This window comes from Neophocaena asiaeorientalis, unplaced genomic scaffold (genome assembly GCF_003031525.2).
Source record: "Neophocaena asiaeorientalis asiaeorientalis breed wild unplaced genomic scaffold, Neophocaena_asiaeorientalis_V1.1 scaffold634, whole genome shotgun sequence".
In the NCBI taxonomy this organism is placed as follows: Eukaryota; Metazoa; Chordata; class Mammalia; order Artiodactyla; family Phocoenidae; genus Neophocaena; species Neophocaena asiaeorientalis.
This window is the reverse complement of record NW_020173971.1, coordinates 45669-117757: the sequence shown is the minus strand read 5'-3', so window position 1 is coordinate 117757 and position 72089 is coordinate 45669. Positions and strand designations below refer to the sequence as shown.

The 72089-nt window shown below is 41.2% G+C and overlaps 1 protein-coding gene and 1 pseudogene across 2 annotated transcripts; both read right to left on the bottom strand.

Moving 5' to 3' along the window:
- Positions 1-20535: 20535 nt before the first annotated feature.
- LOC112404964 (uncharacterized) lies at positions 20536-24698 on the bottom strand (annotated as a pseudogene).
- Positions 23027-47483, bottom strand: ACBD3 (acyl-CoA binding domain containing 3). 2 transcript variants are annotated; one of them, XM_024753151.1, is made up of 8 exons: positions 47464-47483; positions 40548-40689; positions 39765-39905; positions 36772-36930; positions 34850-35024; positions 30881-31067; positions 28687-28971; positions 23027-24912 (listed from the first exon to the last, which is right to left on the bottom strand). In XM_024753151.1, the coding sequence occupies exons 1-8, from the start codon at positions 47468-47470 to the stop codon at positions 24701-24703; spliced, it is 1308 nt and encodes a 435-aa protein (XP_024608919.1). In that variant the 5' UTR covers positions 47471-47483; the 3' UTR covers positions 23027-24700. The 2 variants fall into 2 exon arrangements, with proteins under 2 accessions (XP_024608919.1, XP_024608920.1); XM_024753152.1 differs by lacking the exons at positions 40548-40689; positions 47464-47483 and adding an exon at positions 40316-40539.
- Between the last annotated feature and the right edge of the window lie 24606 nt (positions 47484-72089).

Below are 72089 nucleotides of genomic sequence, written 5' to 3'. Positions count from 1 at the left end.
AGATGGCTGGGCCCTACCCCTAGAATTGAGTGGGTCTAGAGTTGGGTCCAATAATTTGCATTTCTAACAAGTTCCCTGTTGCTGGTTGGAGCCCAAATTTCCAGAAGGACTGGCCTGAATGAAAGGCTGAGTTCGGGACCTGCAAATCCCAGTTTACTGCATGTCCCACTACTTCATCCTCTGTGCGACCCAGCACTGTGGCAGGAAATGGAGGAGGCCAAGGTCCTCTGGGTGTCAAGCAGGAGAAACCCACATCTTCCTGGCAGGGTGGCTGGGTGCTATGGAAACAAGGCTAAGCCCGGAAGTGCCCAGGCTCCTTGGCATCTGCTTCCCAGAGGAAGCCTCAGCCCCTGGGGAGGAGCGAAGTGAACAAACAAACAGCAGAGATCAGCCCTTGGCCAGGGAGGGTCCCTGCAGGTCCCCACCCCTCAGGAAGCAACCCTGAGGACAAACCTCTGCAAAGGAAACCACCCATCTCCCAGGACCTTGAGTTTTGTAGCTAGAGGGGACCTTTGCCATCATTGGGCCAACCTCCTCTTTTAACTGGGCGGGGTGGGGGGAGCAGGGAAGCAGGCTGTGTGTTGACATGACTTGTCAAGAACCACCCGTCGAGAATGAGAAGCTTCTCCCCTCCCAGCCGCCTTCCTGGGTAGTGGTCCCTCCTACCTCAGGCTCTGGCCCCAACTCAGCCTGGATGCCCACAGCTCCTCGCCCCACTTGGTCCTAACGCTGTGAACCCACATCCCCCTCATGGGCCCTCCACATCTTGAGCGTCTCAGTCCATGTCAGCACCAGCCACCAGGAGCTGCAGGCCCGGGCAGAGGAAAGCTAGAAAGCGGCTGCTGCCTTACTGCAGGGCCCCAAGCTTCAGTGTGAAGACTGCAGATTCCTGCACCCACCCCCGAGAGTCTGTGACGGGGCCCAGGCACCGACATTTTCGACAAGAGCCCTACGTGATTTGGATGCAGGTAGCGTTGGCCAGACTCCGAGAAGCAACCCCCTAGCATAATCTTCCACAGAAGGCCACCGACAAAGAGGTGACGAAGTGACAGAAGCCTGCCTCAAATACACTTGGGAGGAAGCCGGAATTTATTATTGGTTCTAAAACCCAGACAACGGACAAAGCAGAGCAAAGATGTCATTTGACCTCGTGGACAGTGGGAGCTGAGGCCTGGGATGAGTTCCCTTGATTCTCATGGCTAATTTTTCCATCCAGCTGGACATAATAACCCACAGGTCACATCTTCCACCAGGGGATCGACTCACTCTCCCAAATGAAGAAACTCTGGGGGAGGGCTGATTGGGTCAGGTGCCTCTTCCTGGACCGGCGAGTAGGAGCCTACGCAGGCCCCAGCAGCCCAGCCTGGTCGGTACTGCGCAGGGTCTGAGAGAGGGAGATGTGGTAAAGAAGGGAGGACTTGGTTCCAGTCTGTGGAGGCCTCTCCCAGCCACTGAGACTCTGGGCAGGAGACCTGGAATGGCAGCCAGCCTCCAAGACGGCGCCACGATTCTTGTCTCCTGGCATCCGTGTACCTGTGTACTCCCTCCTGTACTGCGCAGGGCTGACCTGGGTGATGAATACGATACTGCAGGAGTGATGAGGTGCCTTCCAAGGTTATGCTTTAAGAAGTACTGCAGCTTCTTCCTTGCTCACTCTTGGGTCACTGGCTCCGGGGGAGCCAGCTGCCATACTGTGAGGCACTCCATCAGCCCTTTGGGCCAGGGCTGGGATGAGGGTGAGTGAGGCATTGGCTCAGGCTCAGAATTTAAGGGGTTGCCAATAAAGCCAGTTATCAAGATAGATGTTTTAAAGTAATATTTTAAAAATGAAAATTCATGCAAAAAAAATCCATCATGGACAAAATATCAAATTTTTAAATAAAGACAGGCTCAGTACGGTCTGAAGTGTACTGGAGCCTGAAGCAAAAGGGAAAATCAGTTAACACTGGTCCTGATAGCAATACTAGAGCCCACCAGGAGCGTGGGAGGTCTCGGTCCCGGGGCTGAGGATCTAGTGACATCCACTCAGTCTCCCAACAAGTGACTGGATAAGAAGAACATACGTGTGTCATCTTCTGGCTCCAGGAAGAAGGCAAATCTAGCAGGGCGTTTCCCTCTGTGTCTGGACTAGGGTGACTAAGCTAAGCTCCCCTTAGCCAAGCAGAGCAGCAGCTGGCCGCTTCCAGGGCTGCAGCCTGTTAATGACGATGAATCATAACCGCGTTTGTGGATTCCTTATCACGCGCCAGGTCCTTTGCCAAGCACTTTTCAGGTATCAACTTCACTCCTCAGTGGGGACCTGAGGTAGGTTCTAATCACCATTTTACAAATGAGGGAACAGAAGTACAGAGACTTCAGTAACTTGCCCAAGTTTCCACAGAGCGAGGGGTCAGAGTTGGGGTTTGACCTCAGGCAGCGTCTGACTCTGGAAACCACAGGCTGAATTTGCATCTCAGCTCTGCCAAGTATTTGCTGTCTCTACTGGGAAAATTACTTCACCTCTTTAGGCTCAGTGCTCACCCCTGTAAAATGGGGATAGTAGATGAGCGCATGCTTAAAGCACTTAGCACCATGGTTGCTACGAAGCAAATGGACACTCAGCATTAGCCATTACTCTTCTTCTGTCAGGTGCACTTGAACTTCAGATGGTAGCTTCCACTCAGGGACGGTCTCCCCCTAATCTTTCCCTCCACTTCTTTTTTTTTGCGGTACGCGGGCCTCTCACTGTTGTGGCCTCTCCCGTTGCGGAGCACAGGCTCCGGACGTGCAGGCTCAACGGCCATGGCTCACGGGCCCAGCCGCTCCGTGGCATGTGGGATCTTCCCGGACCAGGGCGTAGAACCCGTGTCCCCTGCATTGGCAGGCGGACTCTCAACCACTGCGCCACCAGGGAAGACCCTCCACTTCCCTTTTTACTGGCTTCTATAACCATCCTCCCTCACTCCGCAGGGCCCCCTTGCCTCTCATGAGATTGTACCTACTCCCCACCCAACCCTCATGCAGTGAAGCTCAGAAAATCCAGAAAGAGCTATGGGATGCTGGGGAGAGCCTGGGGCGGCTGTGGGGAGAGGAACAGGAGGTGAGCCGGGCAGGGAGAGCGTGGCCCTGGGGCAGGAAGTGCCGGGCTAGGGGAGGCCTCAGGGCCCCAATCGAGCAAGCTTACCGAGCTCGATCCTGTTTGCTTCCCTGGGTGCAGCCCCGACTCACAAGGAGACCTACCAGAGTGGACACACCGACTAACCCGCGGGTCTTCTCCCCTCCCCACCGCCAGGGCCACCAGGGCGATCCCAGAGGCCTCATCGGTGGGAATGGGGATCCAGGAGCACAGGGCAGGCTGGGCTGCCGCGTGGAAACCTGGCTTGAGGGGGTGGAGGGACCACCTCTGCCCTTCGTCCGCCAAACCGTCCCCTGCCCAAATTCAAGCTCATAAAGAAGCTTGTGGGCACAGGCTGGGGACCAGTGACTGCATGTGCACTGGAGTGCTGGTGGCAGTGAGCTCTGCCAGGTGGCTCCTGCTGGGCGCTACTCCCCTTCAGCCATGCCACCCAGTGTCACCCAACAAACCCATCACGACGTCCCAAGTCTGTCAAGTCTTCTGAAAAGACTTGCTCTCTCCTCTTATTGCCATCCTGCCTCTGCCCTCCTGGGAAGGGATGACCTTCATCCCGTGATGGATCCCCGATGCTGTGCTGGAACCGTGAGATGAAAGGAGCTCTAGGATTCTCGGTTCCAGTTTGCAGAGGAGGGGTGGTAAGAGCCGATTTGGTCCCAGCGCCTGGGCTATGGTAGGCTATGCAAGGACAGGGGCAGCAGAGGGGGTTCCAGAGTCCTGAAGGTCACCAGGAGTTGGCCAGGGGAAGGAGAAGTGTCCCCAGAGGAAAGGCCCTGCAGGGTAACTGGGATGAATTCTGGGGGTGTGTCCTGGAGGCAAATGGGGAGAAGTGGGGAGGTGGAGCCGATGACGCTGAGCTTTGTAACTAGCCGGCTTTCATAGTTTGCCTTTTATCTAGAATCCCCTGGGGATCCAAAGGGTTTTAAGCTGAGGGACACGATTAGATCTGCCTTTTGGAAAGCTCTCTGGCTGCGCTGCAGAGAATGGATGGGTGGATGGAGAGGCCGGGAGAAGGGCGGAGGGAGAACAGGTGCCGGCCCTGGGAGGAGAGCGTTGGCGTGGGAACCAACAGGACTTGGGGGCTGATGAGGGGAGACTCTAAAGAGGACACAGTTTGCTGACATGGGGGATTGAGGAGGAGGGCAGATTTGGGGAAGATTTCCGACACATCCACAGTAGAATCCAGAAGGTACATGGATAGCATCGTGTAACTGTGGCGTCCCCCTTTACCACCTTGAACAGGAGTAGCAGGCCCATTGTTTCTAAGTGTCACTCAACCCTTCTCCCCACTCCTTCTCCCATGTGACTAAGACCCCAAACCTACTCAGTTTAAGTGGGGCTTCCCTGGTGGCGCAGGGGTTAAGAATCCGCCTGCCAATGCAGGGGACACAGGTTTGAGCCCTGGTCCGGGAAGATCCCACATGCCGCGAAGCAACTAGGCCCGTGTGCCACAACTACTGAGCCTGAGCTCTAGAGCCCGTGAGCCACAACTACTCAGCCCACGTGCCACAACTACTGAGCCTGTGCTCAAGAGCCCGCGAGCCACAACTACTGAAGCCCACGAGCCACAACTACTGAAGCCCATGTGCCACAACTACTGAACCTGCGCTCTAGAGCCTGCAAGCCACAACTACTGAGCCCGCGTGCCACAACTACTGAAGCCCACGAGCCACAACTACTGAAGCCCGTGCGCCTAGAGCCCGTGCTCCGCAACAAGAGAAGCCACTGCAGTGAGAAGCCCGCACACCGCAAGGAAGAGTGGCTCCCGCTTGCGGCAGCTAGAGAAAGCCCGCGTGCAGCAACACAGCCATAAATTAATTAATTAATTTTAAATTAATTAGTTTTCAAAAGGGGTGGGTACTGTGGTCTGCAGCTGTGAATCCCATAGGACTTGCTAACACTGCTCAGGGCCCCAGCACATCCAGTGGGGTGGCCCTCACTATGAATCGTGGCCCCGCAGTCCTCTGCAAACCGCCACTCAGAACAGGTCCTGTCACCTGCCAGCTCTGACTCCAAAACCTATCCTGAACTCAACCCTCCCGTCTCCACTACACCACCGCAGTTCAAGCCACCAGCGCCTCACCTGGACCACTGCCTCCTAACTGGTCGGCCAGCCTCTGCTCTGGCTTCCCCACTCTCAATATGGCAACCAGAGAAATCTGTTCAAAATATAAACCAGATCATGTCACACCTTGGTTTAACACCCCTCTACCTGCATGGGCTAACTTACCACTCAGGCCTCAGACAAAATATCCCCTCAGAGAAGCCTTCTTGACACCCCCCCGCCAAGCTAAGACTAGTGGCCCCAGCCTCAGTATCCCATCACCTTCTTCTACTTTGTCGCTCTTTCATTATCTGACATTATCTTGTTTCCTTGCTTCCTTGGTCTGTCTCTGCCCGACAGGATGTCAGCTGTCTGACAGCAGGGCCCTTGCTGGGCTCGATGGCCCAGTATCACCGGCGTCTGGCGCCGGGAGAATAGGTGCTCGAGAAGCATCTGTTCAATGAACTGTTAATGCTATAGGCCCCTGGTGCAAACTGCCTCTGAGCCCTGGCACTTGGGCAGCCTGGTGACCTCCCTTGACCTGAAGACAGCACCTAGTGACAAGGGTCAGGTAGAGGAGGAGTGAGACTCTGACAGCCTGCTCTCCGTGCCAGTCTCCTCCGCAAGGCCCTCCCCACCAGGCCCCCAGCACCTCTCTCCTCTCCCAGTGCCCAAGTCTGCTCCACGGCCTGCTCTGTGGAGAGGACACTCCTTTTGGGGAACCCCTACTCCTACACCACTTTGGCAGTGAAGCCAGGAGCTGGTGGGAGCTAGAGGAGGGGGTAGGCCGTCCAGAGTAGAGGGGCAGCGCTAGCTTTGGTCATCTGAGAACACAGTGAGAGCCAAGAGCACAGCTGTGAGTCCACATCTCGCATACAGGTTTCCAGTGTCCCTGTGCCACCACGGCCTCTCCGCGGGGTCCAAAGACAGAATCAGGAGCCTCCCTCCGATTCTCTAAACTGCTAACATTGTTTACTACACACAGGCCCTCATTAACCTAAGAAAGCCCTGCAGGAGGGGCTCCTGTTTTGTTGGGTGCCTCCCCTGGTGTGTGGGGAAGGAGGGCTGCGGCCAGAATCCTGGGAACATTGGCCTTCAGGAGACATACGGGAGGAAGCGGAAGCTAAGGCAAGGATGAAAGTGCCCAGAGGCTCAGAAGGAAGTCCAGAGAGGACGCTGGAGGCCAGTGGAGCAAAGGATTTCAAGAAGGAGGTAGTAAACAGGATCAATGTTGCCAAGCAGTCCGGGTTGCAGAGGTGTCAGTGTCTAACCACTGAGATTGTTGGTGACTCTGGTGGGGGCAGAAGCTAGCCAGGCGTTGTAGAGACGAGGAGCCTGGGACTTCTTCCTGAGTAGCTTGTGCCTGTGATGGAAGGGAGACTGGGCAAAAGCTCATAGGGCTCAGGGGACATGAGCCTTTTTCCTTTTGAGATGGAATGTGAGCATGCCTACAGGGGAAGAGAAAGGCGGCCAGGCCAGAAGAGAACCTAAATGATGCAGGGAGGCCGCGGGGGACAGGGGGTGGAATGGGATCGGTGGGAAGCAAGGCAGCAACGTGAGGTGATGCAGAGCGGAGATGAAGGGGCTTCTCACTTGTTGGCAGGAAGAGAGCTCACTTGCTGGAGTTGGGGGTCGAGGGGCAGCGGCAGGGCCGTAATCGTTGCTGTAGGGGAGCAAGGGCGGGTCGTGCAAAGAAGTGGAGGGGCCCTGAGGCCATGTGACCTGGACCAACACCCTCGAGAGGGAGGAGACTTTCTCTCCAGAAGCACTTGTCAGCCCAAGTGTAGGAACAGATTCGAGGGTTTTGCTTTCCTCCTCCTCCAAACCCTCATTTTATGGAGGCAAGTCTTGTCATTACTTTGGTTAGCAGTATGGCTCCACGAGAGCTGGCTTTAACAATAAAACCCGCTGGATAGAAGAAAATTCTTCCATAAAAGCCACCCAAAAAACTATCCAGGGCTTCCCTGGTGGCACAGTGGTTGAGAGTCTGCCTGCCGATGCAGGGTACGTGGGTTTGTGCCCCGGTCCAGGAGGATCCCACATGCCACGGAGCGGCTGGGCCCGTGAGCCATGGCCGCTAAGCCTGCACGTCTGGAGCCTGTGCTCCGCAGTGGGAGAGGCTGCAACAGTGAGAGGCCTGAGTACCGCAAAAACAAACAAACAAACAAGAACAACTATCCGAAAAGAAAAGATGGGGGGGGGAGTGTCATTTACAGGTGAAATAAAGTAGTACAGTCCCACTGAAGCATACATACCAAGGCCTCTCGCAAAATGACTGGGGAAACCAAGAATATTAAAAAAGTTTCCAAGTAAGATGACTGGGTAGCTCCAAATCGAGTTTTGGTTCTGCTGCAAATGATTATACGCTTTTATGTAGGTGCGCCGTTTCCTTTTTTTTAACTTATTGTTAAAAGGGAGTGGAACTAGAGAGCCGCAGACTCCCTGGATTCTGAGGCTTTGAGCCTGAGAAATTTCCGTGAGTCAGCAACCCTCGGGACAGCCACAGGGACGCAGTCTGGTGGCTCTGACCCCAATCATGCTGCCCTGACCTGGCAGCAGGCCTCCACCAGCAGTGGCCACTCCCTCTCTGGGGACTGTTGTTAAGTCTGGAGCTTGGCTTTAGCCACTCATTCTTCCTTTAAATTTGTCTCCAGAATTTGGGGCTCTTTCTAGCCAGGACGGAGATCTTCGTAGTAGGGATACCAGGAGGAAATGTGTCTGCTCTCAGCATGAAAGAATTGCCCAGGAGGGAAGAAATTCTGTCACAAAACATTTCAGAGATCAGTTCATCTGGTCCAAACCTCCCATTTCACAGATAAGAAATACAAGTCAGCCCGGAAAAGCTGCATCTGTTAACCTCACAGTTGGTGGCAGCACGTGTGTGCCCTACACACTGGGGGCAGGGTAGGTGGGTAGGGCTGTCTTGGAAAGACTGGGAAACTGAGAAACGAGGGAGGCAGCCTGTTCAGATACTGGCAGCTAGTACGTGAAGCCAGAAAGCATTACAGAGATTCTGTGGTACACCTATTTTAGTCCAGAAGAAACAAAAATCTTCACTTTAATTTTCTGTGATCCCCATGGATTGCCTGTCTGTATGTGTACTCAGTGCTTTGTTGTGTAATATAAAGACTTCCCCAAGATGCTACACAGGTATAAAATCCCTTAGGCAGAAATAGTATTCACAGGATATTAATAAATGGAACATAAAGACAGTGTTGGCCACAAAAGTTTTAATTCTTTAAGGGATTTAATTATATTAAAGAGCTAAATGTTCCAGAAAAGATTCTGTTCCCCTTTCACAGCCAGTTCATGGCAAAAGGTTTCTGGGGACAGGCAGCTGTCCCCAGAGACAATTAATTGAGGCTCCAGGCTGTTGCTGGTTGCCTTATTTGGAAACGGCTGAAGTCGAAGGAGCTCCTGACGATCACTGTGGGGGGACGATACAGGCAGAAACCTCTCAAAACCTCTCAGTCTCCTCACAAATCGCTGAGAAAAGGGCCTTTAAAACAAACAAAAAAAAGGCAGACAGAAGACTCCAGAAGAGTAGCCAAATAAAGGTCTTTGAGACCACAGAGGAGAGGCTGACTGCAAGCACAGCTCAAAGTATAATCACCAGCTGGCTGTGACAAATCTGTCCTCATTAGACCTTGGACTCTGAAGCTAGTTCTCAATATAATCCTGAAGCCCAGTGGATGGATGTGGAGAGTGTTATCTGTTCTCTATCCCCACTGCACTTACTGTTTAAAAGGTTCGGGCTTTCCTGGCGGCGCAGTGGTTGAGAGTCCGCCTGCCGATGCAGGGGACACGGGTTCGTGCCCCGGTCTGGGAAGATCCCACACGCCGCAGAGCGGCTGGGCCCGTGAGCCATGGCCGCTGAGCCTGCGCGTCTGGAGCCTGTGCTCTGCAACGGGAGAGGCTACAACAGTGAGAGGCCCGCGTACCGCAAAAAAAAAAAAGGTTCAGCAATCTTGCTTATGCCACAGGCAAGAAAGCAAAAGCCTTCACAAAATCAATATGTCCAACCCAAAGAATTGGAGAAAATATTTGCAAACCATTTATCTGTTAAAGGATTGATACCCAGAATATATAAAGAACGTCTACAACTCAACAACAAAAAAACCAAACCACCCAGTTTAAAAAATGGGCAAAGGACTTGAATAGACATTTCTCCAAAGAAGACATACAAGTAGCTAACAGGCATGTGAAAAGATGCTCAAAAAAAAAAAAAAAAAAGATGCTCAACATCACTAATCATTAGGGAAATACAAATCAAAACCACAGTGAGATACCACTTCACACCAGTTGGGATGGCTGTTTCATAAATATATAAAACAGGCATTGGAGAGAAAGTGGAACTCTTGTACGTTGCATTCTGGTGGGAGAGTAAAATGGTGGCACTGCAGAAAACAGTACAGATGTTCCTCAAAAAATGAAAAATAGATCTAGCTATTCCACTTCTGGGTATATACCCCAAAGAGTTGCAAAGTAGGGTCTTGAAGAGATATTTGCACACCCATGTTCATAGCATTGTTCACAACAGCCAAGATGTGGAAACAACCCAAATGTCCATCAACGGATGAATGGATAAACAAAATGTGGTATACACAGATATACAATGGAATAAGATTCAGCTTTAAAAAGGAATGGAATTCTGACATATGCTAAACATGGGTAAACCTTGAAGACATTATGCTAACTGAAATAAACCAGAAACAAAGAGAACAAATATTGCATGATTCCAATTATACGAAGTATACCGAGGAGTCAAATTCATAGAGATAGAAAGGTAGAATAGTGATTACCAGGGGCTGGGGCAGAGGGTAAGGAAGAGTTACTGTTTAATGGGGACAGAGTTTCAATTTGGGATAATGAAAAATTTCTAGAGATACTGGTGATTTTGCACAACACATGAATATACTTAATGCCACTGAAATGTACACTTAAAAATGGTTAAAATGATGTTATATATACTTTACTAAAATAAAAATAAATTAAATAAAAAACCAATCTGTCACCAGATTGGTACAACTGTCATGTCTCAATACCAGTATCAAATAATCTTGTTCTAAGGCTGGAGAGAAAAAATGTGATATCTTTTCAAGGCAGAATAACTTATTCTAAAAGACTCCTGGGGACTTCCCCGGTGGCACAGTGGTTAAGACTCTGTGCTTCCAATGCACGGGGCCCAGGTTTGATTCCTGGTCAGGGAACTAGATCCCACATGCGTGCCGCAACTAAGAGTTCGCATGCCACAACTAAGGAGCCCATCGGCTGCAACAAAGACCCAGTGCAACCAAATAAATACATAAATATTAAAAAAAAAAAAGACTCCTGGATACAAGATCAATATGCAAAACAATTAGCAACAAATCACGAAAAAAGGTATTTTAAAAATATATCTTCTAGGTTCACCATTCTTAAGATGTAGAAATACATTAACAATGGAAGAAAAACCGAATAATATTCAAAAATCATAACTTTCCTTGGGCCCATCTCAGAGCTATTACAAAGTAACCAAATAAACTGAATTCTAAAGGGTAATAAAACCCATCCAAGCAGAGAAAGGGATGCACTGAGCATGTCATATTATGCTGATCATGGAAGAAAAAGGTGGGTGCCATTGGAGATAAGGAAGAAGAAATGAACTAAAATTTTAAGAAGTTTTTCAAGGCCAAGTGTGGGCTAGTGTGTCAATTTTGACAGCAGAGAGGACCAGAAAAGGAGAACTCACACTCACTTGCAAGCTCTTTTCTGGGTTGGGCCTCCAGTGGTACAGACCAGGAGGATGGAGAGAGCCACCCTTGGCGGCACATGCATGCAGGAGTGATAAGCTGCTCTGGGGGAACAGATGTGAAAACCCACCTCCTTCCCAGGAATCCTTCTCTCCTCCACAGCCCAGGCCAAAATCTATTCTAAAGCCACTAGGGAGGACATGAAGTATGCTGCTGTAATGTTTTTATACTGTACATGAAGTGGTATAATATATTTGAAGGTAGACTGTGACACATTAAAGACATGTATTATGAACTCTAGCACAAACACTAAGTAAACCAAAACAAAGTAAAAACAAAAGAATAAGTCAGTAGGAGAATTCCAAAAGAAGGCAGTGAAAGAGGGGAAAAGTCATCCAAAGAACAGATGCAACAAAGAGAAAACAGCAAGAGTATAATAGATTTAAATGAATATCTACCAACAATTACATTAAATGTAAATTGTCTAAACACTCCCATTAAGAGCAAATGATTTTTTTAAAAAAATCTGACTATATACTATCAAGAAGAAACCCACTTTAGGTATAAAGACATGGACAGCTTAAAAGTAAAAACATGGAATAAGATATACCCTGTAAATTTTAATCAAAAGAAAGCTTAAATGGCAATATTAATACAAGATGAAACAGACTTTAGGACAAGGAAGTGTCCTTAGGAGTGAAGAGATACATTACATAATAAAAAAGAGGTCAATCCATCAAGACATAACAATCATAAATGTAGACACCCAGTAATAGAGCTTCAAAAGACATAATTCAAAAATCGACCAAAAAAAAAGGATTCAAAATAGACAAACTCAGAATTTAGTCGAAGACTTTAACACTCCTTTGTTGGTAATTGATGGGGCATATGTAAAATCAGTGAGGATATAGAATACTTTAATACTACTATCAACCAACTTGACATGCTTGACATTTACAAAACATTCTCCCCACCAAGAGCAGATAACACATTCTATTTCAGTGAACATGGAACATCTACTAAGAGAGACTATTCTGGGATCTAAAACAAGTCTCAATAAATTAAAAAGGATTGAAATCATATAAAATATGTTCTTTGGCCACATGGAATTAAATTAGAAATCAACAACAGAAAACATCTGGGAAATTTCCAAATATTTGGAAATGAAACAATGCACTTCTAAATAACTTATATATCAAAGAAGAAATCACAAAGAAAATTAGAAAATATTTTAAATAAATGCAAAAATACCAAATTTACCAATATACCAAATTTATGGGATGTAGATAAAGCAGCATTTAGAGGGAAACTCATAGCTTCAAATGATTAGACAAAGAAAGATCTCCAATTAATAACCTAGTAAGCTACCTTAAGAAACTGGGGGTGGAGAGGTGGGAGCAAATTAAACCCAAAACAAGCAAAAGGAAAGAAGTAATAGTAAGAGGTAAAATCAATTATGTTAAAAAAAAATCAATGAAACCAACAGCTGATTCTCTAAAAAGATAAATAAATCACTAGCCAATCAGATCAAGAGAGAGAAGATACAGACCAACTGGAATGAAAGAGGAGACAACTCTATACAGATCCTCAGACATTAAGTGAACAATAGGAAATATTATGAATAAATTTATACCAGTAAATGATAGTTTGGTAAAATGGACACACTCCTTGAAAGTGACAAACTACCAAAAGCTCACTCAAGAAGAAATAGATAACCTGAATAGCTCTACGTATGTATCAAAAAAGTAAGTTCACAGCTAAAAAGAAAGAAAATTCCAGGCTGAGATAGCTTCTCTGGAGAATTCCACCATCGTTTAAGGAAGAAATAATAACAAGCCTACACATGCTCTTCCAGAAAACAGATGCGAGTATACTTCCCAACTCATTTTATGAGGCCTCCATTACTCTGAAACCAAACCCAGACAACAATATTATCAGAAAACAAAACTACATATCAACATCCCTCATGAACACAGACACAATATTAAACATTGAATCCAGTGATAAAAATGATCATTACCAAGTAGGGTTTATGCCAGAAATGCAAAGTTGGCTCAACATTCGAAAAGCAATCAATATAATTCAATATATCAATAGGCCAATAAAGGAAAGTCATGTATATCTCATCTCCATAGACAAAGAAAAAGCATTTGGCAATATTCAACATATAATAAAAACTCTCGGACTTCCCTGGTGGTGCAGTGGTTATGAACCCGCCTGCCAATACAGGGGACATGGGTTCGAGCCGTGGCCCTGGAAGATCCCACATGCCGTGGAGCAACTAAGCCCATGTGTCACAACTACTAAGCCTGCGCTCTAGAGCCCGTGAGCCACAACTACTGAGCCCGTGTGCCACAACTACAGACGCCTGGGCGCCTAGAGCCCGGACTCCACAAGAGAAGCCACCGCAATGAGAAGCCTGTGCACCGCAATGAAGAGTAGCCCCTGCTCACAGCAACTAGAGAAAGCCCAGCGCAGCAACGAAGACCCAATGCAGCCAAAAATAAATCTAAAAAAAAAAACAACAAAAAAACCTCTCAGCAAACCAACAGAAGGGGACTTTCTCAACTTGATAAAGAAAAACCGATAGCTATCATCATCCTTAATGTTTAAGACTAAATGTCTTCTCTTTAAGATGGACTAAAGCAAGGGTGTCTACTCTTATTACTCTTTTTTTTTTTTTTGTGGTACGCGGGCCTCTCACTGTTGTGGCCTCTCCCATTGCGGAGCACAGGCTCCGGACGCGCAGGCTCAGCAGCCATGGCTCACGGGCCTCGCCGCTCTGCGGCATGTGGGATCTTCCCGGACCGGGGCGCGAACCCGTGTCCCCTGCATCGGCAGGCAGGCTCTCAACCACTGCGCCACCAGGGAAGCCCATTACTCCTTTTAAAAGGAGTGTTTTGCAGGGAGCTGAGCCGTTATAGAGGCAGTGTGCACCTCGAGCAGTGAGAGTGGCACTGCCAAGCTCCTTCCTTGGAAACTACACTCAGCATCAAACCACCAGAGCTGTGAACTGTGTCTGTGAACATCTGCACTTTACCTCGATTTATTTTGTACATGTTAGCAAGATATGTCCTAACATAACTGCTTTTTCACTTTATGCCACTTCGGCTTATGAAAGGTTTCACAGGAATGCTCTACTTTCAGTGGGAGAAGCCTGTATATGGTCAACTAATTTTTGACAAAGGTGCCAAGGCAATTCAAAAGAGGAAAGAGTCTTTTTAATAAATGGTGGTAGAATAAGTGGACATTTATGTATAAAGACAAAAAAACTGTTACCTCACATTATAGACAAAAATCAACTTGAAATGGATCATAAAACTAAAATGTAAAACTAAGCTATAAAACTTCTGGAAGAAAATATAGCAGAAAACCTTGAGTTAGGCCAAGATTTCTTAGGACACAGAAACCACAAATCATACAAGAAAAAAGCTGATAACTAAACTTCATTACATTAACATGTCTGCTCATCAAAAGGTACTGTTAAGAAAATGAAAAGACAAGCCAAAATATGAGAGAAAATATTTGCAAAACACATTCCTGTAAAGGGTTTGTATCCTGAAATATAGGGAACTCTTACAAGTAAACAGTAAGAAAATAGCCCAGTCAAAAAAGAGCAAAAGATCTGAACTGATAATTCATCAAATGATAGATATGGATGGCAAATAAGCACACGAACAGATGCTCAACGTCCAGTCCTTAGTGAACTACAAATGAAAATCACAATGAGATACTACCTATTAAACGGCTAAAAATTTTAAAATGACATACAAAGTGCTGGTGAGGATATGAAGCAACTAGACAGAACTGTGTTGGTGGGAATGCAAAATGGCAGAGCTACTCTGAAAAGCAGTTTGGCAGTTTGTTAAAAAAAAACAAAACATATACTTACTAAACAACTTAGCAAACCCACGCCTAGATATTAACCCATGAATAATGAGAACATATATCCACACAGATACCTATACATGAATGTTTACAGCAGCTTTATTCCTAATGACCAAAAATTAGAAAAACCCAAATGTCACTAACAGATGAATGGATAAAGAATAGAATACTTCTCAGCAATGAAATAGACTACTTGTATGTCTACAAGGATGAGTCTCAAATGCATTATGTTTAATAAAAACATCCAGACACAAAAAGCTCCACTTGTTTACACTTAGATGACATTCTGGCAAAGGCAAATCTACAGGGTCAGAAATCAGACCAGTGGTTGCCAGGAGGCAGTGAAAGGGGACTGACTCCAATGGGACAAGGTAAAAAAAATTTGGCATCATGACACCTAACAGTGCAACTCAAAAGGGTGCATTTTACTGCCTTTAATTTATACCTCAATAAGCCTCAATATAAACTTGATATTTAAAAAATGACAAAGATAAAAAAAGATAATCTACAATAGCACCAAAAAAGTATCAGAGATTTAAAGATTTACTTAAGAAACAAATTAAATTACCCTGAGATACATATGCAAAATGATACAGGTACATGATCATTTACTGCAAAATTCTAATGGCAAAGATTGGAAACCTAAATCTCCTTTATTACTGAAGTTGTACAATCCATTTATTGAGAAGCCAAAAACAAACTGAAACATCTATGGTTTCAACAAGGATTCCAAATGAGTTTCAAGGAGGATTCCAAGACCATTCAATGAAGAACAGTCTCTTCAACAAATGGTGCTGGGACAACTGGATAACCACGTGCCAAAGGATGAAGCTGGAGCCCCACCTCACTTCATATACAAAAATTAACTCAAAATGGATCAATAACCCAAATGTAAGACCTAAAACTATCAGAAGCAAACATAGAGGTAAATCTTCATGACCTCAGATTTGGTAGTAGATTCTTAGATTTGACACCAAAAGCACAAGCAACACAAGAAAAAATAAGATAAACTGGACTTCATAAAAATGAAAGACTTTTGTGTATCCAAGGGACATTATCAACAATGTGAAAAGACAACTTAGAGAATGGGAAAAAATATTTACAAATCTAATAAGAGTTTAATATTCAGAATACGTAACAAACTCTTACAACTCAACAACAAAAAGACAAATGACCCAATTTAAAAATGGGCGATGGACTTTAATAGACATCTCTCCAAAGAAGATACAGAAATGGCCAACAAGCACATGAAGAGATAACCAACATCATTGGTTGTTAAGGGAATGCAAATCTAAACCACAATGAGATACCACTTCACATCCACTATGAGGCCATAAAAAAAAATCCCCAAACAGAAAACAAGTGTTGGAGAGGGTGTGGAGAAATAGGAACTCTCATTTGTGGTCAATGGGAATGTAAAATGGTGCAGCCGCTGCAGAGAACAATTTGGCAGTTCCTCGAGAAGTTAAACATAGAATTATCATAGGACACAGCCATTCTACTCCTAGATATACACCCAAAAGAACCAAAAACTAGTATGCAAACAAATACTCGTTCATAACAACACTATTCACGACAGCCAAAATGTAGAAACAACCCAAATGTCCATCAACAGCAAATGAACATATAAACAAACTGTGCGTCTAGCCAAAGAATGGATTATCATTCAGCCATAAAAAGCAATGAAGTACTGATACATGCAACAACTTGGATGAACCTTGAAAACATTATGCTAAGCGAAAGAAGAAAAACACAAACCATCATGTATTATATGATTCCTTATATATGAAATATCCAGAATAAGCAAATCCACAGAGACAGAAGACAGATTAGCGGTTACCAAGGGATGGGAGGAGCAGGAAATGGTGTGATTTTTAATGGGTATGGGTGTTCTGCTGGGCAGATGAAAAAATTTTAGAGGCAGTGGTTGCACACTGTGAATGCACTAAATGTCACTGAATTGTACACTTTATAATGATTAATTGTATGTTATGTGATTTTCATCTAATAAAAAAGAGAAAAAGATGTACTGGTCTATCCAATGACATATATATTTATAAAAAAGAATGGGGGCTTCCCTGGTGGCACAGTGGTTAAGAATCCATCTGCCAATGCAGGGGACACAGGTTCGATCCCTGGTCCGGGAAGATCCCACATACCGCAGAGCAACTAAGCCCGTGCACCACAACTGCTGAGCCTGCGCTCTAGAGCCCGCAAGCCACAACTGCTGAGCACATGTGCCACAACTACTGAAGCCCACGCACCTACAGCCCGTGCTCTGCAACAAGAGAAGCCACTGCAATGAGAAGCCCGCACACCGCAACGAAGAGTAGTCCCTGCCTGCTGCAACTAGAGAAAGTACGTGCACAGCAACGAAGACCCAACGCAGCCAAAAATAAATAAATAAAATTTAAAAAGATAATAGACAAAAGATAAATATTCTGAGTCTTTAAAAAAAAAATGAAGCTATTATGTATTGATATAAGATTACAAAAGTAAGTCTTTAAGTTGGAAAAAGTTGTAGAGTATATACAGTAGGGGAGAATTTATAAATATGTACTTATTTACTTGGATATGCATAATACACATGAAACTGGTAATACTGGTTGCCTTCAGGGAGCAAAGTTTGAATCCTTGGGTGGCTGCGGACAGGGTGAGAAGCTATTTTTTATATAATCTCTTGTACATATATAGTATGAATATATATATATTTTCTGTATATATCAGACTCATATAAATAATAAATATAAAAATACACACAGGATAACTAGTTTATGAATGATAGTGGAATAATTTTAGTTATCCCTATAGAAAAATCAATTAATAACTCCTACTTCACATCAAAAATAAATTTAACGTGTACTTGAGACCTAAACGCAAAACACATTTTAAAGTACAGAGGAGAATCTTTATATCCTCAGGGCTGAGGAAAACTTCTTAAAGTAGATACGGAAAACACAAACCATGAAAGTTTAATAAATTTAAAGTAAAAACTTCTAAATAGTAAAAGACATTATAAATACAGTAAAAAGACAACCTGAAGTGTGACACCAGTTACTTGTGATGCACATGACCAAAAATAAATTGTAGGATCCAGAATATTTAAAGTGCTCTCACAAATCAAGAAAAAACACGAGAGAATGGATGAAGGATATAAATATGGACTTCACAAAAGGCCAGTAACAGGAAGAAATGCTTACCCTCACTGGTTATTAAGGACGTGCAATTAAACCACACGAGATTTGTTTCATATCCATCCAATTGGTAAGTACAAAATCTGACAACTGTCAGTAAAGATGTGGAACACAGGCACCCCTGCATATTGCTTTTGGGAGTTTAAATTGGCACAATCATTTGAAGAGTAATTCTGTGTTATCTAGAATAGTTGAAGATCCACGTAGCTTGTGACTTAGTTCTATTTCCTGATATATACACTATAGAGAAACTCTTGCACGTGAGCATAAGTAGACATGTACAAGAATATTTATAATAGTGGAAACCTGAAAAAACCCTAAACATCCGACAGCAGGAGAATGACTACATGTCGTTATATAGTATCCACATGATGGATTACTCTAAGCGTAGAGCTATATGAAGGTAATCACTAAAAACAATGCAGATTAGAAAAAACAAACTATCAAATGATATCAAAATTTATATAAAATTCAAAAGCATTCTGTAAAACTGTACTATTCTGGCAATCAAACTTTTCTGGCAACATACATTATTATAAAAGGCATACAGGGGATTTCCCTCATGGTACAGTGGCCTGCCAATGCAGGGGACACAGGTTCAAGCCCTGGTCTGGGAAGATCTCACATGCCACAGAGCAACTAAGCCCGTGTGCCACAACTACTGAGCCTGCGCTCTACAGCCTGCAAGCCACAACTACTGAGCTCACGTGCCACAACTACTGAAACCCGCATGCCTAGAGACCCTGCTCCACAACAAGAGAAGCCACCACAATGAGAAGCCTGTGCACCACGATGAAGAGCAGCCCCTGCTCGCCAACTAGAGAAAGCCCACGCGCAGCAACGAAGACCCAATGCAGCCAAAAATAAATAAATAAATTTATTTATTAAAAAAAAGAAAGGCATATGGAATGACAAACATAAAAATCAGAATAATGATTATCTTTGGGAGGAAGAGAGAGGATTGGTAATCAAGGAAAGGTACACAAGGCTCAAACTCTTTCATTAATGTTTTATTTAATTAGACAAGATCTGAAGCAAATAAGGCAAAATGGCAAATATGACCAAGGCGGGTGCTGGGTACATGAGTAGTCATGTTATGCTCTATACTTTAATGTACACTAGAATTATATCATAATTGAAAATTAGAAAAAAAGATCAGAAGGAAAATTTCCAAATGATAACTATTATCTCCTAGTGGTAGGTTTATAATTTTATTCTTTTCACCTATGTATGCTGCCTAAATCTTCTATAGTAAATGGGTATGGCTTTTATAATGGAAAAAAAAATCAATGATTTGTTTTTAAATCAATATTTTAAAACTCACTTGGGGACCTCCCTGGTGGCACACTGGTTAAGAATCCACCTGCCAACGCAGAGGACACGGGTTCAATCCCTGCTCCAGGAAGATCCCACATGCTGCAGAGCAACTAAGCCCGTGCGCCACAACTACTGAGCCCGCACAACACAACTACTGAAGCCCTTGCACCTAGAGCCCGTGCTCTGCAACGAGAGAAGCCACTGCAGTGAGAAGCCCACGCACTGCAATGAAGAGTAGCCCCTGCTCGCGCAACTAGAGAAAGCCCGCATGCAGCAACAAAGACCCAATGTAGCCAAAAATAAAATTAATTAATTAAAAAAATAAAATAAAATACTGTTAAAAAAAACTCACTTGATAAATCCAAGTCTGCTCACTGTCCACTAGAATCCATTCCTTTTCATAATAAACACACTCACCCCTCTCCAAGTTCCAAGTTTTGGCTGTGCACAAGACCGCCCAGCTAGAGATGGCCGTGTAACTTAAGTACTTGCTAATGGAAAATGAAAAGAAATAGGGGTTTTCTCTTTAAAACTAGTCATGAACCCCTCCCCCCACCATAGCTGAATCGGGAATGTAATCCCAGCAAGCCTGAGTCTAACCATGCACACAGAAACAATGTCCCCCAGGATGGTGGAGCAGTTAACATTTTAGGAATCTGGGGCTCACAATCACTTCATCAAATACTGCAGCCCACCTGCCCTGCAACACTTGCCTCCTTTGGCCTGTATGAGGCAGCAACTATCTTATCTGAACTACTTTATTTTTGAGTCTCTGTTGTCCCAGATTAGCCAGTATTCTAATTAATTATGGCAGGAAAGACCACTTAAGGGTTGTATTTTCCATTTCTTCTACTGAAATTACCATTTAAGAACAAAGAACTATCCACCTTTCTTTAGAAAGGCAATCTAAACTACACTAAAAATCAGTGGCTGAAGCTCTACCAATTAATCTAGAAATTCAACACAGTACTGTAATGTAAATCCCAACAAGATTTTTCATGAAATATCAATATGACACCCTAATGACTAAATTCATATGGAAGAAAGGTACAAAAATAGCCAAGAAAAAGTATCAAAAGAACAGAGGAGATTCACCTTGTATCAAAATATATTTCAAACCTACAGGTATTCGAAGTGTAGTATTAGCACATACATGGTCAAACAGATAAACAGATAAACAGAACAAAGTTCACAGACAAACTCATATATATATGGAAATAAGCAAAAGCCATAAAGGAAAAAACTGAATAAAATTGACAACACAGTTTATAACTTCTATGACCAAACAGACATATACACACACCAAAAACACCATAAACAAAATTAACAGACTAGCAATAAACTGGGAGAAAATACTTACATATAATGTATGATGAGTATACGAACTATTTTTTAAAATGCTAATAAATCAATATAAAATTACCCAACTGAAAATAGGTAAAGGACATAAACAGGCAATTTACAGGAGAAGAAATACATATTAACAATAAAAATGGATGCTTAATCTTACTGGTTATCAGGGAAACACACAAAATGAAATTCCATTTTTCACCCATCAGATTAACCAAAACTTAAGTCTGATAATATCAAGTGTTAAAAGAGAAAAAAACAGTATTCTCAGATGCTACCCACCATAGTGTATTAGGGGGAAAATTAGCTCAGCCACTTTGGAGGACAATTAAAATTAAAAATGCACAGAACTGGACCCCCCTGGCAGTCCAGTGGTTAAGACTCCGTGCTTCCAATACAGGGGGTGCAGGTTCAATCGGGGAACTGAGATCCCACATGCCATGTGATGTGGCCAGAAAAAAAAAAAGCACAGAACTTATCCAGCAATTCCACTATTCCACTACTTGGTATTACTCTTGAAAAAGTCATGCACATATGCAGAGACATATAAAAGAGTATTCACTGGAACACCATTTATAAGAAAAAAAACAGAAGTAACCAAAAATGTTCACTAACAAAAAACGGCCAAAGAGCCACTCCACAGAAGAACATAGAGCAGATTGAAAGAACACAGTAGACCCAAACCTACTAACAGGAAATGTTCTCCAAAACGCAACCTGAAATTTTAAGTGCAAAATGCAGACCTTTTGAAAAACATGTTTATATTTCTGCATTTTGCCATGCCCCCCCCAAAGTTATGTTATCTTCATACTGGATATATTTAAAATAATGATCTTAGAAAAGGGTAACAATTGTTATAATTGTACAGATATGCCATAAAGAAAGGTTAAAAAAAATCAGCATTTGTAATCCAATTTGTACTTGCTCTTTTCAGAAACAGACTTGCAAATCACCAGTTCACCATAGGGTTGAACTAAGCAACCACACACAAGCTTTCAACACAGATGAGTTAACTGCTCAGTTTACACGTTTACCCCATGTCTGGACTGCCTGAGTCCAAATGCCAATGTCAGTTCTGAAAAAGTCAGCCACTTAGTTTTCTGTACTAAATTAAGTACCCTAATCAATTTGCAACTTACAAGTGACCTGTCAACTAATAAAAATAGAGCTAGTGCTTACATCTCTAATTACAAAACAAATCAAGCAATATAATAAGCAACTGAAAACATGCAATAAGCTCAAAATAAGGGTGTTGAAAGGACAATAATCAACTTGGCCTTAAAAAACTTTCAATAAGAAAGTTGAGGAACCCTAGGCAAATGTATGGAGATTAAAGTCCAATATTTATTCACACACATTTTGAAAAGTTAGTGAATGGAAATGAAATTAGGACTTGTGCTACCCCAATAATACATGCATACATTTTTAGGTTGCTGACAGAAGTGCTGAACTGAGAAGAAGCTGGGGACACAAACAAAGATGGCTTTGGCTATAGACTACTGCACTCTAAGTCCCAAGGAATTATTAGCAATCATTTGCTATTTTGAACTAATTGTTTCTTCTCTTCCATAAAGCAGATGGTCAAGACTCGGTAGCATGGTTTCTAAGATGTGCTCACACATCAACAACTCTCCTTAACTGTTCTATGATCTGCCTTCATGGTAGCAACAAACTACACAGAAAGGAAAAAAAAAAAAATTGATGTCCAAGTGACCATGCATTTCAGCGGGGTCATTTTTAGAATAGTTTGTGGCACTCCACATCACACTGACTGGGGCATGCCTCTCATTGCTGCTTCCCAGGCGCCACACCTCAGGAGATATTTTAAAGGAGCATATTCCGTCTTCAAGGAACACGGTACACAAGTGGTTTGGAAGGGGAAATACTTTTATAATGTCACTGTCAATAAGAAAAGTCAGCGCTTTCCCTTCCATCAAGAAGTCTGAAAAACTGTTAACCTATTTTAACAAACGAGGGTAATTCACAGCAGAAACGAAATCATTAGCCAGAAAGTTTGTTGTTGTTTAACTTTCTAAAACAGAAAAGATCATTTAAAACATTTCTTGTCCTACCCAAATGATGAAATACAGAACTAATGCTTCAAAGAGTAACTATATTAATGAAACATCAACAAGATACAGATAAACATTTTAATTGATTAAATATATTATTTTCAAGATCTTTTTGAAATCGCACTTGTAATATACTAATCAACAGCCAAAGGCAATAAAAAAGTTTAAAACCAAAAATGTTCTGACATGAACATGTGACAGGAATTGCCGCTATGTCAAGTAACATACACTGCTCCCAAGAACAATATTTTTGGAGGATAATTGATCTTAACCTGTGCAAGGAAAAATCTGTAATCAAAGGCTGGAAGAAATATATATTAGTGCCTGCTTTTTAAAAGTTTATTTTACATTTTAAATACAGTGTTTTCTCATTAAAAAAAAAAAGCCAGGAAGTGCCTAACCCCAAGGTTTCTATACCATGTACACATGAGAGCTGATGGACAGCTTGACAAACCTTCTGGTGTAACAGTACGGACATCCATAAGCTGGGACTACTGAAATCAAAATTAAAAAACACACATTAAGCATCGCTTAGGAGAAAATAATCCAGTTTCTGAACAACCAAAAGAGAACAGAGTTAGATATGTACAAAACCAGGTACTGAAAAACAGAAAGAAATGCAGCACACAAGAAACAAACAGCCCCACATGTAGTGAATTGTATACACTGCAGCTAATCAATGGAAACCCTCCTACAAGAAGTGATTTGTGATTTGAAATTTTAAAAATCTAAGTATTTCAGTAATAACATATAATAACAGCATCATGTGTATATTGCCATCTTTGTGATTTTTCCATCTATACCACCCTCCCTTCTGAAAACAAGAATCTCCAGACGAGTCAATCACTTATACAAATTTGAGGCAATTAATCCATATTTGTTTTCAGTAAGGAAAACAAAGATGTACCTCTTTCCATCAATGAAGACATAATACAGATTAAAGCTATAAAAAAATTTAAGTACAGGCATACGCATTTCCAACTCTTTCTCGTAATTCCCAACTGGAATCATGTAGCGTGTATGCCTAGGTAGTATCAAATCAAAAGAAAACGGACTGTCTCTGGCAGTGATTTCCATATTAGTGCAATGTTATTCCCCATACACTGAGTTATATTTAAATGATTTTATATATTTCAATTCAGTAGGTGTCATTTTAAGTTTACAAAATCCCTAACTAGATGCTTGTGTAGAAAACAGTTTCAATTTGAGGTGCTCTATAAAGCCAAATCAAGGCAAAAATGAATTGATTTCGCATTGCTCCTGGTAGTTATGAATACCAGATGAAGAGAAAAGGGCCAAGAGTTTGTGGAGGCTTGCTAAGATGGATGTTTGAAGTGTTCTATGTATCTTGATACTTCAATTATCAATCAGGTTTGAACAATCTATATTAAGATTATTCAGAAAATAATTATCTGTAACATAACTCCAAACTAAATAGGGGCACCCAAAGCAAAAACAATCTGGGTCATTCAGAACAAGATCAAGTTGAGGCAATTTCTTTTTCTATTATAATCTGTGAGGTCTTAAGTTTTTAAGTTTTAAAAATGGTGACCTTCGATCAAAGTCAGATGTACCTCATGTAGACTATTAACAAAGGATTTCAACTCAGAGGGCACTGTAAAGGAACTAAGTGCTCTCATAAAACACAGAGCAGGCAGCAATGCACTAACCATCAGCCAGGTGGGGTCAATGTTGAGCTATTTTATTTCGGGGACTTTAAAAATTTAACATGTAGCTCATGTAACGTCAGCATCCACTTGTGACTCTGCTGGTCAGCACCAAAGGGCTGGATGAGTCTGAGGAGTCCCTTTAACCCCAAAGTACTAATGCTCAAGAGTTTCAAGGAAATCCTGATTCCCAAGAAGAGTCACAAACCATCAGACCAAAATCAATAGGGTAAACACAGACTGCAATGCTCCACAAGTCAAAAGATATTTCCAAATTAAATGCCATCTTCTGCCCAACCCTAGACTCCAGACTCTGTAACATCTTTATCTAGTATAATAGACTCTGTAGTAGACCGATTTTGACCTCCACAAAGAGTAGGAGTTGTCAAACTTGAGGAGGTAGACTCCTCTCCCTGGATATTGGTGGCTGCCAGCATACACCTCTTCATGACAGTCCCGTCGGTACACAGGCACAATCTCGTCCAGTAGAGGCTTGTTGGCATTCTTTTTGGCTTTCTCTTCAGAACTGATGTTTTCTGTGAGAAAGAATGGAGACATGTCGCTGTGAACAGATCCAGGAAAACCACATTTGCCTCAAGCATCTTAAACTCCATCCTTTCTTTGAGAAATTGCTCATTAGGAATTCTCTCAATCCATTCTACAACTTTCTGCAAGCAAACATGTGTTGATTCCTTCTATACCTGAGCAGCTGCTATGTGTACCAAGCACTGTCTGGGCCCTGGAAGCCCAGTGGCAAACATCTGGTGGTGGCAGCAGTCAGCATCCTCTCTCCCTCTCTGTACTCAGACCATTGCTCCTATTTCTGAGCCCCACTTTTTCCCTTCCACATCCACTCAATTCCTAATTCCTCCCAACAGGTGGAATCTCACTGATCTGAGTGAGACCAGGGAAAATGTTACTCCGATCCTCCTCTTCTCAACAATATGAAAGTCCTCTCGTTTTAGGAAGGTGGGAAGGGAGCTTATGAGGACTATTATTTTCTATTTATCTGAAATATAAAGAGTAAAATGAGAAAGCCACACTAGAGAGGTAGACATTCACAGACACTCTGAAAATTCAATTATTTTTACTAGGCCTGTGAAACCCAGGGATGATCTCAGTGGCAAAAAATAAACTCTGATTCTAGGTTTGCCCCAGTTAATAGTTTTCTGAACTGTAATGATATGAGGTTAGGGAAAAAAAAATACCTGTAGAAACCTATAGGAATGAGAACTATGAACCAGTTTAAAAGTCTCAGTTTAACATATTAAATATAAACAGCCTCAAGGAAAATAGATCAAGGGAATACTCAGCATAGATTTTAAAAGACTTTCAGGTTTACAACATGACAGAATGAATTACAGAGACATGAGTCAATTATGTGACGCCTGTCAGTGGGCCACTATTAGGAATTTAAACCAGGAAGGTCTAAGAAACTCTCACAGCCTAGAAAAGCTTAAGGAGACGTGGTGACTGTAATGTGGCATCCTGGATGGGATCCTGGAACATTAGGAAAAATTAAGGAAATGTGAATAAATATGGACTTTAGTTAATAATGTATCAATATTGGTCCATGAGCTATGATGAACATACCACAGTACAATGCAAGGTGTTAATAATAGGGGAAACCGGGTTGTCGGGTATATAGGAACTCTTTGTATTATCTTTCCAATACTTCTGTAAATCTGAATCTATTCTAAAATGAAAAGTTTATTTTAAAAAAGTAGATGAGGGCTTCCCTGGTGGTGCAGTGGTTGAGAGTCTGCCTGCCGATGCAGGGGACACGGGTTCGTGCCCTGGTCCGGGAAGATCCCACATGCCGTGGAGCGGCTGGGCCTGTGAGCCATGGCCGCTGAGCCTGCGCATCCAGAGCTCCGCAACGGGAGAGGCCACAACAGTGAGAGGCCCGTGTACCGCAAAAAAAAAACAGTAGATGACCCTTATAAACGGGCCCAAGTCAGATTTGCCTTATCACAGCAATACTACATGAAAATTAAATGTCCTCCATTTGCAAATGCGAAATACAAGCCATTCAAATTATACACTATTGCCCATAAGAATATCCATGAAACAGATTATCAGGCCCCATTAATTCAAGATCCAAATTTTGTTCAAAAATCTATAAAACTGAAAGTTACTGGGATAGACGAACAATGCATCTTTCATCAATCTAAGCAAAGACTTGAGACCTGGAAACAATCAAGTGGAGAACTACAGCAGGATGATGGATTACCATTATGTTTTCTTCAGAGAAAACAAACTCCTCCATCTTTCTATCTTTCAAGACCTAATGGAGAAAAACTAAAGCAACAAACAAAAAAACTGGACTCCTCTTCCATCTTAAACCAAGCTAAAAGGACCCCCCATAAAATAAAGTACACAATGTGGATAAGACATGGTGACACAGTAGCCTCCATAAGGAGGCATATGGCTAAAAGCCACTTGTGAGATAAATCTTCAAAAAGGAGACAGGCTCACTCTTAGGAAACAATTCTGGGGAGCAATAAATCCTCAGTGTTGTGCTTTTTTTTTGTTTTTTTTGGCCACACTACACAGCTTGCAGGATCTCAGTTCTCTGACCAGGAACTGAAAACCCAGGCCATGGTAGTAAAAGCCCGGAATCCTAACCACTAGGCCACCAGGGAACTCCTCTCACTGTCGTTACTGTTAATGTAGAGGTTTTAATGGGTTACTTTTAGTTGCAAATCATTTTACGATTAGGAACAGCACAAGGATAGGTAATGCCATTTTCCATTTGAGGGCTATCATACATTAGAGCAAAGGTCAAGGATGTCTTACCACTAGTCAGGCACTGGACCCCAGCCATTTTTACCAGTGCTCTTCCCAATAGCAATAACCCCAAAATGATAATCAGCTGAGGGCTCAGACTAGGAAGTAATCTCCTTTAAAAGCTACCTGGCTTACAAGCCAAGAGAAATATATTACCTCAACCCATTTCTTAACAGAGAATTCTTCTTACTATTCACAAAGTACAGTAATTTGCACATGCAACAAACACTTCCCTTCCCTTGACAGGTATACACTAATATGTATAAAATAGATAATAAGAGCCTGTTGTATAAAAAATAAATAAAATTAAATTTAAAAAGAAAAAGAAACCAAACTCCTCTTCTCAAACATTTGCAAACTATCTGATTTTAATGAGTCCCCATGTGCATCAGAAAGGCTAGTAAATGGCTTAGTTACTGGTCCTGATGTTGCTGAGGGGCACTTAAGACAACGGTAGTGGCACCTGCCCTGCAATCTCAGGTCTCTCTCTCACCTTTTCTTTTTTTTTTCTCATTCTTACATTTTTTTTCTTTCTGGTTCCATTAGTAGTATTTATGGGCAACGCTTTACCTTGCTGGTGGTACTTAGAAATAAAGATTTGCTGAAAACAAAATGCCATGTAAGACAAAGTAGCTCCTAAATGACACTGGCCCATGTGTGTGTGTTGCCATACACGACCCTAAAGGGCCTAGACTGTCTTGGTGATGTAACTGAACTTGTATATCAAAAGCTGATTGAACTTTTAGCCCCCCTCCATGCACCTTCCAACAACTACCTCTTTAAACGTATCCCAATGGAGTCTCTGTGATTACCAACACTCTTCAAGAATAAGAGTTTGTTTACAAGTCACCTGAAAGGTTAGTTAGGGCCAGAATTGAAGGTGCTTTTCCATTCTCCCAGTCAGGGCACTCTTTCCATATTACTCTCACTCAAGTCAACAAATACTTAAGTGCTTACTAGGTGTGTACAAAAGCCCTGCGTTCTAACTTTTCTCGATAACAAAACTGAAGAGACCATCTTCTCAATTAGTAAGCGATACATTTCACAACCTACTTCTTAGACCAAGATAGTTTAGACGGTCATTGGAAACACTCTATTTTGTCTAGTTAGAGAAAATAAATCTTAGAAAAACAACCTAAAAAGCTGATATCAGAAATATAAATTTAAATAAATTCCAGAGTTGGCAGAATTTCTTGCTTGCTCTTCTAAAAATTTTCAAAATGGCCTTGCACATTTGGCTTTTCAACACACAAGGCTGGAAGTAAAACAGCATTCAGAAAGCGGTAAAATAAACTGTCAAACAGACCTTCCCGGTGTTAAAAAAAAATTCACGTTCAGGCCCCAGTCCCTTAAGAGGCTAGCTTCTCTCACAATCTTTTCAGCCCAAGGTCCCACTAACGAAGCGACTGATTCCCGTCCAGGAAGTGTTAGTTAGGAAGCCTATGGCTGGCTGACATCTGAACTGCTAGCATTTTTGCCAACACACAACCCGGCTACTAAATATGGACCAATAGCTCTACCTTCTTCTTCCTCGTCGTCATCGCTGGACTCACTGACATGCACGCTGACAGCAGTGTTTGGAGAGTCTGTCCATTCAAAATACACCCCAAACCCAATGTCATAATTGTCTGTAGCAAATTCCCAAAAGAGATATGATCCTTCTTCATGGGTGGGTACTCGAACAGTGACTACTTCTCCTCGGCCCACTGTAATCACAGAATCCGCATCCTGTCGAATCTTCTCTTTAAAGTCTTTGATCTGGGGTCGTGTCCACATGGATGGAGCTGCTATTACTGGAAGAGATTCTAAAGGCAACAGGAATTACAAAGGCTAAAGAGGATGAGCCTTCACCAGTAGGCAGCAACATTTGCGTAGGATGACCTGCTCAGACACATGAAGGCACCAAGTGCAATCTGGTCTACCTTAGATTGAGGACTTTAAAAGCCTCCCCATGGAAGTCTCCCCGCAAATTACTACATTTAACAATGCCACAGGTATTTAGAGGTCATCATACCACTTTAAGTAATAAATGCAATCCATAGTCTTAAGGAGGATTTTTTCCAACACTCTAATTGCATATGGGCATTGAAGAATGACCTTGGAAACTTCCTAGCTGGAGATAGGGAAACATTCTAACAAAGAAGAGAGATCTGGACTTGAAATAAGTTCATTTTTGGATGTGAACAAAGAAAGGTGGACTTTGACTTCAGTCTCTCTGTCAGAAAAAAGTCTTGACCTCAGAGTAAACCAAAGTTCTAGGGGAGGGGCTATTCTAAAAGAACTCAAAGAAAGAGAAAAACTTGGATAGGAATGGAACCGCTAGCGACTGAGTAAAAATGGGTGAAGTCTTGTTACTGAGCAGTATCTACGTGTACTCAACAGGTTTTCCAGAGTTATTCACTGAGCCTTTGACAAAAGATTCATTTGAAAATACTGGTGAACTCTTAATAGGAAAAAAAAGGGGGGGGGCTGTGTGAACCAAGGTATTTCAAGGTCTTTTCTGAAACTATTTTCTGTTACTTGTTCTAAAAAGAACAAGGAAGAACTCTGAAGTCAACTTTCTTATGAACCACACTACCATCTCTGATCACCGTCACTGAAATGTTCTCTTCTTCCTTTTTACTTAGTGAACTCTTACTCTTGCTTCAGATCTCTCAGCTCAAGTGTCCCTTCCCCCAGGAAAACCTCTGGTGACCTCTCTAACTAGGTCATATTCCCCATATTATGTGCTCTCACATCATAATAGACCTTTCTCTCCAGCACAGTACCTACCATAGCCACAATGCTCATTTTATGTGTGTAATTTTGCTTCACCACTGTAAGCCCAACACTCAGAAAATCTTCAACCAATTGCTGAATAAATGAATGAGCTGCCCATGAAAAGGTAAGCAGACCTTTGAAAACCTAAATTCTTATTGGTAACATGGTACTTTTGTCTCAAAAATATATTGTAAATATATGGTAGCCAATCTGCAAGATGGCCCCCAGTGATCCTCTGCTGTGCGTATTCATGTACTTGTAAGGTTACCACCCAAAATGCATCAGGACCAACAGAATATGGCAGAAGTGCGGATGTATTACTTCCAAAGCTAGGGCATAAAAGACACTGACGCTTTTGCCTTGTTTTCCTTTGCATCATGTGCTCTGGGGGAAGCCAGCCACTGTGTTGAGATCACTCAAGCAGCCATTTGGAGAGGCTTCATGGGGCAAGGAATTGAGGCCCTCCTGCCAACGGCCAGCACGAACCTGCCAGTCATGGGAGGGAACCACTTTGGAAGCAGAGCCTCTAGTCCCAGTCAAGCCTTCACGTGACTGCAGTCCCAGCCGACATCTTGACTACAACCTCATGAGAGACCAGAGCCACCACCACTCAGCTAAGCAGCTCTCAATTCCTGACCCACAGAAACTGTGAGAGATAATAAATGCTTATTATTTTAAGCTGCTAAATTCAGGTACAGTGCGTCACACAGCGACAGATAACCAATATATACAACAAGACAACCCAAAGTGTCCAAAGGACATCTGATTTGCTCTTCTAAACTACTCAAAGAGTCACCAGAAGCACCAGATTCAGACTAAAGAGTGAAAAAGCATTCAATTCTCACAAATATGTAATTGCTCTCAAAAGCTAATTAACCTGACTTCCTGACTTCTGCTTTTCATGAAGTCTGAATTACAGCATGCGGATGGAAGAGCACATATGCCAAACCATACCTTTTGGTCCATTCTCCAGGGCTTCTTCTGCGGCTTCTGGTTCAAGCTCTTTTTCAGAACTGTCAGTGTGGGTTTTGGCCTGTCCATTCACTGACATCATATCACTTGGCGTAGTTGTATTCACTTTTGATGATGTAGGCAAAGAAGCCCCAGCTACTGGTACTTCCTGTTGTTTCTGTAATGCTGCCTATAAGTCAAGAAAAAGTGAAGATACACTGACCAGGAAGGCTTAATAAACCGGACATTTGCCCTGAAATGCATTCTGACCCTATGTTTTTGCCCCATCAAGTAGCTCCAAGAAATTACTAATAAACTTTATCAGTTTTTATCCTATCTATAATGAATATTAGTATCACAATATCAAACTGATAGCTAAAAATGTCAAAATATTAACGTGGACAAAAAAACTGTAACTGAGGATCACATTTTTGTGACCTGAGGATCACTAGAAAAACTAACCAGGAAAAATTAAAGTAGGTAGAAATAATCAACCCAAAATAAAATTATTATAGGTAAAAACTGAACACAGTAACATCTGTTCTTAAAATTGATAAAAAAAAATCTTGATAAAATTCAGATACATAAAATTTGAATCAGAAAAATTAAACTTGGTAGAAATAAATGGTCACAGAAGAAAATTCATAAAGGCAGAAGCTGTAACTGGTGAAACCTGATAAGGGCCCCCAAAGTAACCAACAAATCAAATATGGACAAAAGTAATCAATAAATTAAATCTTCACTGTAAACTATATACAGAAAAATTCTTATCACGATTAAACTACAAACTGTTAATCATGTAAAAAATATTGACCTAAAAATTAAATAGGCTTATAAAATGGAGTCTGAGGTCAAAAGACTTTCTTAATGAAAATTCATCACTGTTTACATAATTATGATTAAAATATGTATATTCATAAACATGAAGTCAAAATGTCCTCTGAGTCAAAATGGAGAATAAAAACATCTTAAATCTAAAGGACAACTACTTTAGGACATTCCTCTCCTAACAAGATGAATAAATATTAATACTACTAGAAATGCCTAAGTATTACTTGAGTAACTTTTGGGGGAACTGTGAATTATAATGTACATATAGAAAAGTATACAAATCATAGATGTACAGCTTGATCAATTTTCATTAGCCAAACATACACATGTAACCAATGCCCAGATCAAGACATTACCTGTGGGTCTTCCCTGGTGGCGCAGTGGTTAAGAATCCTCCTGCCAATGCAGGGAACATGGGTTCGATCCCTGGTCCAGGAAGATCCCACATGCCGCGGAGCAACTAAGCCCGCGAACCACAACTACTGAGCCTGCCTGCTGCAACTACTGAAGCCTGCGCACCTAGAGCCCATGCTCTGCAACAAGAGAAGCCACTGCAATGAGAAGCCCGCGCACCACAAAGAAGAGTAGCCCCCGCTCGCCGCAACTAGAGAAAGCCCGCGCGCAGCAACAAAGACCAAACTCAGCCAAAAAATAAATAAAAATTTTAAAAAAAGATATTATCTGCATGTCAGAACCCTTCCTGGTACCCCTTTCCAGAAAGTCCCCCAAGGGTAACAACTATTCTAACTTGTAATATTACAGATTTGGCTTTGCCTGTTTTTGAACTTTACATACATGAAATTGTATAATATATGCTCTTTTTTGTGTCTGGTTTCTTTTACTCAACATTTGTTTGTGAGGTTCATCACAAGTAATTATAACTATTTTGTTTGTTTGCATTGCGACAGGATATGCCACTGTGAAAATACAAAATTTATTTATCCAATCTACTGTTGAGTGTTGGGGCATTTCAGTAACTTTTTAAACTAAAACACTAAGTTATAATAAGTAAGCATACATTTACAACAGTTAAAAAAAAAAGAAAACACAGGGGAAAAAAAGCCTTTATAATATAGTTTCATGGTTTAGGGATAATGATATATTTTGGCATATCTGTATATACATTTCATTTAACATATCATTTACAAACCAGTTATTCAAACAGCAACGCCTCTCTCTGCTGCTAGTGCAGGTTGGCAAAACACTTAAAGAGTTTAAAATACCTTCTTCCAAGGCCTAGATTCTCAGTAATTTCCACATCAGTTTTCTAAAAGAGTACCTACCAGCTTCAAGAAAAAGGGCATATAACCAAAACAAGTCAGCACACTCAGAACATTCACTGCATGACAGGAAAGCAAAAAAAGCATTTCTGTTGATGATCAATTGGTCAGCTCAAATGGTCCCTCTCCATTTCAAGCCTTTCTTGAAACTCTCTAGCAGAATGAACAACTCCCTACCCCGGGATCCCACTGCCTATGAATATACATCTATTACATAAAATAGACTGTAATCATGTATTTACATAATCTCTCTTCTATACTCCAGGAAGTTTTTAAAAGAACAGAAAGGCACAGGAACAATTACAAACACCCATGTAACCACACCCCCAAATTAACAAGTGTTCCCATTTTGTTATTTTGCTCAGTATTTATATAAAAATTAATATTTTATGGGACTGAAGTTTCCCTTGCTCCTTCCCCAGTCCCTCTCCTTCTCTCTTTCCAGAGACAACCAATCAATTTGATAAACTTGAGTTTGTTCACTGCAATCTAAACTATGGCTTTCCAATTCTGTTTCAAAGATTTTTGGTTTTCCCCTATATGACTGACTTTGTTATGACTAAGTGATAGCAGCCTATAAGCAGGACAGTGTGTAATGAGCTAGCCTATTAAAAAATTATCTCAATGTCCATCAAAGAAGCAGGAAACGGGGAGTGACATGCTAAAGTAGAAACAGGCTTTAGAGGACAGAAAAGAAATCCCTCCAAAATACCACTTATCTTGTAACTCTAGTTTGACATCCTTTTCCTCTTCTCACGGATTATACAAAACCTGCAGTGCCTTTTAGCTGCTCACTAAATGTTAAAGACTCAGGGGAAAACGTATTTTAGGTGAGGATATCAATTTTCAAGGAATTTAAAGAGCTTAGCAAAACAACAAAGATTACTTCACCTAACAAGAAATATGGAGCAACTATAATGCAACACTTCTCTTCTTTTTTTTTTTTTATAAAACATTTTATTAAATTTACAGAGAAACATAGTTTGTGTTTTTTGGGTTTTTTTTTGGCCATGCCGTGTGGCTTGCGGGATCTTTGTTCCCCGAACAGAGATTGAACCTGGGCCCCTGGCAGTGAAAGTGCCGAGTCCTAACCACTGGACCGCCCGGCAATTCCCTGCAACACTTTACTTCATTCAGGTATTTGGACAGGTAGTAACTGCTTTATAAGTGAAAATTAATTAAAGACGTAAACTTAGCTACGTTAACTTTAAGGAGGCATTTTATGCCTCTGCAAGATGTAAAAAAATGAATGTAAAATCAGTTATCTTCCCTATGTACCAAATACTTTCACAGAGTAACTATTTTCTCATTTTATTCCTTTGATAGTCCTGTGAGGTTAACAAGACAAGTACCAGGATTTTATAGCCCATTCTTACTGACGGGGAGAAAAGGTGGAAAAATCAGAGCAATAGGTAACTTGTCTGAGATCACACAAGATAACGGCGAAGCCAGGACAGAATCCAAGTGGTGTGTGACCTCCAGTCGCATGTCCTTCCCCTAAACCACATATTCCTATGTGGAAGCAAAGCCTGTGGGGGCACTAATCACCCAAGTCCTCATGGTTCCAGGACCACTATTAGAATCTACGTCAAACTCACTGGAATAACACTAGGTCCATACAAATCCCAAATACATTTATGACAATATAATAGTGGCCACTTATTGCTTCAATATCATATGCTTCTTTTCATAATTGCCAGTGCAATGTTAAAATCTCCCTTAATAAAGGTCATCTAAAAGTTACGTTATACCTGAGAGGCTAACTAATGCAAAATTCATCAGCAACTGTTAAAAAAGAACGTGCGTTCCAACGAAACTAAAAACCCTGTCTATGGCTGAATTCGGGGGTTATCTAGCATACCTGTTGCTGTGCAAGCTGGACTTGATACAACTGCTGCATATACTGCTGATAGTGTTGCTCCTGCAACTGGCGGATGAGAATTTGCTGCTGTTCGTAGTTCCCTGGATACTGTTGGGCTGCATACTGCTGGAACTGCACGGCAGTCTGCGAGTTTAAAGCTGCCATTATCTGCTGCCTAAAAACATTAAAAAATATACACTAGTCTGACTACAGGAGACTGATTGTTCATGACAAAATAAAATGTCCTTGTTATTGATTTTTATAATGCATAACTCTTAAAAATGACTAAGGTAGTAATGTATACCAATCAACATGTGTCCTAGGTCCAGACAAAGAATAAGAAAATAAACTTGGCCCCTAATCTTTCACATAGGTTTTTCAAGGAAAATCTGGGATGAAGAGGGAGAATAATAAGCATATCATCATCACCACCATCATCATCACCATCATAACTGCTAACATTTATTGTGCCCTTACTATGTGCCATGCAGTGTTCAGAGCACTTCCATGTACTAACCCACTTAGTTCTCACAACCACCCTCCGAGGTAGGGTTTCACAAAGCAGGAAATGGAGGAGTTCAGTAACTTGCCCAAGATTACACTGCTAGTAGATGCCAGAGCCAGGATTCAAGTCTAGGAAGTCTGGCTCCAGCCTATACTCTTTAAACATGGTGTTGTAAAAGGATGGGTTGTCATCTATGGCAGCGATGAGATATTTAACTGTTGGCCATGGTTTCTCTACCTAAATACATGAAAAGGCAGAACAGCTAAAAGATGTTACAGATGGCTCTGGTAAATATAAAGAAAGCCAGTGAAAATCTGAGTGCCCTTGGCATTTAATGTAAAGCTTGCCTTAAAGAGGAATACTGAAGATAATAACTGGGCACACTTGGTTTAGAGATACTGATTTCTATAAACTATTACTCTTCTTCTTTTTTTTTTTTCCAGAGGAACCACATGCTTAACTCAGTCATGTGACCAAACATAAACACCTCAAAGCCATCTCTTAACAGATAATAACAAAGCAGAATCTCACAAACTCCTGAATAGAACATGACACTGGGTCCATCTAGGGCACCCCTCTCCCCTCAAAAAGAGTAGCAGTCATAGTCTCTCTCCAAGGCAGACTGAGGCCCTGGGTCAGTTTGAAGCTTTTCTGAGGAACTACTCAGAAATAATGGGGAGAAAACAATGGATCCGCATGTCCTCTTGTTTAATCTATATTCCATGCCACCTCTAGAACCCTAGGCCTTCTTCCCACAGTGTTTTATGGGCGTTAATCCCTTTCTCCTTATTCCCACAGCTCCCTCTGGAAGAACCAATCCCTTCTGAGACAGCTGCTCTCACAGCCCTTACTGAATAAGAAATGGCTTCAGCTCCCAAGTTCTGTACTAGGAGACTAGGAACAGACACCCGACACAGGCTGAACCAACTAGATCCTTTGGCCTGGGAATTTGTAACTGGGTCTCTCATATGCCAGCCAGTCTCTGTCAGATGCACGAAAACAAAGACCACATAAATCTTGGCTAGGACAGCCTTGCATATGCCAAAGCAGAGTGACAATTTGCAGAGAACAGGAAGAATGAAACAGAGACATAGCTGAGAGAAGCAAAGACAAGAGACTGTGTGGACCCAAAGACAGAGAGCAAGCAAGCAACCTCAGCTCCTATTCTAGTGCCTGGGTTCTGGGAGCAAATTCCAAATCCTTCTAATACATTCTTCAGTCGCAACCAAATGATGCTTAAGATGAGGCCTTCCTTGGTAATACATCATTGGTACAAATGGCAAGCAGCTAATGCTGGTCGACTTCCCAGTCAAACAAATCAGAGAATTATTCCAAGGCACACAATGGTAAACCGTCAAGCACAACAGTGTGGCAATCCATTGCTCGTTGTGAAACACAAGCCACACAACACGCGTACTTTTGCTGCTCCAGCCGAAGCCTCTCTTCTTCTATCCGCCTCCTCTCTTCTTCCTCCCGTCTAAGCCTTTCTTCCTCTTCTTGCCTACGTTTCTCTTCCTCCTTTTGCAGACGTTCTCTTTCTTCCTCTTCACGCCGCCTTCGCTCTTCCTCCTCCTTCCTACAAGGTAAAGGACAGAGGGAATGAACCCTAAACAAAGAATCCCGTTTAAAAATAATTTAAGACTCTTTCCCAGTGAAGACTGACACAAGCTTTTTAGAGAATCATGTGATAATTTTATCACAATCTGAAATACATATACTTCATGAGGAGAAATTTATCATATGGAGTCAATCTCAAAATATACAGATCACAGCAAAAACAATGACTGCTTCACAGCAACAGAAAAAGGAGTCCATCAGTAAGGTACCACTTAAAACATTACGATACCCTGAAACCTCCCTTCTAAGATATGCTCACAGCACCACAAGTTTTTCCTTCGTACTACCTGCTGTGGTTGAAATTAAATTCGTGTGATAAAGTTAGCAATACATCTGCCTTACTCATTAAGTACATGCTCCATAAGGGCAGAGACTGCCCATCTCACACTGCTGTATCCTCAGGGCTTACCACAGTGTGGGAAAGAATAAGCACACAATAAATGTGTAGAGAAATGAATAATCCACCCTGAAATGCCATGTAGCCATAAAATAAGAATAGGACTACATGGCCCAATATGTAAAGACATTTAATATATATGTTTAATGGAAAAAGCAGGTAAATAAATAGAAGAAGGCCTGGAAAGACATACCTTATATCTGTCCGCTATTATCTACGGAGAGGAGAGTGAGACTAAAAGTAAGGTGGGAAGGAAGGTTTTCAGTTTGTGCTTCATATACTGTCATAAATGGAAAATCATTTATATTGCTTATATTCATGTATAATTTCTGAAATTTAAAAAAAAAATTAAAGCTTTTAATTAAAAACAAGAAAAGAACAGTTGGGGATCTAGGTGCAGCCCTTACCCAGCTCTTGCTCACCACCACAGCCCCTCTCCCGAGGGAGAGCAGACTCTGTTGCACTAGGAATGGAGGCCATATAGGCTGAGAGTTGTGAGCAGTGCAGGGAGGTTGAAGATGGGATGAAAGAGAAGACTTCTGAGGGGTCTCAGAGGAGACACCATGTCATGGCCCTCCATGAGAAGTGTGTGCGTTACCCCTTTTCTCCCCAAACTTCTATAAGTGATTAACACACCAGAGCCACAACCAAGTCTCAAACTACAGCAATAACATGACCTACTTTTTATATGTCACAGATAGTACACAGGGCAAGATGTTCCATAAACCAGAGCTTAAGCTTCAGGATAGAGGAAGTCTAGTCTTAAATGCTTTAAAAGAATTCTACATGGACCTCATCTCATGACAATGGTATATTTTTAAAAGGAAAAATACAGTTTTACATGTTGAGTAGTAACTTAAGTATTCAATTTATCATTAAAAAAGAACTTAAGGGACTTCACTGGCGGTGCAGTGGTTAAGACTCTGTGCTGCCAGTGCAGGGGGCCCGGGTTCAATTCCTGGTCAGGGAACTAGATCCTGCATGCTGCAACTAAAAGAGCCCACATGCTGCAACTAAGACCCAGCGCAGCCAAATAAATAAATAAATATTTTTTTTAAAAAAGACCTTAAAAAGCAATATATACTACTTCCAAAGACACAGCTACACCTCAATGATCCAATATCACTACACAATGGACTGCAGCACATAAATCAATTCCAGTAAAGGAACCTCATTCCATTCTCATAGGAATCAAACTATTTCTCTGGCTAAAAACTATCTTCCTTTGGATAAGTATCTTCTGGAAATGTATTAAGGTATTTTCTATTTGCTTAAAGAGAAATAAATTATACCCAATACTCTGTCTCTTGGTAACTCAGGAGTTATAACTGCAAGCATAAAAGCTGTACACGCCATAATACAGTGATAGAGTTTACTTTCACATTAGCCCTGACTGCCACAGTTTTATCATTCTTGCATCTATTTTTCATGGTTTCTGTCTCCTCCCTCACTGTTAGGCTATTTTTTCTTCTAATGTTATTTCCAATCCAGGTTAAGGTGGGAAACCAGAGAACCAACTGTTTCTAAAGCAAGTATAATATAATCTGAGGGAAAACTGGTGTTACAGCATTATTTTCATTACCTAGAAATTTTGGACTGTCAAAGTTCTTGAAAATATAACCTCTAGATAAATAAAGTGCTGGGGGACTTCCCTGGTGACACAGTGGCTAAGACTCCATGCTCCCAATGCAGGGGGCCCGCGTTTGATCCCTGGTCAGGGAACTAGATTCCACATGTATGCTGCAACCAAGAGTTTGCATGCCACACCTAAGGAGCCTGCCTGCTCCAACTAAGACCTGGTGCAACCAAATAAACAAATAAATACATATTAAAATAAATAAAGGGCTAACTATAATTCTGTTGAGTTCACAATCATGACAGAGAATCCCATAAACATACAAACAGCACATTCAACAGCTCCCCACGCAACCTCTGGAAATAATAAGCCATCTGGAAGCCATAGCCAATATGAAATGCCTATATAAGGTCTACCATGTAGCACAGCTGATAACCATGATATGGAGTATGAATATTCTAGAAACCCAAGGGAGGCAACAGCAAAGCGTGTCAGACCAGAGGGTAAGGAGGAAGGGAGTGGCTGAGCTTACTGTGCTTGCTCAGAAACCTAGTGTAGCAACACAAAAGGAATGCTGCCATGATGGATGGGTGGTTACTTTTAAAGGTATAGCCAGACGGAAGCAGCCAACCTTCTCCCCTCAAAACTCATAATAAAAACACCTGCTCACATCGGAAAGTTTGAGCAACTGCCATAAGAAGTGGGGATCCAATGGAACTAAGACACCTGATTTAAAACAGACATTCCATAAAGCAAAAGCATCAGTATACCATGCAGTAGGCTGCTCAAGGATAAAGTATTCTGTGCCTTCAAACTTCACCTTTTTTTTTCTTGCTCTTCCTTCTCTATTTTGTGGGATGCAACATACGTTGAAAAGAGATGGCAACACCTATTCAGGAGCTTGACAAACTCTACCATGGCATCCTCTTTAGACATGTTTCCCAGGGCTGCCCATTCTCTCCTGTGAAGAATAACAAGAAAAGTTACTTCCTCTTCTTAATACAATGAGAATTTGATTTAATTTAAACCTAAATATGAACAAGTCTCAATTATAACTAAAATGAAGAATAATTCTACTATAAACAAAAGGTTCAAAACTTCAACAAGCATGTAGTGATTTACTAAATTAGATATGCCACATACAAACCAAACTTACTGTTGTAAACCACAATTTAACTGCACTGCTAATTTCCATACCAGTAAAAGTTATCAAAGTTTTACTTTTCTTATATCATAGTTTAGCCTTAACTGAATAAAATGCTTAATATATTCTTTCTTGTCACAACTCTGTATGTCCCAATAAGGGAATCAATTACTACATTGTAAATGGCTTTTTAAATATCATTTAGGAAGAATCAAATGAAGCTGTACTTGTCGTATGTTCATAAACAGATGAGTAAACTTCTTCCACAATATTTAGCCATAAACATCTCCGAGCCAAAAACAGATAAACGTCTGAAGACTCCAAAAGCTGCAAGCAAAAATGTTTGTTTAGTTCTTATTCTAAAGCTAACGAGCCAGCTATATACATCTTAATCAATTTACTTTGTACCCTCTTCAACATTACTCTCATTAACTTCATTATACAATAAAACACCGTTACCTCCTGTCATTGCCCAACACATCAAAGAATCCAACCTCAGGACAAGTGTCTGGATTATATGGACCCATAAGAACCTGCTTAGGCAGTGCCACAAGCTTCAGTTTTTCTTCATAAGTTGGATGAAATGCTTTGCCATCTTTTTCTTTAAGAAAAATAAATACAAAGAAAACAATTAGCACTGGCAAAATACATAATTTTCAGGATTATATGTTGAAATTTTGCTGTAAGGTATATCACAAATTGCCTGTGATATATATAAACCCCACTATAGGGAGATTTTAATTTCAAGTACTAAATTTTAATAGTCAAAGCCAAGATAGAAACACTTTATGCTGAATTAATTTTTTAAAAATAAAGCTTAAGTACTGATATTTATGTTAAAACTACTACAAAGAGTAAATCAACTACATTTAAATTTTAAAAAAAAAGCCGCTACTAAAGAGAAACCAATCTGTCAAGCTACAGTAGGGACACACATACTAGTGTACCACTTGACATATTTTACAAATGTTAAAAATGTTCAGCAATCATTTCTTAAAGTAGTTAAAAAACTAATTTTATATCAAGCACTTTTAACATAAGAGACAATTACATATACTTTGAAAGGCTATATTCAAAAAGCATCCATCCCACTGAGGCACTATGATGTGGTAGAAGGGTCTTTGGAATCAGACAGCTTAGGTTTAGATCTCATCTCAGACACTTCCTAGCTGTAGGACCATTTAACCTCTTTGTTTACCAATAAAGTGAAAAGTCCCCTGATACTTCAGAGGTAACAGGATAGTATTAATGGTAATAACTGCTAGATACTTTTACTTCCTTCGTATTATGGCTGGCTCTGGCAGATTTCCAATGGGCTATTATGAGAGAAGCCAATTTGACCTGTAGAGACTTAACTACCACTAACAACATTCCAAAGTAGTATGAAACTGGGTAAATGGGAAGTCCTTATAGAATAGTTCTACTTCTTTGATAAATGGTAGGATTAATTACTGGTTGATTCTAATGATAATAAGAGATTACCAAATTTCAAAACAAACAAAACAGGAGGTAGAAAGTAGTATATTTTGCCTACAAATTTTATCCATGTACACAGAGGTCACCAAAAGAAAATCACTGATGATGAGAGAAGAATATGGTTTAAAAGGATATGAACAGGAAACTCAGAGAAGAAAAAAACAGAAGTTGCCAATAAGCATGCCAAGATACTCAATTTCACTAGTCAAGGAAATGGAAAGTGAAACCATTAGATAGTAATATGCTTTCTGCCATCAGATAGGTTAAAAAAATGCCATCAGATAGGTTTAAAAAAGTTAAGTAACATCAAGAGTTGGTAAGAACAGGACAAACAGGTACCCATTCTCATACACTAATGTTGAAAGTATAAACTGTTACAGTTATCTTGGAAGGAAATTTGGCAATATATTTCAAAATTATAAGTAGATGCCCTATGGTCCAATAATTCCAATTCTCGTCATCTACCCTTGATAAGCACTCCCAAATACACAAAAGGAGGTGGATATAGGGATATTCTTGCAGCACTCTTTTCTTGTTACTGTAACCAAATTAAAAGTTCATCAGTAAGGGAACAGCTAAATAATGTGTCATATTCAGCTTGTGGTATAAATGAAACACATAAAGGGAACACTGTTAAATGAGAAAAGCAAGCTGCAGAAAACTACATACAATCATAGCACAAAATATATATCCTCAATTCTAAGTACTTCTGCTACCCACACTTTAACATCTCTAAAATCAGACTAGCTTTTACAATCTACTGTATTTTACAGTTATCATTGGCAGTTTTTCTTTCTTAAATTACTTAAATAAGTTTTTCTTTCTTAAATAATAGTAAGTCTTAGAATTGATGAAATACATCATGTCAACATACCACATATATATTCTATAGGTACATTTATATGAATGTAAATGCAAAGAAAAAGATCTAGAAGGAGTCACACTAAAAAGATAAGAATGAGAAAGTGGGAGGGGGCTAAGATCAGGAGTGGTGATCAGAAAATTGAAAACTGGAAACATTTTATAGTTCTTTTTTTTTTCTTTAGGCCACACCGTGGGGCATATGGGATCTCAGCTCCCAGACCAGGGATCGAACCCGTGTCCCCTGCCCTGTGAGTGTGGAGTCTTAACCCTCGGACTGCCAGGGAAGTCCCAAAACTAGAAACATTTTTTTTTTTTTTTTAACTAGAAACATTTTAATCTTTCAAAGGAAAATATGTAGAAGAACAAACTAAACTGTTAAGAGGTACTGCCTCTGGGGAAGTGATTGGCAAAACTGTGGGTGGGAACTGAAGAGAATTATACATACGTACTTCTATCTGCATTTTTTTCAACAAGAACAAATTCACGTAATATTTGGAAAAAAGACAAAACTGTGGCACTGACCTTACTTATGTAATAAAAATCAAAACAACTCAGAAACCTGCGGACCTGCCATCTGTCTTTGCTACTGAGCAAACAGTATCACTAAACAATTAGCACGAAGAGTAGGAATTTCCTCTAAAGCTTTTAGAACAGGATTATCCATAGGTCTATATTTACCAACTAAAACGCAATCTTCATTTTAAAATCTAACTCTTAGAAGTCTATTTCAATCAATGATGGAAATTATAAGCCCTTTTTTACATTCATTCATTCAACTTAATAAATATTTATTGAGCCCTTGTACGCAAATCATTGTGCTAGACACGAGGATTCATAGCCCTCCTGGAGTTTACAAACTACTGAGCTCAATTAAAAACGTACAGGTTGGCAATACAGTATATAATTGTGTTTAGGTGCATATTTCAGGTATATATATACTGCAAACAAATTATTAAAAATTATATTGAGATAAAGGAATTATTTTAGAGTTAAGGAAAAAATAAAATTATGTCAGAGGTAATAAGATGACTTGTTCCAACTCTTTAGGTTGGGCCAGTAGTTACGTTTAATTCGAACATAGTATATAATCAAAATAAAGCAAAACAGATGAGAGCTTACAAAACCGAAATACATCTTTACATTATCTTTCATGTAAAACACAACAAACCTAGGGACTTCCCTAGTGGCGCAGTGGTTAAGAAGCCACCTGCCAATGCAGGGGACACGGATTCGAGCCCTGGTCCGGGAAGATCCCACATGCTGCAGAGCAACTAAGCCCGTGTGCCACAACTACTGAGCCTGTGCTCTAGAGCTCGTGAGCCACAACTACTGAGCCCGTGTGCCACAACTACTGAAGCTCATGTGCCTAGAGCCCGTGCTCCACAACGAGAAGCCACAGCAATGAGAAGCCCTCGCACTGCAACAGAGTAGCCCCTGCTAGACACAACTAGAGAAAGCCTGTGTGCGGCAACGAAGACCCAACGCAGCCAAAAATAAATAAATTAGTTAATTTAAAAAAAATAAATAAAAAATAAAACCCAACAAGCCTAAAAGAGGTGCTCCTTATTTCATTCACTTCCCAATGAATCTTTTCTAAATACAGCCTTGAACAATTATCTTAGCAAGAAACACGGTGTTATACCTGTTCACTGCTGCATTATTTAAAATTAAAAACCTAATTATTCAACAATAACGCAATGCTTATAGTAATCCACTGAATAGATTATACAGCTATTAAAATAACAATATATGGGCTATATAGCATTTCAGAGAATATATTTATGATGTATTAATTTAAATAAGTAGAATAAAAATTAGATACTAGGTTTATAACTATGTAAAAATGGGTGATTACACATATAGATCTTTCTTTTTAAAAATTACAGTTAAGATTTTTCTTACAAAATTAGCTTATCAGAACTCTGTATTCTAAGATGTTAGGGTGCTAAAAAATGTGAAACAATAGTGGCAACTTTTTACCAAAAAGCCTTTCTCCAATTTTAAAGATGCCCATAAGCTTCCTTTACCATCTACCTTAATTTTGTACATATTAATCACCAAAAGTTTTCTTATGCTAATTATGTCTCAGAGAAACATAGCACAGACAACTTTCTTACTTCCCCCAAAAGTGATGATCTGAAAAACAGTTCCAACCTTGATCTTAGCCTATTAATTGAAAGATTATTATTTAGAAAGTTTTTGTTTTTTAAAACCAAAAAGGCACCAACCTAACTATTCATTCTATCTTGAGCCTTATAAAAGAAAAATATGCTGCTGGTCATTCAAGAAAAAAATAGGTGTAGTGAGCCTGGGAAACAGTGGAGGTAGAGTGCATAGCAGAATATAACTTCCTTGTTTTGTTCAATCAGGATCCCTGAGATTTTGTTTTGTTTTTTCCTTTAAAAAAAAAAAGTTCTGAGTAGTCACGTAATACAGCAATTTTCAAACATACACAAGAATTCTTATTTGCTTTAGGGAGATGATCTGAAGCTAACAGATAGGACTAGTGGGTATGAAAAAAATATTTTTAAAATATGACTACTATAAAGTTATTCTAATGGAGGGAGGGTCCATTTCTTATGAGGTGATAAATTTGCTCCTTTATTTCAAACTAGAATCAGGGACCATGGGAGAGGGTGAGTCAACAAGGAAACTGTACCCATTATTCAGCAAGGTGTTAGGCTAACCTTGACCCTAAAAGGTGACTCATCAACAGAGGGAGGGGGGGTTTCAGGATTTTTGGATGTCATTTTAACATCTGCCCTTTTTATGCCTGATGGAATTAATTTTTCAAAAGGGGAATATGTTTTTAAGTGTAAGTTTCTGTCAAGCACTCACATAAATTTGTTCACCACCATGAACGCCAGCACTAAGCACACGCTTTGTTAACAGGCACTCACTACACCAAAACCACACCCAACAAATCTCTCTAAAGAAGAAACTGACTGTACAGGTCAAGTTCTGTGAAAATGAGCAAAACAGTACATCCAATCTTGCGAATTTTACTGGCCTTTCCATAGAATCGTTTATGCATTTGCTAGTTTTAAGACTTGCTCTATAATCCTTCCTTTAATACGTATTACTGAATCTTCAATTTATTCATCATTATTCTAGCTGGGAACTAAATCTGTCTTAAACACACACACACACACACACACACACACATACAAACCAAAGAAATGGAAACACACCAAAATGTTAATACTAATAATTATTTCTGAAAGATTGGATTACAGATTTTTTCTTTATTCATTTTTTATTTCCTCAGATTTCCAATGTGCATATGTACTTTTATATCAAATACACATATGCTTTTTTTCTTTTTTAACAAACCTTTTTAAAAAGTCAAGGCAACTTATTTTTCAGCCTTTGGGACGAGATTAACAGATCAATTATTCTCTCCTGAGGAATATGCAAAACCCAGAAGGATATACTGAGAATCCCAACCACCTTTAGTACAGGACAGCCCACATCATGTTGACATTCTAAACTTCAAAGAAAACAGAAAATGAAAACCCTTCACAATCAATATCATTAGGCAGACTATTATAGTATCACAGAAAAGTTACTTCTCTCCTACTCTTCAGATGGCTCTAGTTCACACACCACGAAGGTTTGTTTTATTTAGTTTTTCTGCGTTAGATGAGAATAACTTTCTCCTAAATTATTTCTTTTTTAAAAAATATATTTTATTTATTATTATTATTGTTTTTTAACTTGGCCTTGTTTCACGACTTGTGGGATCTTAGTTCCCTGACCAGGGATCGAACCCAGGCCCTGGCAGTGAAAGCACCAAGTCCCAACCACTGAACAGCCAGGGAATTCCCTCTCCTAAAATTATTTCTGGTTCCAAGGGCATTAAACGTAGTTAGCAGGAAAGAAGTTATAACTACCATAACTGCAATAGACAGAAAAGCCTTGCTGAAACTCAAAGATCTTTAGCCAAGACCATATTCCCAAAGGAAAAGCTCTTTCAGTCCTGCTGGTAAGGAAGAGAGGCATCATCCTGGGTCCCTGCACTTACAGAGTTAATTAGTACAAAGTCATTAAATTCAATCAATTTGGAAAAGCGCTTTCTATAGCAACAAAAAAAGACAAATATAAATTATGCTGGAAAGAAGCGGCAGAGCTATTTTTCAGATGCAAGTGTGTGAAAACACATCAATGAAGGCAGGAAATGACCATCGCTACTACCTGGAGAAGCGTGCGTACAGAGCTAGCCACTTTCAATCAAATGGACAAAAGGGATCACTTGTTGGCCTCTGTCCAGCAACAATTATATTAAAAAGTTTATTTTCTATAAAATTGAAGACCAAAAGGTTAAAAATCTATTTTACCTAAAGGAGACAGACTAAAGCAGGGATTGGCAAACTAGACCAACTCTGCCCACAGTTGTTTTTTAAGGCCTGTGAGCTAAGAATGTTTTTTATCTTTTTTAAGAATTGTTTAACAACAAGCAGAAATAGACAAACAAAAAACAAAGAATATGAACACAGACCATATACGGTCCTTAATGCCTAAAATATTTACTATCTGCCCCTTTACTGAAAATGTTTACTGACCCTGGACTAAAGGAAGAAATAAATGCAAAAGTCAAATGATGTTTAAATATTTTAAAAATTCGAATATAATTAAAAGGATTGAAAACATAAAATTCAACTTCCAGTTAAACATGGTGAATTGAACACACACAATTACATCTGATCCTCAATGAAACCCCACTAAAAGGAAAAAGGAAGCCAATTCAGAGAACCCTGGAAAGGCTCGGGAATTGAAGGTACCAGGTTCTTTAAAAACTGAAGTCTAGATAAAAATAGGGGTTTTGGTTTAAAAATTATCTAGGGACCTCCCTGGCAGTCCAGTGGTTAAGACTCCACGCTTCTAATACAGGGGGCTCGGACTCGTTCTCAGTTGGGGAACTAAGACCCCACACGCCTCGGGGCGTGGCCAAGAAGTAAAACAAACAAACAAATAAACACACACACACATATATATGTATATAAATAAAAACTATCTAAAAAGCAGGTACCCCTACCTCCCATTTTGTTTGGCAATCCCAAGCAGGCAGATGGCTGGCTACCTTGCCCCTACTTAGCAGAGGTCTGGATGTGTACACTAGAGAACACGAATCACAGATACTCCAGGTAGGAGAACACCAGCCTGAGAGTGAACTGCAGGACTAAAAAGAGAAATGAAATGAAAGTTACGCTGGTAAATGGTAAACAACTTCCACCCACCCTCCCTTCTCCTGTCTAGTGCCTAAATGCTGGCCAACTAGATTCATACACTCCAGGCAGGAGACAGGAATATTTCCATGAAAAACTGGCACAAAATAAAAGACTTACACATTCTAGTTTGAAAGACACTGATGTCGAGGGTTCCCCGATGAAACTTTTGCCTCATTACCTACAATAAAAGCTTGTACTCAAGGTTACAATTGGCTCTCCAGTGCCTCACCCTTTAACAAGAATGAATACCCAAGGATCACCGGACATTTGAGAAAGCTCCCAACATGGGGGGAAAAAAAAAGGCTGAAAGAGATTTCCAACAGGAAAAGAGAAAGTCTAAAAGAAAATCAGGAATTCCAGGAGAAGGAATTCCAACACCACAGAGAGTTGAAGGTAATTTTCAGGATGACAGTGGGCAGAGACTCACAAGGTAGAAAGCTAAGACTGAATCAAAAATTTAAGGATATCTAGGAGAGATGTCTCTTAAAAAAAAGAGTTTACCTGAGGACAGAGAAAAAAAAGATAATTACCTCTAACTACACAAACGACAAAGAGTTTGCATAAGAACCAAAATATAATCAAAGTGCATGATCTGTCTCAGGTATGAATAACACAAATAGAAACAACTGACACTGATTTAATCACAAATGTGATATTATAAAATTAAGAATTTGGGAAGAAGGAAGAGAGAGGCATACATGTATAAGCTACTTTTTTCTTTTTCTTTCTTTTTTTTTTTTTTAATTAAAGAAGCAGGGACTTCCCTAGTGGTCCAGACTCCACATTCCCAGTGCAGGGAGCCTGGGTTTGATCCCTGGTCAGGGAACTAGATCCCTCATGCCACAAGTAAGACCTGATGCTGCCAAATAAATAAATATTTAAATAATAATAATTAATAAATTAAAAGAAGCAGCAGGAAAATGGAGACAAATACCAGAAGAAACAGTTAAAATAATGGAAAGTGGTTGCCTTGGGGGAGAAGGTCTTGGAGATGGGAAAAAAGAGAGACGGGGTTGGCTATTTTTCCTTATAAATTTTATAGCACAACTTGACCTTTTAAATTGCCTTGGTTTTCACTTTGATAAAAAGGTAAAAGGAGTAAACTCATATGCTCAATTTCAGTAATCAGCTCAGAAGACATTATAACATGTGGTAGGCATAGTAATACCACCCCCCCGCAAAGATATCCACATCTAATCCTCAGAATCTATATCCCAGTGAATATGTTAGGTTACAGGAAAAAGGGGAATTAAGATTGCAGCTGACCTTATTCTGGACTACCCACGTGGGCCCAAAGTAATCACAAGAATCCTTATAAATGGAGGGAGAGCAAGAAGAGTCAGACGGAGATTTGAAGATGTTATGCTGCTAGCTTTGAAGATGGAGGAAGGGGCCACAAGCCAAAGCATGCAGCTGGCCTCCCGAAGCTGGAAAAGGCAACAGATTCTCCCCTAGAGCCTCCAGAAGGAACAGAGCTCTGCTGACACCTGGATTCTAACCCCGTGAGACCCATTTTGAGCTTCTAACCTCCAGAACTATAAAACAGTATGTGTTGCTTTAAGCCACTAAATTTGTGGTAACACATTTTCCCAATAAAGAGAGAAATGGCTTCTAGATTACATTTCTATTAAATTCATAAGTATCTAACTTTACATTTCTAGTAAGACAGCATAAATAATTTGATAATAGCATTATAATCACAGTTACCAAGCCCAAAACTCTGAAAGATTACCCTTCCATCTGAGATTAATTAAACAAAAGGTTATTAGTCTCACATGTCAACTGTCAGAGTAAGTTTACTGAGAAATATTTTTCTCTTCTCTCTGGAGGTGAAGATAGAGGAAGGCAACAAATTATTTCAATGTTCCTTCTAGCCTTTATTTGATGAAATGAAAGCCAATAACATCTATGGGTTGGAAAGGATATTAAAGATGGACGACTGAACTGCACAACCAAAGTTCAAATCCTCTCTACATAACCACTTGCTCTACAATAATTTGTTACTGGACACACTATATAAAAAGGTGTATATTGTAACATCAATAGTCTAAAATGTGAGGGAGGGAGAAGTGAAAGAATAGAGTTACTGTATGCTATGGAAGTTATCAGTTTAACCTATATTTTTACACTACAGTATAGTATTTTATAGTATAACTATATTATATAAGCTGCACGGTAACAACAAAGAAAAAACCTGAAGTAGATACATAAAAGATTAAGATAAAGAAATCAAAGCATACCCACCTAGTTACTGCTAACGTATGCTTGAACAATTCCTGGTGATGGGAATTCATTGTCTCAAACAGCCTATTCCATGTTTGGATAGCTGTGATTTTTATTTTAGGTCTTTATTCTGAGTAGATCTGTCTCAATTTTATCCACAGGGTCTATTTCTAGTCCTTGGCATTAAATAAAACACATCTAACAGATCAGATCTCAAAAAAAGCCACAAAATACTGTACATCATATTTGCCCTGAGTTCTCTATTCTTTAGGCTAAATATTCCCAGCTTATTCACTCATACATACCTCCTAAAGACCCAGCTCTGCTATTATACTAAGTATATAACACAGACACAGATAACCTTTCTTAGCCTCAGTTTTGCTATCAATAAAATGGAGATAGTAACTTCTCACATTTCTTGTGAGGGTTAGAAATAATGTGTTCCAAAGTCTTGATACAGTGCCTGAGTAGAGCAGACACTCACTAAACAGCAGCTATTATGATAATGATGGCAGGGATTCCAATTCCCACACTATACAAGTTGCTCTCTTCTGAATGAGCTCCATTTTGTCTTTAACCCTAAAGAATGATGCCTCAAACTGAAAGCAGTATCCAGGGACTGTCTGAACTGTGTGGAAGATAGCAGGACCACCTCCCCCTTCTCTCATTGCAAATACAGAATTTCCCCCAAAGCAGCCTAAGCTCAAATCTGTTTTCTTTCATGGCCCTATCACTGTTGCCTGGCAGAGAATACACTTTGAATAAAATCCATCTTCTAGAAATATTAAAATTAAAACCACATCTCATCCATGTTCAATTGAGAAATAAACTGATACATTCTTATACTACTTATAAGAAAGTATAATAAATGCAGTATTTCTGAGTTAATGAGTATGAAACTCTGGAAACTGTCTAGCATGTACAAAGTGCTTAATAAAAGTTGATCTCCCCCTCATTAATTCAACACACTCTCTAATAAATTCTTGGTAATCTCTCCTCTTCAACAACATAAGCAGTCACAGAACACCAATTGCTAGGTACTCTGCTAAGAGTTTATATATATATATACACACACACACACAATTCTTATAATTCTTACAACAATTTGAGTAAAGGAAGGCATATTTTAAACAACTGAGTGGCAAAACTAGGAAAAAGTACCCCAGGTAGTGTTCACTCCAGAACTCAACTTCCTAAATACTGAGCCAGAGTAGCTCTCGTTTTAGCTAACTGATAAAAAAGTAAACATTACCTCCTTCTGGTTGTTGGTTACCAAAGTGTACTCACTTTGTAAAAATTCATCAAGCACCATTTATGATTTATATACTTTTCTGCACGTGCAGTAAATAAAGGGGAGGCCTCAGGCAAATGTTAAATCAGTTACACTAAAATATACACATATACAAAAATATATACAAAAAATACACATATATAAACATATCCTTGAATCCAGTATTCAAAGGAAAATTTTAGTTCAGCTCAAATCTAATATGAAATAGCAAATTAAAAAAGCAGATGTTTAAAAGGCATTACTATTCTTGGCGGCTATAATTTTCTTTCTTATAAGTGTCTCTTAGGTCTATTACATCCTCCTACGCTATACATGTATACCTAAAGATAAAGACAATAAAGAAAGAAGGGAAAAATAAACTCAAAATTTAATAGATATTCAATAGTAACAATTAAACCTGGAATTACCTGAAGCTAGTCCACTTAAGTCCAGGAGGCGTACGCTAATTATTATGTCACCAAAGAATAAATTACAATTGTGCAGTATTTTAAAACATTAATGGAGCCATTTATAAAAGTTCTTGGAGATGCATATGTTTCAAGAGGACAAAAGGAAATGGAACTATTCAGTATGTACATATGATTGCTTCTCTGCTATCAGCAACATAACACAGTGTAATCTACAGCAATGCTAGTGGAAATTCATTAACAATTCCACAGAGAAACTGAGTCCTAGACTTAAGTTCCTCCAAATTCAACTACAGCTTCCTTTCACATATCACACCCTCAAAAACTTATCACTCCCCTCACACACACACACCCTAGATCTGTCTACTGAAATAAAGACCAATCCTGTAGCAATGAGAGTCCACTGCTAACACCTAGATTACAGCTCTTCAAATGCCACTTCCCACTAAAGGAACCATGTCTCTTTGGAGAAATGGCTGATTCCTATGGAGGCAGGAAATGTATACGATGAATCTGGAACATCTCATCATACCAGATACCAAGGAAGCTACAGAAGACTACTAGTCATGTCAAAGGAACTTCGAAGCCAATCTTAAGAGGCCACCACTTGCTAAAGATCATACAATTTGAGCATCAATAATAAGAGCCTAAGTTAAAAAAAAAAAAAAAGGTTTACATGCATGAGTATATAACATTTTGAAAACTGTCACCTTTTGAGGCTGCTAAGGGAGACAACTCATTATTTTGAAACCTAATAATGGGAAAGAAGCATTTATCTTTTCTTTCTTATTTAAGCTGTACCCCAAACCAAATAGCACGTGAGGAAAAGTATTACAGTGAAGGAAAGACAATTAGAATATTACCATTTTTCAACTGCTAATGAATCACACATCCATTTTCAATTTACCAAGAGTAAAACACAATCATTATGTTGGCTAAATGCAGGCCTCTCAAAAGGTCTAATAATGTATTAGTAGCAATGAGATTTAGCATTTACCAATATTTTTGATGGGCACATTTACTTCAGTCCTTTGGAGGGGATTTTTTCATAACAACCAAAATTGGAAACTGGGTAACAACGTTATGTAGGAATTTAGAGCAGATGATTCTCCCACACTTTACCTTTCCAGATCTCTGAAGAGATTCTCGATAAAGTGACCATGAGCAGAAAAACAGTATCTTTCCATTAGCTCTTAATATTTTCAAGCAAATATATTAAAGAAGTTCTAAAACGTGATAAGGCAACAAGGTAGGTAGTTTTGAATATTTTCCTAGGGACACCATCAAAAAGCAAGGTTCCTATTTGCTTTTCATCTCCTATGGTGAGAAGAACTGCCTTTGGAATCAGACAGACCCAGGAGCCACTCTGCCTCTTACTACTGGTTAACTAACGGGCCTATAGGGCAAGTTTCTCAACTAAGAAACCAGGATAACATCCCCATTGAAGGGCTTGTAGAGGATTACACAAAACAGTATATATACAGCTCTCAAAATAGTACCTGATATTTAGTGAACATCTGTTCAATAACTGGTGGCAATTATCACTCTGGAATTTTAAATTAATGCAACCATCTACCAGCTTAATGGAGTGAGGCAACAAAGTATTAGAGAAGGAAAAACTCACCCCCAAGAACTCTAAAAACTGAAACACAACTCCCCAGGTTAACTCTATCCAAGAAGTATAAAGGCTACAATAAAGCCAGCTGATTCATTCCTTAACCTAAAGAGATAAGGAAACCAGCTTAATCTTCCTAAAGTAGAACTGGGCAACTTTGCTCCTCCTTTTAAAAACCTTCAATGGTTCCTCACTGTCTGCTGTCAAAAAGGCTATTTACAATAGCATTCCAGTCCTTCCATGTATCTGACACCAACTTACCTTCCCAGCTCTCTCCATTAAACTACAGTACCTACTTCCTATTTGCCATCTCCCCGACACATGTCTTGCCCTTTCATGGCTCTTGGCCTTCCCCCTTCTCTGGAATGGCATTTGCTCTCTGGATCCTCCACACTGTATTGCAGTTGCCACTGGGTCTTTAACTCCTCTTTTGGACTCTAAGTTCCATAATGGCAAAAGGGAATATACTATTCATTTACAGTGGTAACCTTATATAAAACTTGATCCATAATAAGGATTCAACAATGTCTGGAGCTTAGATGGTAAACTGCTAACTTACATTTTCCAGTATTTTCATCTATTATTTTACTTTTATCTTCAAAAACGAAGAGGGTTAGCTAATTGACACAATGGGTTCAGTCACTGGCCTATGATCACTGTGACAGGGATAGAATGAGAAACAGGGTTCCTAATTCCCAATCCAAGTTATTTTCAATGGAAAAAGATACCCATGCTTTCAAGATTTATTCCACAGTAAAAGATAAAGTGTAAAGTTATTTCTAATTCATGTGAGATACAAAACCACAAAATAGTGATTTATTAAAGTCCTTGCAAGACTGATAAAAATGCCAACTATTATGCTGGAAAAATTCACACATTAAAACAAAGGCAGCCAACACTCGACTCACCCTACTTTCCATAATTCTTCTGTTTTTAGATCCTTCCCCCCAAGCCCAACTCAGGAACCTCATATACTAATAGCTTCTTCATTGCTAACATGTAATGATCCATGCAGAAAGGGAGCTTTTGATTGCTAGACTGTTATTTCTCCTTTTAAGTACTTGGATATTGCTTTGAGAGCTTAACTTAGGAACTTAGTAAATCATAACTATCAATGTAGCTTTTTTCTTTAAGGTGACTGATAACTAGGTCCCAAATTACAGGTTCCCCTAGGAGTCCTACTACTCAACAAACATGTTAAGATAATGTTAGGTTTAGAGCACTAAACCTTAAATCTGAGATGTCAAATTTCATTTAATCCAGCCATATTATAGCTCTACATATAAACACACTGAGTCTGGAAGACAAAAGTTAATTGTCTAGGAGTACATGGTAAACAGAATCCAGAGGGATTCCCTGGAGGTCCAGCGGTTAGGACTTGGCGCTTTCACTGCAGTGACCCGGGTTCAATCCCTGGTCGGGGAACTGGGATCATGCAGGCTGCGCGGCACAGCCCAAAAAAAGGAATCCAGAGCTTCCTGACTCCCAAGCAATGCTAAATTTACTGCACATTAAGAGTGTTTTAGGGACTTCCCTGGTGGCGCAGTGGTTAAGAATCTGCCTGCCAACGCAGGGGACATGGGTTCGAGCCCTGGTCTGGGAAGATTCCACATGCCGCGGAGCAACTAAGCCCGTGCGCCACAACTACTGAGCCTGCGCTCTAGGGTCTGCGAGCCACAACTGCTGAAGCCCGTGTACCTAGAGCCTGTGCTCTGCAACAAAGAGAAGCCACCTCAATGAAAAACCCGCACACCACAAGGAAGAGTAGCCCCATCTCGCCGTAACTAGAGAAAGCCCGCCTGCAGCAACGAAGACTCAACACAGCCAAAAAAAAAAGAAACAAATAATGGGGGGGGGGAAGAGGGTTTTAATCTTTCAAAGAAGACATTACTACCATTTTCAAATAAGACAGGCTCAGAAGATAAAATTATCCATTTATTTTTTGTTAGTTATATGGTGAAAGTTAGTATTAGAAGTTCATTCTTTTCTATTCTTACATGTTATTCTGCTACAATATACTTTAATCTTATTGTACACCGGAAAAGTAAGTTCCAAGAATAAAAATTTTAAGTAAAATGTAGTTATATGAATTGTACAGAAACCACCAGATTTTTACATAGGTGGTATCATCACCTCAGGAAACTCTAAATTCAAGCCAGTGACCTAAGGGTCAAGTGATCCAAAACCCATTAGCCATTACCAATTCCCCAAGCTGGCACGGAGAGCTGAACTCATCATGCAATGACGATGAATATTTCAAGAGTAAACTTTTTAATAAAAAATGCAATGAAGGGGAATGACCAAATATTCTGGAAAATTTATAAAAGACTTTCATTAGTTTGCACAATTAGAGTCATTTTCAGAGAAAACAAGTAACTTTCGAATGTATCACTACTTTCAACGACTCAACTTCAGCTAGTAAAATATGTACTCCAAAAGGTACTCCCTCTGGGAAAAGTGTCATAAATATGTTGTTCTGGAATGTAAACGGAACCTAGCAACCACGTCTAAAGTTTCATTTGCCGATGTTTCTCCTTGCTCATCTACCCCACAAGATCTAAGTATCTCTTCTCATCAGTTTTTCCCACTGACAAGGTCATGTGACTGGTACCACCACCATCTGACTACGTGAATCACCCAATTAAAAAAAACAAAAAAAAAAACAAAAAACGCACACACCACAATCTAGCTCTAAGACAAGATTTATTACAATTAATTCTGTGAGAAGTACAGAGGGTACTTTTAGGCCTTAATCTGAGAATTCACTCTTGGACATTGCTTATAAGGTAAAATTTTAACGATCTAGAAGTTACTAGTTACATAGTGAGCATCCCTTCTGTTCAGAGTTTGACAAGCCAAGGGGGATTAATACTTTACTTCTTTCTCTCTGCCACATCAGTACTGCCAGGTGATCAAGTCCTAAGCTCTCCAGAATGAATGGAAAGTATATATATGAAACCCATGGAAAGATTTCCACTGTGGAAAAAGGGCAAAAATCGGTGGCTCTGACGTGCCAAGCCATAACAAACAGGAAAAGGAATGCGACAGTTAAAAAATCCCAGAACGGGATCTCTGGGAAAGAGAGAGCTCTGGCTCATTCTTCCACCCAGGCTCCTGGAAAACCGAGAAGCTAAGTCAGGTAAGATGCCCCGGTAACCTCGGGGAGGCGGGACCCGGACTAATAAACCAAGGTTCCAGGCCCCTGCGGGTGGGACCTAGTGGCCAAGCGGGTAGTGACAAACTTCGGGTAACCCCAAGGACAGAGCCCAGCTCCGGTCACCGCGGTCCCGCACGGGTGGGTGAACCTGGGGCTCCCGGGCATGGTGCCCCGCCCCCCCCGATCCGTCGGTCGGTTACGATCCGTCTGTCGGCCCCGCTCTGCTACCACTCGCTCCGACCCCTAGTCCCGCGGGTCCCGAGCGCCCCGTGCCCACCTTCACCCGGTCCCCCTCCTGCCTTCTTTCCTCCCGGAGGGAGGGTACTACGGCCCAGCGGCCCCCGCCCCGCCGTTCTTTCCGGCGGCTCGCGGTGTCCGGCAGGGGAGGGGCCGAGCGGGGTCAGAAGGACCCCGAGTAAGGTCTGTGACGGGAGGGTGGCTGCTGGTGAGCTCCCTACCCCTCCGGTCAGACCTTCCGCATTGGTAGAGAGTTGTGTGGTTGGCGGAACTCTGGCAATTCTAAGGAAATGCCGAGCAAATGACTTTTTTTTTTTTTTTTTAAGAAACTGAGGCTGCAGAGAAATTCCGTGGCTTCTGAGACTGTCGTGGAAGGGCACATCCTGGTTTTTTCGGGAACTGAAGCTCCTACAATTTGTGGGGCCCTCATTAAGTAGAAAACACAAAAATTACGAGCAGAAACGTAGGAAAGTGAATATATATTTAGAATGAGAAAGAACTCAGAAGTGACATTTTGAAAAGTTAACAAAATCACAAACATCACACAGACAACCATAAAATTTTTATTAACTGCCTGACACACTTCTACAGGGCGTCCAAAAATCCAGAACATAATTATTTTATTTATTTTTTAAAGATTGAAAAAGTTCTTGACAACATTATGTATATTTATCTGTGTTCCTAGACTTTATGGGCAACAGTTACGATAATTTTCCCCACACTTTTTGGCTGTATACTTTTGGTCAGCTTTTCCTATGATAATTATGTTGTAATGTTTTCTGTAAGGAAACAGAAAAATCAGTCTTTAGCATGGTGATCCTTTTTTTATTATTAATTGCTTATAAATTTTAGCTTCACAACTTATTACTGAATTACTGTGTATTTTTTTAGGGTTATTGTCAAATTTGGGAAAACGTGTCAAGTTTGTCTCACATATGATATTTCAGGACTGTCTGGCTGCTCCAATGGCAATTTTTTGCCTGGTTTTTACTGGATCTCCAGCGATTTTCAGGACAAGATCTATCTGCTATGTTAAGACAGAATCTCCTCCATTAAGATGAATAAAACATGTGACTTCACACAGAGACTCACTACAGTACAACTGCAAGTTTGTGTCCCACAAATACAAGAATTCTAATATATTCCATTCCATTCCATACAAACAAAAGTAAGTATGGTGCACTTATAATTGTATATATGACGTTACTTAGATTCCTGATGAGTGAGAACCTCTATTTTAGGTTAGGCATTGGGAGATTTGATCCCCTACTAGAGTCGGAAGGATTTTTTACTTCTGACAGTCGGAAGGATTTTCTATGGGCTAGTTTCTCGTTTTCTTTCAAATCTTGTTTCTCCTCTGCTGCCCATGGCATCACATTCCTGTACCAGACATCACAGAGTTCTTTTGCCCTCTAGTCCTGCACCTCTGTGACATGGTGCTGGCTGAGCTGGCATAATGGGCAGTAGGTGTATTCCAGAAAGCCATTCCTACACCCACGGTGAGTAATAATTTAACAGTAGCCAGAAATGACTGCAAACCATAAATGCACGCTAGTAAACCCAAATGAAATGTATCCCTAATTCAATCATTGTTCCGTTAGTCAGGTCTCAGAAAAGCCAGTGGCCATTCCTGCACCACTTAATGCAGAAGAGAAGTGATGGAAGTCTGAATACAGTGTGACAGTGGTCTTAAATATCTTACTTTAAAAAAAAAAAAAATCTTACTTTAGAAACTTTTACAGAAACATTTGATCTGGTAAATATATTGCCAGGGCCTCTCCAAGGGCCTTGGAAGTGGCCTGTGCAAGTGAGGGGCCCTGAAGCTTAAGCTTCATTGATCTACGGTAAACCCACATCTTGAAACAAACTCTCGTACCCTAAGCCCAGTGATTTTGGCCATGGCTCACAGGCCCAGCCGCTCCGCAGCATGTGGGATCTTCCCGGACCAGGGCACAAACCCGTGTGCCCTGCATCGGCAGGCGGACTCTCAACCACTGCGCCACCAGGGAAGCCCTAGATTTAACTTTAATTATTATTTTTTAATGTTTTGTTTTGTATTTTTGGCTGTGTTGCGTCTTCATTGCTGCACGCAGGCTTTCTCTAGCTGCAGCGAGCGGGGGCTACTCTTTGCTGCGGTGCACGGGCTTCTCATTGTGGTGGCTTCTCTTGTTGTAGAGCACGGTCTCTAGAGCACAGGCTCAGTAGTTGTGGTGCACAGGCTTAGCTGCCCCGCGGCATGTGGGATCTTCCCGGACCAGGGCTTGAACCCGTGTCCCCTGCATTGGCAGGCGGATTCTTAACCACTGCGCCACCAGGGAAGCGCTAATTACTTTAAAGATATGCATATCACAAGGCCTAACCTCCAAGAAGTCATAAGTACACTACATTTTTGTATTCTATCTTTAGTACTCAATAACTTTTGAGGGTGATAAAGAGATGGGTAAATATAACTCTACTTCCTGGAATTATAGATTCTGTTTTCCAAGTTTTCTACAATAAGCATTTCTTTTGTAATCAGAAAAAAAAATTTTTTTTAATTTAGTGTGAATATTAAAACCTACAGAACACACCTAGGAAGATGGACAGGTAAAATATGATACAGTGGTAATTATTGACATTTTATTGTTTTAGAGTTTAACGTATTGAACATTCTTGAAAAATCTGCACATCCTCTAGATCAAACACATAAACCTCTTCCTAATATAACCATCAAAGAATGCCCTGTAGGTAGTTGCTCTTAGTGACCTAAAACAGATTAGGAAATATAATTTTCCTTTAACAACTCATGGTAGGAAATGAGTTCCAGACATTCACTACAAGAGGTCAAATTTAACGTGTATGAGAACCACACAAGGGTATCGTTAAACGGCAGAATCTGACTCAGGAGGGAGGGCTGAGAGTCTGCATTTCTAATAAGATTTCTGGGCTGATACTGCTGTCCACAGACCACATTTTGAACAGCAAGAGTTTAGGAAACTTTTTCCACGGCTTTATGGAGGTATGACTGACGTCAAATAAACTGCAAGTACTCGAAGTTTACAATTTGATGAGTTTTAGCATACACGTATACCTGTCAGACCATCACCACAATCAAGATGACATGTCCTTCACCCTTTCTGTAATGCCTACCTCCCTCAAGCCATCTCAGTAGGTGTTTGTTAGAATGTGTTTGTCACAGTAGAATTTGATTTCTATAAACAGTTCAGAGAAGCTACCTCTATTTCCCCACTCCTGTCTTTTATACGTGAGGAGACACAGAACCAGCAAAAACGTATATTTTCTGAAACCTTTCAAATATCTTCCCCAAGTCTGTTCCTATACAAGAGAGCGCTTTTCAATCAACCAACTTTGTTGTGTGAATTTCAGTTAAGCTCCATCCCTTTCAGTCATTTGCCAGATGAAGTATTACCACTGCTGAAATGCTTTTGAAGTTTCTTCCCTAAAATCAACCTTTCCCTTTGTTCCCTCCACATATTTTCATCTTCTCTGAAATACGGTTAGATCACCAGACAAAGACTGGGTTGAATTATACGTTCCCTGCTTTATCTCGTGAATTCATAATCGGTCCTTGGTAAAATTTTGCAGTTAGTCTAATTTAGTAATGATAATTACTGCACTTTAGTAATGATAATTATTTTGTGCTCCTTGACTGGAAGCACCTGGAGACCAAAGGCTGTGTCCCTGGACTCCCATAGTCCCTAACACAGGACAGGAAACATGGTAGGCACTCCAAATATCTTACTGAGTAAATGAATAAAGGTATAATTATATCTGTTATATGCAATATCAGTTCAGCTCAACGTACATTTAGGGAGTGCCCCCTGTACTAGACATTGTAGGAAGTACACAGATGAGAGGCTGTGGACCACAAAGGAATCATGGTCCAGTAGGTGAGATCACGAGAGAAGCATTTATATTACAGGCGGGCTGCCAGTACTGGAACGCGCTCACCAACTCAGCGACCTTGAGCAGGTTACTTAACTTCTGCTTCCTCCTTTGTAAAATGGGGATAATAATAGTAACCACCTCTCAGGCTGTTGAGAAGACTGGATGCATGAATGCACGTAAAGCACTTAGAAAAGGACCTGCCAGGCACATAGTGAGTGTTTAGTACATTTTGGCCACCGTTATGTACAATGTTCCATTAAAATGTAGACGAGAGGGAATTCCCTGGCGGTCCCGTGGTTACAGCTCCACGCTTTCACTAGCAAGGGCTCAGGTTCAAACCCTGGTCGAGGAAGTAAGGTCCCGCAAGCCACGCAGCCAAAAAGTTGTAGAAGAAAGATTGCACACTGGAGGCCCACTGGATGAACCCTGCCCACTAATGTCTTTTACTTGGCTTGCAAGAGTTGGCCCCTGTAGTGCTTTAAATCTGAATGGGTTGGGCTTCCCTGGTGGCGCAGTGTTTGAGGGTCCGCCTGCCAATGCAGGGGACGCGGGTTCGTGCCCCGGTCTGGGAAGATCCCACATGCCGCGGAGCGGCTGGGCCCATGAACCATGGCCGCTGAGCCTGCGCATCCGGAGCCTGTGTTCTGCAATGGGAGAGGCCACAACAGTGAGAGGCCCGCATACTGCAAAAAAAGAAGAAAAAAAAAATCTGAATGGGTTGCTAGCATTTCAAAATCTGGAATATTTTTTTTAACAGAATCATTACTTTATTTTATTTGTTTATTTTTTGGCCTTGCTGCGCGGCTTGTGGGATCTTAGTTCCCTGACCAGGGATGGAACCCAGGCCCATGGCAGTGAAAGCGCCGAGTCCTAACCGCTGGACCGCCACGGAGTTCCCCCCAAATCTGGAATTTTAATGTAAAAGTCCAGATTTCTGAGTTACCTTTAAAAATTAAGAAATTTGGTGACACTGAGCCTGGCATTGATGCTAGACATCCATGAGCTGGAATTATGTAGAGGCTGCCTTCTTAAGAAGGGACACATGCTCTCGAGTTTGCGAGAATCCCCCCAGCCCATGGTGATAGACCCTGTCCTTGATGTTTATCATGGGCCTGTAGCCGGTGCTAGTGATCATTTTACACCAACTCTATTTATATTGTTACCCGCCTGGCCACTGTAGGCATTTGTGTTTGGAACTCCCTAATGCAGAAGAAAGAGAATGGCATATTGCCAGGAGGTTTTAGAGGTGGCTTCAGAGAGGAGATAAGTATGATCATTGTGCATGTTTACATTTGAAGAAAGTAGAATTCCAGGCAGAGGGAATACCATTTGCTAACTTCCTGAGGGTTAAGAGAGACCAGCATGTTTGGTTAGCCTTGGAGGAGTGACAGGAGATAAGCCTGAAGAGGTAGGAGGGGTCAGATGTGCAGAGCCTAGAAGGGTAGGCCAGAGATGGTCCTGAAGGTGATGGGGAGCCAATGAAGGATTTTATACAAGGGAGTTTCACAAATAACTTGGGCGGTGGTGGAAGGAGAATCTGGAGGGGAGGCTGGCAGTAGGGAGCTCAGAAAGAAGCTGTTGTTAGCCCAGGAGAAGACCATGTGATCCTGAAGAGGAGCTGCATAGGGAGATGACAAGGAAGAGATGGATTCTAAAGAGATGTGCAACAGAGCCAGCCAGAGTAGGTAAGGCAAGAGACTGAACCTGTCATTTTTTTTTTTTTTTTTTTTTTTGCGGTACGCGGGCCTCTCACTGTTGTGGCCTCTCCCGTTGAGGAGCACAGGCTCCGGACGCGCAGGCCCAGTGGCCATGGCTCACGGGCCCAGCCGCTCCAAGGCATGTGGGATCCTCCCGGAGCGGGGCACGAACCTGTGTCCCCTGCGTTGGCAGGTGGACTCTCAACCACTGCGCCACCAGGGAAACCTGAACCTGTCACTTTTTAGGTGTTGTGACCTTAAGACCATTTTCTGGACATCTATCTCTTTATCTATAAAAGGTAGAAAATTTTTCTGCCTTGGTTCCATCACAAGATGTTGAAAGGCCTAAATTAACTTATATCTGTGAAAGTGCTTTAGAAACTGTAAAATTCCTGAACAGATAAGATATGATTAGTATAGCTGCTGTTATCATTCCTCTCAGGCCTTCACACCCAAAACACTCTTAAGGGCCACTTTCCATTATGAAATGATATATATTTCTTCAGGTTCAAAAGTAAAAGTGAGTCTAATAAAAGAAGTCAGACAGGGATGACCAGTGTACAGAGTAAATCTATCAACTGTGGCAGTGTGTATACATTTATGTGCCAGACACCTAACATTCATGCAACAGCTGAAAAGGTATTAATGGACATCAGATTAATAAAAGAGCATTTTTCCTTTATTATAGTCAAAAAAAAAAAGAAGAAGAAGTCAAAGACATAAACATTTGTATCTAAAAAAACAACGCTTCCGTAATCCCATTTTTACTGAGATCTAATCAACATTACAATGAAAGACAATTTTCATTTGTATTGCAAATAATAATATTCATATAATAATAATGATGATGATGATTATAAAGTAATATTCTCCACTTACAGTAAGAAGAAGTTAAATGTTTAGGAATGGAGGCCCCTGATTCCAAGGATCTATTCAAAAGATGCTCCGAGACTAAGGCTTCTGCTTCAGGGGCTTTTCAGCCCCACCTGCTGGCTGGAGGCGGTAGCGCTGCCCCAGCCGGGCTCACCCTCCACGCGGGGTGCTCCTGGGACTGCCAGGCTCGCCGCTGCACCCGCGGCCCTGTAGCCATCTCCTGGGTCGGGGGAGAGGGATGCGGGCAGCAAGACGAGCAGCTGCTGGGGCCCCGCCTGGGAGCTGGAGAGCCAGGATGAAGCCTGGGGCTTTGGGCAGGTTTGCCCAGATGAGGAAAATTTTCAAAATTAATATGAAAACCAAATTTTGATCAGCCATGCTAGAGGAAAGACTGAATTATCTTTCCACTCTCTCAGTAGAAAACTAAGTTATGAAATTGGTATCATATGGCGACCAAGAAGTATGCAGCCAAAAAAATGCAGGAAGAAAAATAAGCATAGTTGTATCGGGGAATCAAATAACAGTAATAGCTGTTGTTACGACTGTGTCATTTCAGTTTTGTCACACTAATCAGCTCTTTCAGCATTTGTGCTTCATTGTGGTTTCATTTCTTATTATAATTAAGCATTCGTTTTTGTACCTAATTTTTTTTTTTTTTTTTTTTTTTTTTTTTTGCGGTAGGCGGGCCTCTCACTGTTGTGGCCTCTCCCGTTGCGGAGCACAGGCTCCGGACGCGCAGGCTCAGCGGCCATGGCTCACGGGCCCAGCCGCTCCGCGGCATGTAGGATCTTCTCGGACCGGGGCACGAACCCATGTCCCCTGCACTGGCAGGCGGATTCTCAACCACTGCGCCACCAGGGAAGCCCTGTACCTAATTTTTTTTATCCTTTTTCTTTAAGAGCTCCCCTTCCCCCCATAACTGAACAAGCTTCAGGCCTGGCTGTGCCCGTGCTTGGGTGTACTGGAGGACTGCTCTCCAAAGAGCATAGAACTAAAGCCAGGAGATCAGACCTCAGGGTTGGCTTGATCACTTGTGGTCCCGTACGTATCTCGGATCCAGCCTGAGCCTCCTTCCAGCTCCAGCACACACTCGTGCCGCGCAACCTTCCTTTACCTGCACGTGCACTTCACCTCCCTGGTGGCCAAGCCAAAGACTGACTGAGGTTTCCTGAGGGACGCTGGCCGTGGCTCGGGACTGCTGCCTTCCATTTCCTTGCACAGTACCTGGAAGCCTTGGGTTGCTCTCCAAAAAAGTGGGAACACACCAAAAAACTGGCAAGTGCAAACAAATAGGAAGAATGGAAACTGGGTCCCCAAGGGCTGACAAGATAACTGGGGCAGGGGGACACAGCTGCTTAGTGCGGTTTGGGAAGACTTCCTGGGGAAGGGATAATTTTGAGCCTTGATTAAAATCAACAAGCAACAAGAGCAAGAAGTACAGCTAAATGGATGTGGGAGAGGGAGGCTGAGCCTGGGAAAAAAGTATGTCAAGGAAGCAGTGATTGTTCTCCTTACATATCCCAATGACTCTCATGTGGACGAGGGGTACTTCTTCCACATACAGGGACTGGTCTTTATTCTCAGTTGTGCTCACAGGCCTGGCCCAGCCCCTGGCACGAGGGAAACAACCAATTCATGTTTGTTGAATGAACGAAAGAGCATGCAAAAATAAAGAACATTATAAAGAAATTAAAAAAAAAAGAGCATGCAGATTTCATAGCAATGCAAGGAAGTTACAGGAACAAATTTTAGCTCAATAAGAGGAAAAACTTTCTAAAAATTAGAACTTATGATTGAAGGACACCAATAATAGCTACTGAACATGTTGTATGTGTCACGGATTAGGATAAACTCTTTATGTACATTTCTCATTTAAGCCTTACAGTAGCTGCTTGAAGTAAGCATCATCGTCCACATTTAAAAATGAGGAAACTGAGTTACAGAGGTTAAGCTACGTGCACAAAGTCACAAACCCTCCTTCAGAGCCAGTGGAGGAGCCTTGACTTGCAGACAGGTCTGTCTGACTCCAAAGCCACAGCTGACCATACCCTGAAGGTTTGCCAGTGCTTCAAGCATCTTGCTGACCCGTGAGGCCCTTGCATTTCATATGCAGAATATGCACAGCCTTTCCCCTGAGGAGGCCCTGCCTGGTAAGATCTGCCAACAGGTACAGGAAAAGGTGCTCAACATCGCTAATTATCAGGGTTTTGCAAATCAAAACCACAAGGAGATACCGCCTCACACCTGTCAGAGTGGCTTTTACCAAAAAGGCAAGAAATAACAAATGTTGGGAGTTCCCTGGCGGTCTAGTGGTTAGGATTCGATGCTTTCACTGCAATGACCCGGGTTCAATCCCTGGTGGGGGAACTGGGATCACAAAGGCCGTGCGGTACAGCCCAAAAAAAAAAAAAAAAAAAAAAAAAAAAAAAAAAAAAAAAGAAGAAGAAGAAATAACATGTTGGCGAGGATGTGGAGAAAAGAGAACACTTTTCCACTACTGATGGAAATGTAAATTGGTGCAGCCACTACAGAAAACAGTATGGAGGTTCCTCGAAAAACTAAAAATAGAACTGTCGTATGATCCAGCAATTCCACTCCTGGGTGTATATCCGAAGAAAGTGAAAACATTAATTCGGAAAAATACATGCACCCCAATGTTCATAACAGTATTATTTACAATAGCCAAGATATGGATGCAACCTAAATGTCCATCAACAGATGAATGGATAAAGAAGATGCACACACACACTCACACACTAGAATACTACTCAGCCAAAGAAAAGAATGAAATTTTGCCATTTTGCAACAAAATGGATGGATCTAGAGGATATAATGCTTAGCGAAATAAGTCAGAGAAAAATGCTGTATGTTATCACTTATATATGGAATCTAAAAAAAAAAAACAAACGAATGAATATAACAAATCAGAAACAGACTCTCAGATGTAGAGAACAAACTAGTGGCTACCCGTGGGGAGAGGAAAGGGGGAAGGGGCAAGATAAGTGTAGGGGATTAAGGGATACAAACTACTATGTATAAAAGAAATAAGCTGCAAGGATATATTGTACAGCACAGGGAATACAGCTGTATTTTATAATGACTTTAAATGGAGTATAATCTACAAAAATTTTGAATCACTGTGTTGTACACTTGAAACTGAAATAATATTGTAAATCACCTATACCTCTATAAAAATAAATTTAAAAATTTGAAAAAGAAGCAGCAAAGATACTGCTACCTCCCTCCAGAACGTGTCATAAAACTATTTAAGATAAAGTCGAGGTTGCTTTTTTTTTTTTAACTTTAGAAGTACATGTTTGTTATAGAAAATTCTGTCAACATATAATAATATAAAGAAATAATCAGGCAGAATTCTGCCACCCAGAGAACCACTATTACACAAATTCTATTAACTGTATTAGCATTATCTCCTAATGGCAGGCTCTCCTGACCCAGCCCAGCAGAGGCTGCTATTTGAGAGACAAAATCTCCCTTGCAGTCCCCTTGTTTTGCCTGGGGCAGGGCAGGTGAGAAAAGATTTGAACGTGGCCTCCCATCCAGGTACTAATGAGGTCCGCTTACCTTCCAGTATCAGAAGAGATGAGGTATGCTCAGGGTAGTATGGCTGTAGGCTGAGCCTGGCCTCTTGATAAGAGACACAGAGCCCCTCAAAAGGGTACTAAGACATAGGCACAGGAATGTTTATTACAACAGCATTTATAATAGAAAAAAAATTAGTAGCAACCAAAGTGCCCAGCAGTAAGAGGCAAGCAACATACATAATGGTGCATCCATTGGATGGAGTTCTAGTAGCTATTTTTTAAAAATGCCCCAAAATGGAAAGATCTCAAAAATATGTTACTATGTTACAGAGCCACATTTATAGTATGGTTCTTTTAGGTTAACATTTTTATATAGCTAAAGAAATCAATATATATGGGATATATGAGGGAGGTTTTAACCTTTCATTTTCTACCTTTCTGTACTGTTTGAATGTTCTAATCTTATATGGGCATTATTTTAAAATATCACAGTGAATTCCCTGGCAGTCCAGTGGTTAGGACTCCACGCTTCCACTGCAGGGGGCATGGGTTCTATTCCTGGTCTGGGTACTAAGATCCCACAAGCCCCACAGCCAAAAAAAAAAAAAGTCACTGAGGATTATCTGGGAAGGAAGGGTTACGGATAATTTTTAAAATCTTTTCATTGTGTATTTAAAAAAACACATGAATCTTCTACTCCTGTATTCCAAATACTCTTTTTTTTTTGCCCACGCTTTCCGGCTTGTGGGATCTTATTTCCCCAACCAGGGATCGAACCTGGGCCCCCAGCAGCGGCGTCCTAACCACTGGACTGCCAGGGAATTCCCTATTTTTGTATTTTTAAAATTAACCTTTTATATATATATATATGTATCACTGAATCACTTTGCTGTACAGCAGAAATTAACACAACATTGTAAGTCAACTATGCTCCAATAAAATAAATTTTTAAAACGTTAACCTTTTTTCAAAGCCTAATTTAGGAATTTTTGAGGTGGCACCCGTTATGGCTACCAGGACTGCCAACCATCCTCATGCCTGGCACATACTAGATACTGAATAAATTATTCAGTGGATGAATAAATTTGGTGAATCTGTTGGAGGCAATTCACCGTACTCACAGAGCTCAGCCCTTGAAGTCCTCCCACAATCTCTGAAGATCAGGTTATCTTAAATGTAACCCTTGCAGCCTTCCTCTTCTACCCAAAAGCTCAAACATTTTCACACATTCAATCAGGAAGTATTTATTGCTTACTTACTATATGCACAAGGCAGAGCAAGGGGCTGGTGTTAACTTCCCCAAATTATTTTCATAGCTAACTAGTTATTAAGTCAACAAATATTTATTGATCACCTATCATGTATTCCAGGTGGAGGGGCAAACAGATGTGATCCCTGCTCTAAGGGACCTAGAGGTCCAAGGGCCATGGATCTCAACCCTATCAGACCCCGAACCTCTTCATAAAACAGATCCCTTTTAGTATCCCTCTTCCTATCTAAAAGAAATCCATAGATAAAACATCATATGTACACAGTCATTTTTTATGTCCTAAATATAATATAAAGGAGAAATGCAGGAAAAGCAATTAATAACAAAACTGTGGCTGTTTGAGCATGACTTCTAGGGCAATAATGAAATGGTCAGATGCTTGCATGCATACATGGAACCACCTTGAAAACATCTGCTATAAATGCAGATGGATAATGCTGTTGCTGTTGGTAATGTGCTTTTTGAAATTGTGAACAACGCTTGAGAAAGAAAATTAGTTCATACATAGATACTTCCCTGGAAATTTTAGTGCAAAAACTCACTGTGTTTCTTTGTAAAATTCAGGTTCTGTGCTTGGATCATTACAGACGGGCTTTTTGTCTCCATGACCATCCAGCGGGACGTGGGAGTTGGGTATCCTGACCCACGAGTGGCAGGACATCGAGTGTCCCCGCCCTGCCCACGGATTGCCAGGTTCATCGCCCCCATGGGTGAGAAAAGCAGAAATGCTGGAGGGGAGATACTAAGAATACCAGGTCCAGAGGCTGCCACGGGAGGCTTCAGAGGCAGAAACTGAAGAGTCAGAAGCAGCCCAATCACACTGCATATCTTCAAACAACAGGAAGTCCTGACACCCAGGAAAAATGTGGTGTGCAAGCCCCAGAGCAGGGACTAGGGTGTCGGCTTTCCAGGTGCCAGACAGCAGGATTCCGGCTGAGGCAGATATAAAGGTGATAATCAAATAAAACCCCCATTATAAAGGGCCTTAAAGTAAGTACCAAGAGTGTGCCAGCTACACCCTCCCCCACGGCACAGGGCTGTGTGCAAGGCTGTATCTATTTATTTTTTAAAAAGCAAACTTTTGGGGGATTCCCTGGAGGTCCAGTGGTTAGGACTCCGTGTGTTCACTGCCATGCCCAGGTTCAATCCCTGGTCGGGATGCTGGGATCCAGCAGGCCACATGGCATGGCCAAAGTTAAAAAGAAAGAAAAGAAAAAAGCACACTTTTAAAAAGCTGCCTGGAAAGCAGGGCTACGGCAGCTCTTGTGTCAGGGTGTGTAACAGGGCGAGAGGCCCAGAGAATATTTCAATAGTCAAAAGGTAGTGGGACCAGGCAATATTTTCTTCTTCTTATTTTTACTCCTTCTGAATTTTATGTACTAATCCTTACTAACATTAATTATAATTAATAAACTTCAATATATGGTGTATGTTTTAAATATAAAAGATAAATATATCATATTGTTATAATATAATCATTAATATAATTATATAAATACCAATAATAATTCATTCTTAATAAAGGAATATTCTTTATTCCTACTGACTTCTTTCTAATATATTTGCTTTTAAATTAATCACAAAAAAACACAGATTTGTGGTGAAAAATATTCACACAGCACCGCAGGGTATAAAGTGAAAAGTTAAATTCCCCTGCCCCACTCCTAAACTCCGCAGTCCCACCTCCTAGAGGTCAGAGTTTCTCAACTATCCTTCCCTGAAATTTTTTCTATGCATATGCAAATATATACATGTAAATACAGTACAGAGCTTCTTTCAAAACATACACATGTGCTTATAGTAACAACTTGTTTGGCAATTTGCTTTTTTCATTTCACAATATCTTGGGGACCTCTTTCCAGATAGTACATTTAGAGCTACAAATTCTTTCTGCTTGGGTCTAGATCTCCTTTGAACCAACATACCCCAGTTTATTTAAGCAGGGTAGAGGGCACAGGAAACCAGACAAGAGGCACTCACCCATGCAGTCTCTCAGGTTCACCTGGGGAAGGGCAGAGGGGTCGCATTCCAGAAGGTGGCTGTGCTGTGTCATTATCCCTTCTCCCACTGCAGGAGACCGTGTATCGCTATGCTGGGAGATTATAAATGTGCCAGAGTTGAGAGAAGGGAGGGATGGAGGCTTGTCATGGTGAGGAGGTTAGACTGTGGTGTCTGGCAGACCTGGGCTAGGGTCCAGGCTGGGCCACTAAGCAGCTTGTGTAAGGAGGTCTTGAGTAAGTTATTTGGTCCTGTGCCCAAAGCCACAGTTTCCTTTTTTAAAATTAATTAATTTATTTATTTTTGGCTGCATTGGGTCTTCGTTGCTGTGCATAGGTTTTCTCCAATTGTGGCGAGCAGGGGCTACTCTTTGCTGCGGTGCACTGGCTTCTCTTGCGGTGGCTTCTCTTGTGCAAAGCAGGGTCTCTAAGTGCACGGGCTCAGTAGTTATGGCACACGGGCTCTAGAGCGCAGGCTCAGTAGTTGTGGTGCACAGGCTTAGTTGTTCCACGTCATGTGGGATCTTCCTGGACCAGGGCTTGAACCCGTGTCCCCTGAATTGGCAGGTGGATTCTTAACCACTGGGCCACCAGGAAAGTCCAAGCCACAGTTTCTTTATCTATAAAATAACTGGTGACAACCATACAATGGGATATTTTCCAGCCGTGAGAAAGGAATGAAGTGCTGATACATGCCACAGCATTAGATGAACTTTAAAATATTACACCTAAGTGAAAGAAGCCAGACGTGAAAGGTCACACACGGGATGATTCTGTTTTTATAAAATATCCAGAATAAGCAAATGCAGAGAGAAAGGAAGTAGCTTGGTTGTTACCAGAGGCTGGGAGAGGCGAGAAGGAGTAGGAACTCCTTAGTGGACACGGCGTCTTCCCTGAGGGTGATGAAATCCTTTGGAACTAGAAGCGATAGTTGCACAACACTGTATACGTACTAAATGCCACTGTATTGTACACTCGGAAATGGTTAATTTTGTGTTCTGTGAATTTCACTCCTTAAATAAAATAAACGGTCACAGTGATTGTACTTACCACATAGGGCGGCTATGAGAGTGAAGTGAGATAAACTGTGGAAAGCATTAAGACTTCCCTGGCAGTCCAGTGGTTAAGACTCTGCATGCTGGGGACTTCCCTGGTGGTGCAGTGGTTAAGAGTCCGCCTGCCAATTCAGGGGACGCGGGTTCGAGCCCTGGTCCGGGAAGATCCCACATGACGTGGAACAACTAAGCCCATGCGCCACAACTACTGAAGCCTGCACACCTAGAGCCCGTGCTCCGCAACAAGAGAAGCCACCGCAATGAGAAGCCCACGCACCACAATAAAGAGCAGCCCCTGCTCGTCTCAACTAGAGAAAGCCACGCACAGCAACGAAGACCCAACGCAGCCAAAATAAATAAATAAATAAAATTTATTTAAAAAAAAAAAAGAAAGAAAGAAAGCATTGAATGCAGAACTCAGCACAGAAAAGAACTCACTATCAGCTATGGTTACAAAATCCTTCCTCTGAGCAAAGCCTTCCAGGGCTTGGGCCCCCAAGAAAAGCCAAAGTCATTACTCTGTGTCTACTAACTAACCTGGGCCCATCACCTCCCTCGCCTCTTTTCCTACTGCTTCCCCTGCTTCACACACTGAACTTGGGGTTCCTGCAACCCACCAGGCACACTGCCACCCTAGGACCTTTGCATTAGCTTTTCCCTCCACAGCCGTCACCTTCAGCGTTTGTTCCAGGCCTCTCTGACCGTCCTATTTAAGAGTGTCATCTCCACCCTATCCTCCTTCCCTACTCTTTTTTTTTTTTTTGGCGGTACACGGGCCTCTCACTGTTGTGGCCTCTCCCATCGCGGAGTACAGGCTCCGGACGCGCAGGCTCAGCGGCCATGGCTCACGGGCCCAGCCGCTCCGCGGCATGTGGGATCTTCCCGGACCAGGGCACGAACCCATGTCCCCTGCATCGGCAGGCGGACTCTCAACCACTGCGCCGCCAGGGAAGCCCCTTCCCTAATCTTTATAACACTTCTACCAAACTATGTAGTTAGCATCATACCAAATTCCTGTAAAATGAATCACTTATTTTGCTTATCGTCTGTCGCCTCTCAATCAGAGCCCCATGGGGGCCAGGAGTTTTGCTGTTTGGTTCACCTCTGTGTTCCCAGTGCCCGGAACAGTGCTGAATTGATGGTAGGTACCCCCGGAACACCTCTGGATGAGTCAGGTCGGG

What these genes read in the sequence shown, in the direction of transcription:
- ACBD3 (XM_024753151.1), bottom strand. An exon ending in GAAGAGCAAGAAAAAAAAAG is followed by an intron (nt 36,931 to 39,764) that starts GTGAAGTTTGAA and finishes TTTACCTTGTAG; the next exon opens with GAAGGAGGAGGAAGAGCGAA. An exon ending in CCTGGAGAATGGACCAAAAG is followed by an intron (nt 28,972 to 30,880) that starts GTATGGTTTGGC and finishes TGTTGCCTTTAG; the next exon opens with AATCTCTTCCAGTAATAGCA.